The sequence below is a fragment of the Globicephala melas genome, chromosome 15 (assembly GCF_963455315.2).
Source record: "Globicephala melas chromosome 15, mGloMel1.2, whole genome shotgun sequence".
Taxonomy (NCBI): Eukaryota; Metazoa; Chordata; class Mammalia; order Artiodactyla; family Delphinidae; genus Globicephala; species Globicephala melas.
In genome coordinates this window covers 64,595,755-64,666,549 of record NC_083328.1, presented here as the reverse complement: position 1 = coordinate 64,666,549, position 70,795 = coordinate 64,595,755, and the positions used below count along the sequence as shown (strand labels likewise).

Sequence of the window (70,795 nt, the reverse complement as noted above, 5' to 3'; positions counted from 1 at the left end):
CTCAGGAGAGAGCTCCAGGCAGAGGGGACTGCACGTGCAAAGGCCCTGGGGTGGGAGCAGCACCTCTCATTCAAGGAGAGGCAAGGGCGGGGTGGCTGGAGCAGAAGGGGTGGCAGGTGGGGGCTGGTGGTGAGGAGGGAGCAGCAGAGCCCTGCCTGGAGCCAAGGGCCTTCCGTGTGGGTGATGGTGAGTGCCTGGGTTCTGCAGGGGGCGCCCCTCAGGGAGATGGACCCTAATAAGGACAGTGGGACTAACAGAAGGACAAGGAGGACCTGTCAGGCCCAAGCGCTGCCCGCTCTGCCCCCCGCAGGGTTGGTTGATGGAGATTTGATTAAACCCTGAAAGTTTCCCCAACAAACTCACTCAGCAACCGAAAAGCAACAGGAGGGGCAAAAGAGTGAGGAGCTTTGGACAGACTTACACAGAGGCAGGCCTGACCCCTGAAGAAAGGAGAAGAAAGCTTGAGAGAGCCTCCAAGGGAGAGCGGGAGCGGCGAGGCGAGGCCCCCATGCTGCCAGGCGCCAGGGATGACGCACACACCCGACCCACGCAGGGCTCGCGGGGTGTAACACACCGCCGGCTCTCAGGCTGGCGAGGCTGCCAGGGGCAGATGGTGACGTGCAACCCCGACAAAGCCCCCAGGAGGGGGATGCAGAGAAGGAAGAGGATGGGGAGGGAGACACGTGAGCCAGATGGGCGGGCGGTGGGGGAATCTGTGGCCAGACAGACAGACAACGAGCCCCCAGAGAGAGAGAGAAGGACACACAGACAAAATCACCCAGACAGATCCCTCCACTCAGAGAGACACAGCCAGAGACACAGTGACCCTCACAACATGTGGAGACACAGCCAGGAGGGCCCTTCCCTGAGATACACAGACAGACATCCCGCATACACTCAACACTGCACACAGACAGGAGACAGACACACGCACACACAGACACATAGACAGACAGCTGCCTCACAGCAGAACACACACAGAGACCAGCAGACACTCCCATTCACACAGGCAGAAACAATCAGAAACCCAGGTCAGGACACACAGACCGTCGGATAAACACACAAACATATCAACACAGAGAAACAGATACATACACACAAATACAGACAGTCAAACACACACACAAACGCATCCACGGACACACACAGACTAGGACCAGATACTCACATGCACTGGTGCACAGGGACAAACAGACAGACCTCACATGGACAGAGACACACAGCCCCTCACCCTGAGTAAGACAGAAACACACACACTGATGTTGGGGGAGAGACGGGCAGGACACCCACAAGGGCAAGACGGAAGGACAGGGAAGTTGATAGAAGTGAGTAGATGAAGGTGCCTGCCCCCCCACCCGCCGCCCACCAGGCTCGGGGTCTCCCCTCCACACCAGGGTGCCCAGTCACAGATATGCTTTTGACTCAGGCCTGCCGCACAGCAGGGGCTGTTTGTCCCCATCATGGCCTCCCACCCTGCTACGGGGCAGCAACTATGTTTGTTGACTGAAGGCACGACCAAATTTGCCTGATGTCATAGGGTCACTCTGGGGGGCCAAGTGCAGGCCGGAGCACCGCAACAGGTGACAGATGACAGGGAAGCTGGTGCGGGGCAAGACATGGAAAAGGAGCCGGCAGGGAAGTAGGGGGAGTGTCAAGGGGACCGTGTCCCCGAGGTGCAGCGTCAGACCCCGGTTTGCTGGAAGGTGGGAGAGGCCACGGTGAGAGCCATTTCAGGGAGTCAGGAACAAAACGCCACCAGACAGGTAGGGAGAGGGAGGGGCCGACATGAAGACAGCCCTAGGATGGGATGGGAAGACAGATGGGGAGACAGACTGCGGTGGGTGCACGGGTCTGGGGCTCAGCTTGGCTAGAGACCCCGATGGCAGCGGGGTGCCTGTGGACCACATAGAGTTTGCAAAGGGGGCTGGGGAGCTGCGAGGGACAAGAAGGGGAGGGCCAGGCCAGCACACACACACACACACACACACACACTGCCAGCCAGCACCCACCCACCCTCAGAGACAGCGAGGGAAGAAAGGAGGAGAGAGAGAGAGAGAGAGAGAGAGAAATAGAGCCAGGCTCACCTGGAAAATTCTAGATAGAGCCCCCAGGAGTGGGAGAAGAGGAGAGAGAGGCAGAGGTGGGGGAAGCAGGAGCGAGGGGGAGGTAGTGGGCGAGCAGGACACACACAAACACACTCTCACGCACACATACACCCCTGCAGTGACGCACAGAATGGAAGCAGAATTCAATAATGACCGGGAGACGGGGCGCAGAGCGGAGAGAGCAGAGTGGAGCAGCGGGGGGCAGGAGGGGGCGGAGGGAGCGAGCCAGACACACACAGCCCCGTCTCAGGAGGTATTCAGTAATTGTTGATCGAATGGAGGAACAAACACGAGGGACTCTCAGAAGGGAAGCCGCGCCTAAGAAAGTTCCAAGACGAATAGACAGAATGTCACGCATATATACAGTGAGAAAAAAAAAAAAATCCCCATCAACTTTTGGATTTAAAACAATGATAATAAACAGTACTAGAGTCAGAATAACTGTTCCCTTGAGGGGTGGGGGTGGTCCTGAGCGAGAAGGAGGCTGCTGAGGGGTCTGTTTCTTGCTCCCGGATGTGGTTCCACAGGTGTAGACACGGGTAAAATTCATCGAGGTTTTTCCCTGAAGATGTGTGCATGTTATGGTATGTAAGTTATACCTCAATTTTTTTTAATGAGAGAAAGAGGATAAGAAAGGGAAGGAAAGATGAATGTCAGGTGGCGAGAGAAGAACAGATGCACACACACACATACACATGCACACACACACACACAAATGATGTAACAGTGTCCAGGTCAGAACAAACCCCGAGAAAGTCTGACAAGAAAGGAAGTCAAAAGCTAATGCGACCAAGAGAGAAAGCCTGATGCCTAGACCCTCACATGGAAAGAGAGAGCGACCCCAGAGAGACCTGAATTGGAAGGGGTTCCACAGGGCAGGAAGGACGTCGCCAACGTTGGCCCCGTGAGCCGGAGGCACCGAGGATGGGGGCTCCTGGAGAAGACGTCCACCACCAGTCGTGGAACGGCCTGGCCAGGCTGACCCGTTGGAGATGGGCATGAAGCAGAAGGGGAGAAGGGAGCTGGGAAGGAGCTGAGGCTGGGGTGGACTTCAGAGGTGCAGGGGCCGGGCTTGGTGAGGGGCCCGGGAGCAGCCGCGTGCGCTGGTCAGGAGCTCATAACCCAGGGGCAGGGGGCGAGAGAGGCGGGCGTGGGCGCCGAGACGGCCCAGAGGGCAAGGATGACAGTGGACCCAGGAAAGGCGGTAGGAAAAGGGCCCAGAAACAACCCTCGGACAGACAAGCGGATGGCTAGATGGATGGAAGGATGCTCATCTGCAGAGCGAAAGCAAACGCTGGACAGAGCCTTGGAGATGGATGTGGAGGTAGAAAGAGAGCCTTAAGGGGAGGTGGGGAGAGAGACAGATTCCACTGTGTGTGGAAAAATCAAAATGGAGCCGGAGAAAAGGAGGGCGAGCAGAGAGCAAGGGGTGAGAGAAGATTTGTCACACACACACACTCACACACGGACACACTCACAGGGGGTGTTCAACGTGTGCTGACCGAAAGAAAATACAAAGGAACTGCCTGCCAGAGTTCGAGCAGAGGATTTAGGTAGAGTAGTCGAGTTGACACAGTGACAGACAGCTTGTCACACACAGATACACACACAACCTTTCTCTGTGAATCCAGGCGCACAGGGCCAAGGCAGCTTTCAGAACTGCCTTGGAGACAGGGTGGCCACACACAATCACCCCCAGCACAGGAGAGGCTCAGGGAGTTGACTGAACATAGGGACAAATGCAAACGACTCAGAGAATGAGCACAACAGCCGAGGACCCCAAAGAGAGGGGGTCCGGGCAGGGGGCAACTGTGTCCCTGTTAGTCACTCTGTGTCACACACACACACACACACACACACCAGCCGGGGAAGGAGCAGCTGCTTCATGATGAGTGATCTAGGAAGAGCCGGGGGCGTGAAAGGAAACAAAGCCCCCAGCCGATGGCAGGCACCCCCCAGACTGGAGCGAGGGTGGCGGTGGCTGCCCACACTGGGAATTCGACAAACCACAGCGACAGGAGAGCCGGAGCCTCAGGGGTCAGATGAGCCAGACCCCGGCTTGGCCACACGGACACACGCACAAGCCTGAGGACACTGCACAAGTGTTGGGGAGGTGGGTAAGCGAATGGGGGGACATGTTGTGGGACACAGACACACACGCATACAGACGACTGTGCAGTCACATCTTGGCAGAAAAAACGAATTAATGCAGGTAACACGTAGAGTCAAGCTAAAATTGAGAGGCAGAGACGGAAAGAGACAACAGAACAAAAAGAAAGCCAGAGACACAGACACAGAGACAAAGAAAGACAGGAAAACAAAGAGAGAGAAAAGGAGAAAGGCAGCGGGGATGGAGAGATGACCAACAGACACGAATGCAAGAAGGACACAGACGTCTACAACCAAAGGAGCGACCCTGAGAAGGGAGTTTGGAAGGAGAAAACAGAAATGGAGGCCAAATGACAGAGGGAGAGAAAGATCAGCAGAGGAAGAGAGAGAGGCACCCAGGCCACCCAGGGCTGCCTCTGAGGACCGGCTAGATTGGGGTTTTAAGACACAGCAAGCAAAGGAATGAATGAAAGAAAGAAAGATGCCTGAATGGATGGGAGGGACCCTCAGCACAGCCCGTGCTGGATTCAGGGAGCAGCCAGGGGGTCAGCAAGGGACCACATGCCATACACCCCACACCACATGCACCACACACACACCACACGCACACACCACACCACACACACAACACACACAACACACACACACCACGCACACCACACACACTATACACACTACACACGCACACCATGCACACCCACAACACACACACCATGTATGCACACACCAAACACACACCATGCACACCATGCACACCACACCACACCACACACCACACACACCACGCACACACACACACCACACACACCCCACCACACACCACACTACACACACACACCACACACACCACGCACACACCACACACACCACACGCACACCACACACACCACTCACACCACGCACACACACACACCCCACACAACCCACCACACACCACACTACACACACACACCACACACACCACGCACACACCACACACACACACCATGCACACCACACACACCATGCACACCACTCACACCACACACACCACACACACCACACCACACACCACACACACCGCACACATACATCACACGCACACCACACGCACACACCGCACACACCGCACACACCACACCACACACATTACACACACACTACACACATACACCACACCACACACACCACACACACACCACACGCACACACACCACACACACACCACACACACTACACACACACCATGCACACCACACATACCACACACACCACGCACACACCACACACACCACGCACACCACACACACTGCACACACACCACACACACGCCACGCATACCACACACAACACAACACACACACACCACGCACACCACACCACACAGCACACACTACACACACCACACACACACCATGCACACCACACACACCACACCACACACGCCACACACACCACGCACACACCACGCATACACACTACAGACACCACACACACATCACACCACACCCCACACTACACACACACCACACACACATACCACGCACACCGCACACCACACACACAACACACACAGCACGCACAACACACACACACCACGCACAAAACACGACACACACACACCACACACAACACGCACAACACACACACCACACACCACACATACACACACCACACACGCTATACTACATGAACAACATACACATGGACCATGGACGCCATGTATACACCACACAGGTGTGTGCATACATAAACAGTTGCAGGAAGCCCAGAGAAAAGACAAGGTTTCAGGAGCCCCCGAGAGAAGGGGGAAGGAAGAAACTGGAGAGCAGGGAGAGTGGAGTTACGCGCACCTCTCTCGCCCTCTCCCGGTGCTGGTCTGTAAGTCTGTCTGTCTCCCTCTCGCTCACTCCCCCGCACACAATCACACCCCCTAGAAAAGGGGAGAATGGGGGGTGGGCAGAGAAACGAGGGGATGTGATGACTCGGTGGCTGTCCCACCCCAGCCCGCTGGCTCCCACCTCCTGGCCTTCGCATGGCTGTCCTGCTGCCTGGAGTGCTTCCCGCCCGGCCACAACCCCCGCTCCCCGCCCCGCTTCTCCACCTGTTGCCCTCGGGCCTCACTCAGCCCACCCCTCAGGGGAGCCAGCCCGGACGCTCTGTTCAAGCTCAGGACCCCGTCTCTACTCTACTGGGACCGTGGGCCTTTCTGCATCTGTTCTGCTCATCTGTCCTTCTGGACACTAAGTGCCTTGTCCACGGCTGCTCCCCAGCAGATTTTTCTCCCCCCGACCCCCTAAACCCCAACCGGGGTCAGGCATACAGTAGGTGCCCACCGGAAACGTGTTCAATGAATGCTTACACACCTGAGTGAGAGCAAAGCTGGAAGGCATTTAGGATGAATGTGGAAGGAAAAGGTTGAGGAGGGCGGAGGGGGGGAGAGCCCTGGAGGGCAACGGCAAGATGGGGCAGGCACAGCTGGAATAATCTAGATGGAGGTATGGGGGTGGGGCAGATTCCTGGGAGCTGGTGGGTAGTCGGGGCGCAGGGGGGGCGGTGATGCACTTCACGGATACAGGCAAACACACACGTACACGCGCACATGGCCGGGCAGGGGCAGCTGCTCCATGATGAGTGCTTTATGAAGAGCCTAGGGAATGAAAAGAAACACCTGCCCCCAGCTCATGGCAAGGAGAGGGGGCTACAGGGAGAGAGCCCACATTGGAAATTCAACAAGCCCGAAGATCTGGGAGGGCAGAAGGCCTGAGAGAGACACAGGGAGCCAGACCCCTGCTCCCCGGCAGACATGTAGACACCAGGGCCACGCGTGTTTGTTGGGGGAATGAATGAATGAACAGGGGACCCCAGAGCAAGGGACAAACCTGCTGGGGTGAGAGAAATGGACAGAGAGGAGAGAGGCTCAGGAGGCCGGGTGATACACACATCAGGTGGCTTTGATGCACTCAAACGGAAGTCAAGGGCAGTCCGCAGGGGGCAGAGTCGAGATGAAGAGAGATTCAGAGAGGGTGGAATGTGCAAAGGACACACAGCCTGCCCCCAACAGCCATTGCCCATGGTCAGCACAGAGAAGGCACTCAGTAAACCTACAGCCCACCATACCTTTAGGTGCCCATGAAAAATGTTTTAATTTCTTTTAAAATCGGAAGAAAAATGAACTTTAACTCAAAGAAAATGTTTTCATATATAATGTTAATATATTCAACTTTATATCAATGTTATCATAAAATAGAATTTTTAAAAATATTTTTTATGGAGAAAGGGGTCCATGAAGGCAAAGCTGACTAGGGCCCATGAAAGTCATAACGGGGCCCTGGTTGGGTGCCCAGCCTGGGACTGCATAACACGAGGCCAAGGTTAGGAAGGACGCTACTGCAGGGAGTGCTGGAGCCAAGGGAAGCCAGGGAAGGGGCAATCAGGAGGCCTTCCCGGAGGAGGTGGATGTCCAGGCTGAAGGAAGGAAAGACGTGTCAGGCAGTCAGCGTGCCACTGGCAACTGGAGCCAGCCTGGCAAGGCCTGGAATGGCAGGTGAGGGAGATGGGGCTTCCTCCACCGGAGACAAAGGATTCTGAGCAGGGCCAGAGGTGGGAAGAAAAAAAGGAAGGCCACGGCAGAGTGAGGGTGAGTGATGGTGAGTGCGGCCCAGGGCTGGAGGCTGAATGGTGGAGCCCTCCCCAGAGTGGGCAGGAGCGGACAGGAGTTGAGTTGAGGGTCAAAGGGGAGGTGTCCAGGGGATAGTCGCCAGGGAGACTGTCCAGGAGGGAGGCCTTGAGGCAGAGGCTGGAGGGAGCATGGGGCTGAGTCTGGGGCCAGGATGGGGGTGAGTAGAAAGTGACCCCAGAAGCCAAGTCCCAGGAATCCCGGGGAAGGGGAAAGGGGTGGCCGAGAGGTTCATTCGCAGACATGCATGTACACAGATGCACACACACCGAGAGGGCGGCAAGAAACGGAAGAAGAGAAGGATATTTAATAAAATTGCAGGAAGTTGGAGGTGGGAGGTAGAGACAGACCCACTGGCACAGAGATCCAGCCGCAGACACACACGCACACACACACACACACACACACACACACACACGCAGGACAATCAGAGAAAGAGAAGGGCATTTAATGAGACCACAGCAAGGGGGAGGCGTGGTGGCAGAGGCAGACACACAGATATTTGGACAGATGGACAGAAGGCAGAGCCCTGGATCCCACGGGACATACTCTGAGGGAAGCACAGCCCAGCACTGGGTGGGAAAAGCCCCAGGGAGGGAGGGCTGGGGAGACTGGGATGGACAGACAGACGGACAGAGCTCCATCTCCCAGCCTGATTCCCCCACCCCCATGCCACCCCCCCCCATCTCCATCTCCGTGTTTCTGTCTCTGTCAGTCTCTCTTTTTCTCTCTGCAAACCACAGCTTTTTGGAGCCCCCAAGAGAAAAATGGGAAAAGAAGACAGAGATGAGAGAAAAAGACGAGGGACCATGTGTGTGCGTGTGTGTGTGTGTCCAGCACAAGGTCTAGTTGGAATTTTAGGAGGGAGGGAGGAGATGAAAGGAGCAGAGGATGAGCAAAGAGACCAAGAGCAGCACGGAGCCGCAGCCTGGAAGGACCAGTAACACGCACGTGCCCCGAACACTGCACACATCACACACCCATTGCACACACTAGAAGTGCAACTGGTGGAAGGGAGGTCAATGAAAGTATGGAGAAAGGAAGACGGGGGGGGGCTGAGAAAGAGCTGGCACAGGGGGCCTGACACAGATCCACAGGCGAGCACGTGCACCCACACGGGCGAGCAGGGCTGCAGCAGGATGGGGCCCAAGGTTCACCTTTAATAGAAGTTTTACACATGAATATCTGAAAGAATCGATAGGCCAGCAGCCCAGAGTGGCAGCCAGTAACTATGGGCCAGAGGATGGAGAGACAGAGAGAGAGACAAGGAGACACCGAAGCCACTGTGCAGAGCACGGGCGACAGGCCCAGATGGACACACACCCAGAAACATGCCCCATCCTTTCTAGGTGGGAGGGAGGGGGTAGAGAGCACAAATTACCGTGTTCTTGTATGTGCTTTTCTGTATCTTTCCTACCCTACTGTAAGGAATTTTTTTTCCCATGGGGGCAAACATCATCTTACTTTTCTCAAAAAGAAAAAAAAAATGCATGTAGAATGAGAAAAACCACTGAAACCAGGAAGGGAAGGCGGAGGGGACGAGGGGGTCCCAGGGTCTCCAATCGCCTGAAGTGGGCTGGAAACTGAACAGGGCAGCAGAAGCAGGAGCAGGCAGAGGGGGCAGTGAGATGATGGTCCCAGCAGAGTAGACGTCACTCGCCTTTTCGCTCTTTCTCTTGAAGAGTCGAGCAAAAGCACACTGAACAGGGCTTCCCTGGTGGCGCAGTGGTTGAGACTCTGCCTGCCAATGCAGGGCACACGGGTTCAAGCCCCGGTCTGGGAGGATCCCACATGCCGCAGAGCAACTAAGCCCGTGAGCCACAATCCTGAGCCTGCGCGTCTGGAGCCTGGGCTCTGCAATAAGAGAGGCCGCGATAGTGAGAGGCCCACGCACTACGATGAAGAGTGGTCCCCCGCTCGCCGCAACTAGAGAAAGTCCTCGCACAGAAACGAAGACCCAACACAGTCAAGAATAAATAAATTAATAAACTCCTACCCCCAACATCTAAATTAAAAAAAAAAAAAAGCAGAGGCCCAGAGTGGGGAAGTCAAAACCAGTGGAGCCAGAGACAATAGGTGGGAGAGACAGAGCAAACTCCTGCCTCCCTTCTCTGATCAGACAGCACCCCGGTGCGCTAGATCTGGGTGCTTCAGCCAGAATTTCCCCAGCCCCTCAAGCTCTCATCCTAGGGGGGGAGCTGTGTGAATGGCCGTGACCACCCTTGCAAGTTCCAGGGGGTCAGGGAAAGCGCCCAGAGGTGGTCTGTGGCCTTTGAGATGTTTTGAAGGATGAAGAGGAGTTTGCCAGGTTGCAGAGAGGAAAGAAAGGGCACTCTAAGTCGTGGAAACAGCCTGGGCAAAGGCACAGAGGTGTGAGAGGGTCTGGAGGAGAACCAGAGCCGTACAGAGATTGTTAAGGAAATAAAATCTGAGACGGAGACACAGAGAGAGAGAGACTAGAGAAATAGAGACGGCCACGAGGCACAGAGAAAAAGAGAAACTAGCAACAGTGAGAAACAGACACATACAGAAACGGAGACAGAAAATCAGAAGCACACAGAGAAAGACCAATTAGTGCGGGGGGAGGGGGTTTAGGGAAGAGGAAAGAAACACAAAAAATTGTGAAGACAAGAGAGCCAGGGCCAGAGAGCCTGAGAGAGAGCTGAAGAGGCACAGACAGACAAAGAGAGACAAAGACGGAGGAGGCAGAGAGAGAGACACACGCATTCAATCACTTGGTGAGCCCGGCGAGAGACGGAGATAAAGGGGTCTCGGGGCTTCTTCCCCGGCTCGACCCGCGGCTCACCACCGCGCAGGCGCACTCCCGACCCGCCGCGTAGCGCGGACGAGCGCTTTGTCCCCGCCGGGGCTGGGGCGCGTCGCCGGGCTGGGCTGCTCGCAGGTGTCCTTGCGCCCCCCGGTGCATGGGGGCCCTGGCGGAGCGGCCGGCGCCCCGTGCACGCCCTGAGCCCACAAACATCCACGCGGACACACACACTGCCCCGCGCAGACAAGCAGAGCCCAGCCACACACATCGGGGCCCGCGCCCCCGGGGGAGCCAACAGATTCAGGCAGAACCACCTAGAGTGGTGTCCCCGCAGTACACACAAATCTCTGCACACAGGGCCAGGAAAAACAGGTTCACACATCTGAACATCCAGACTCCCAGGCCACCTGGACACGTGTCCACACACCAACACAGACACCCATGAGCAAACAGGGCCACACGCGTACCCCAGTGAACACAAAGGCACACACCCACAAGCGCACACTCACACTCATGCTCCTACCTCTGCTCCCAAGACACATGTACACCCATGGGGTCTCCAGGTGTCCATTCTGACCGGACATTGTGGTATTTGGCTTGTGAAAATGACAGTGAACAGAGAAACATCCTGATTTTGAAATCTGTTTTTAATTATACAGATTAAACAGTGTTACTACGACCAGAGGTAACTTACATGGATCGGTGTGTGATCTGATACAAAAGACATTTCTTCCTATAGACTGTTGCAAATGAACTTCCCAGATTGTGTGCCTTGGTGGAGGGGAGAAGGGAGGAGAGGAAGGGTCTTTGGATTTTTCTCCAGGGTGCCCAGGGCTTTTGCTAACCCAGTCTCACCAACCCCACCCCCACCCCCACCCAGCCCAGCACTCCTGGGAAACACACAGCACGCACACAGCCACATCTCCCTGTGAGGACATCCACAACTCCACAAGGGCCTGACAGCCCTGCGGGGCCCCCAGAGTGTCAACTGCCACCACCCACCCAGGGCAAAGAGTCTTCAACTGCTCACACTTCCTGCTCACGAGCCCTGGGCTTCGCCTGGTGCACCTCAGACATAAGCAAGGTTTCTGCCCGGCACAGTCACTCCCCAAACTCAGGGATGGATGTGCACACAGCCACATTCCAGAGATCTCCAATCTGATCATGTCCCGCTCTGGCCTCAAGCCCTCCAGCCACCAATGCTGCCTGCACAAAGGCCCCTCTGACACAGTCTGTCCTCACATCCCACCCCCTCTCACTCTCCAGCACACAATAGATACTCAAGAAACCGCTGACCAAACTCTGAGGTCTGTTTGTGTTTAATCAGACAATATGCAAAGTATTTACAACCAATTCCAAATCCCCCCTCCCCCCACAGGCCTCGGCCGTGGAACGCAGGAACCCCAGGCCCTGCCCAGAGCCGGGGGTCCCCTAGGCCTCTGCATAGTCATCTGAAATCTACAAAACACTGTTTGTTTAAAAAAAAAAAAAAAAAAGACAGTATTAGGACACCTTATACAAAGGACACTGGGCAGTCAGAAGGGGATTTGGGAGCGCGCTGGGGTAAGTGAGTCCAGATTCGACTGGGACGGAGACGGGACAGGAGAAGACTTGGGTAATAAACATGTATGAAAGGAAGAGTTGAAATTTCACAGGCAGGTACCACTTGGCCTCCCTCCCCACTGGCAGGGCCTGGCTGGCTCGAGAACCCCTGGCAGCAGGAACGTTATTGCTGTGATGGGGGGCTGTGGGTGAAATGTACAACAGGTCTGGGGGACAGAGCAGAGGGCGTTTTTACATGTTAAATATGAACACACATGGAGGAACATACACGTGCACACACACACACACACACGCACACAGGGGCCCTTGGCAAGATGCCTACAAACTGTTGGCTGCCCCATTTAAGAAGGACACACTGAGGTCCAGGGAGAAGCCACCACATAGCCCAAGGGCCAAAACACGGTCTCCTGATGCCATGGGCTGAGCTCACCACGTGATGCCAGGCCACAGGGTCTGGACAGGAGTGGAGCAGTTGCAGAGGCCATGGCCACAAATGGAGGCAGACACTGCAGCCCAGAGAAGGAAGCAGGGGCTGCCCGAGAGCACACAGCCAGTCCTGGTGTGTGGCAATAGACACCCCAGTCCTCCCTCCTCACCCCAGTCTAGGCACTCCTTTCCGTACTCGTGAGTTAAAGGTGCCAACTTGGGGAGAAGAGCAGGGGCCAGGCGTTGAAATGACACAGGACAAACTGGGTGAAGGAGGACCTGGGGTTCCTTCCTGAGGCCAGGGCCTCCCAATCATTTGGATCTTCTATTTCTGCTTGATTGCCTCCAGAGCCGGTGAGCTCACTCCCTTTCATGATTGGCTAGCTCCAAAGGTCAAATACCTCCCACCTTCTGATTGAAACCTGCCTCCCTACCCTTGTACCTTTCATTTCTAGCTCAACCCCACATCTACCTCCACTCTCTCCCCCCACAATAGCCCACTGAGCAAACAGAGGCAGCAGGACTCTCTCTGCTATCTCTAACCCGTCCTCAGGCCCCTTGTCCCCTGGGCTGCCCCAGTCTGTCCACAGTGCCTCCAAGGACAATCCTGTTGGTTCCTGAGGAAGACAGAGGGAGCACCAGGTTCCAATCCCACCTCAACCCTGAACTGCTCTGTGGCCTTGGGCAAGTCACATCCCCTCTCTGGACTCAGTTTCCCCATGGGTAGTATGGGGACAAGGAATTGAAGATCTCTAAGGATCCCTCAGGTCTAAGAAGGGCAGGGTTTGAGGGAGGTGTCCACCCTACCCACCAGCAACAAGTCAAGCTAGGCCTCACCAGCCTGGGAGCCACAGCAGAGGGGGCTGGACCGAGCAGCCTCCACCAACAGGCGTTTCAGAAATGGGTGGCAAGGAGCAGGGTGGCAGGCAGGCCGAGGGCCAGTGGCCCATCACTCCTCTTTGGAAAGGCTCTTTGGCTATCTCTGCAGACAGACCTGGGGTGGCGTGGAAGTGGGAAAGGGCCAGTGCGTGCAGTAGGTTGAGGCTAAGAAAAGGGTGCCCTCAGCCCGGCCCTTCTTCCCAGTTCCTCCTGCTGAGACGCACAGAGCTCCAGGAGGGAACGCAGGGAGGAGGTGTGCGGCTGGCCAGGGGCCGGGGCACAGTCACTGCGCCAGCCTTGGACCCCGCCCCCAGGGCGGCCCCAGGCCCCAAGCCCTTCCATGCCACAAAAGAGGGAGGGGCCTCGTCACTGGCAATTCAGCCCCACAGAGAGGATCAACGGGGGGCGGACAGGCAGAGGCAGGCAAGACCCCACGTCAGGGGCCACCCAGCTCAGGATCAAGCCAAGAAGGCAGTCTGGCCCTGCAGCCCACGCCCTATAGGTTCTCTCCGGGCTGGTACTGGGGCTCGGTGGACGTGAAGTAGTCCTCCAGGAAGGCCTGCAGGTACTCGAAGGTGGGCCGCTCCTCTGGGTCCTTCCGCCAGCACTGGCACATGAGGTCATGCAGAGACTCGGGACACTCGGGCGGGCAGGGCATCCGGTAGCCCCTCTCCACCTGGTCCAGCACCTCGCGGTTCACCATCCCTGTGGGCAGAGGGAAGCATGAGTAGGCTGGCCCCACTGAGGAAACTGGGGCAGAGGGAAGTTGATGGGAACAACAGAGAGGGCTTCCTGCCTAGGAGAGGGTGGCTGTGACCGTGGGTAAGGCCCCCCCCAAGGCTGGGAGCCCTCACCAAAGACAGAGCCTAAGATCAGATGGTCAACCTCTTTGTTATACAGATGGGGAAACGGAGGCCCTGGACGGGGTTTGACTTGCCCAAGGTCACCTGAGCAGAGGGGTCACCAGGGCAGGGGCAGAAGGACCAGAGATGGGCTGTGGGGAGCCCTCTTACCGGGGTAGGGCACCCGTCCCTTTGTCGTGAGCTCTGTCAGCAGGATCCCGAAGGACCACACGTCTGACTTGATGGTGAACCGGCCATAGAGGGCAGCTTCTGGAGCCGTCCACTTGATGGGGAACTTGGCACCTGCAGGACCAAGAAGGGTCGGGGGAGCTCAGGAGAACATCATGACCGCTCTGCCAGATAGGCCCCATTCTTATCCCCACTTGACAGAGGAGGAAACTGAGGCTCAGAGAAGGGGTGTGACTGCCCACGGCCACACGGCATCTGCCGGGAGCCTCTGCCCACCTTGCCGGGCTGTGTACTCATTGTCTTCGATGAGCCGAGCCAGCCCAAAGTCAGCCACTTTGCACACGAGGCTTTCTCCAACCAGGATGTTGGCAGCACGGAGGTCTCGGTGGACATAGTTCATCCGCTCCACGTACGCCATGCCTGAAGCGATCTGTAGGCAGAACCCAGGAGCCTGGATCAGGGGCCACCCCTTGCCCTTCCCAGATCACATGGCACATGCCCAGGGGTGGTGTTATTCCCAGGAGTGGATAGCCAACCAAATGCCCCACCCTTCCCAGTTCTTCAGGCAATGACGTCAATTTACAATAAATACTGTTGGCACAAAAAGCAGGACCAGTGCCCAGCAGGAGGAGGTTGCATAGGGCAAAGGACAAAGGGGAGGCACAAGACAAGATGCAGCCAGGGAAGTGGGGCGACCGTGCAAAAGAGGCCCAGATGCTCCCAGAGACACAGAGGAGCGTCAGGTCCTGCCTGTTGTCCCAAGTCCCCTCACTGAACCTCAGTTTTCTCACCTGTCAAATGGAATAATAGCCATCTCTACCACCTGATTGTATTAAGGATTAAATTAAAAAGTAGTTGTTGGGGCTTCCCTGGTGGCGCAGTGGTTGAGAGTCTGCCTGCCGATGCAGAGGACACGGGTTCATGCCCCGGTCCGGGAAGATCCCACATGCCGCAGAGCGGCTGGGCCCGTGCCATGGCCGCTGAGCCTGCGCGTCTGGAGTCTGTGCTCCGCAACGGGAGAGGCCACAACAGTGAGAGGCCCACGTACCCCCCACCAAAAAAAAAAAAAAAAGTAGTTGTTGAGCACTGCCTACAGCAAGCAAGTACTAATACATGTTTGATGAGTGACTGACATTGACAGAGAAGAAAACTGAGGTCTGAGGTCCCATAGCAAGTCAGTGACTCCTGATGCCCAGGTAAGGGCTCTTTCTTCTGCCCGAACCACCACTCACAGCACCTGTAAGTGGTCCCAGTAATACATGGGATGAGATCAGTGAGTGTGGGGCAACCAAGACAAGGTCCTTGGAGGGGGCGCTCAAGAGGCCAGACATGGCTGAACCAGGGGGGTCAGAGAGCTCAAGGCCAGGCGTGGGAGCGGGGAGGGGCTGGCTCACCTGAGCAGCCATGTCCACCAGCTGAGGCAGCCGCAGGTACTTGCCCGTCTCCCCCTTGAGAAAGTCCAGCAAACTCCCTGGGGAGAGAGAAAGCAGCTCTAGCCCCCGCCCTGTCCTCCCTGAGCCAGGAAGCAGTGACTCCCAGATCTCGTCCACCGGGGCAGGCCGGCCTCACTTTAAGCACACAGCAGATTTTGTGCAAACCCATCTCTGAATGAAGTCTGTGTTTGTCACTTAAAAGGCAAGCAGGATGGGAAACAACCAAATGTCCGCCTCTAGGCAAACAGAACTGTGGTACAGCTATACTACGGAATACTACTCAGCAACAAAAAGGAACAAACTACTGATACACACGACAAGGAGGAAAACCCTCGGATGTAAAAGATTTAGCTATACGAAATTCTAGAAGAAACAACTCTGCGAAGACATTAAGCCCATCAGCGGCTCTGTGGGTTTGGGGCTGGAGAGCACTATCTGCAAAGGGGTACAAGGGTGCTTCCTGGGGTGACGGCCATCTATATCTCGGTTGTGGTAGGAGATACACAGCATAGCCATTTGTTAAACCTCACCGAACTGGACGCTTAAAATGGGTGTATTTTATCCCATGTAAATTATACCTCCAAAAAGTGGAATTTTGAAAAATAATTAATTTCAAAACCAAGTAAAAGTCAAGCCAGGAACTTGACCCAGATGTGCTGTGGCTCAGCTTGGAGGATTCAGGGAGCTCTCCTTCCAGCCCCAGAATGGCAAATGGCTTTCCAAAACCAGCAAATGGGGGGACATAGATGCATCGTGGGAAATCATTAAAAACGAAATGAACGGAGAAAGGCAACCTTTGGTTTAACTTTCCATTGACCTGGGAAGTTGGTTCTTTCCATTCATTCCGCCTTTAAAGGCGTATGCTCTAGATGTGGTGGGAGGTGAAGCACGTCCCACCTGCCCTTTTGTGAGGACCCCAGCCAGGGCTCACCCACGTGTCCGCGCCATCACGCAGGCCTCACCCTTGCTCATGTACTCCGTGACGATGTAGATGGGCTCCTCAGACACCACCGCGTACAGCTGCACCAGCTTCTCATGCCTCAGTTTCTTCATGACCTGGGCCTCCTGAAGGAAGGCCTCCGGAGACATCGTGCCGGGCTTCAGAGTTTTGATGGCCACCCTGGTGGCGCCATTCCAGGTCCCTGCATGGAAAGGGGTGCAGCAGCCTCAGGGGAGGACCCCCATTCCCACCCCACAGGGACCAGGATCCGCCGGCCTGGGTACCAACTTCAGCTCTGGCCTCCCAGGCCACGTGACAAGCCCGGCCAAGGCCCAGCCCCTTTCTGGACCTCAGTGTCCCATCTGCACACAGGGCACGCTCAAGAAACAGGAGCTGTTGTTCGGATGCTGATTATCAGAGACGTCCCCCAAAGCAGCACACTCATCTGAGAGTTGGGGGACCGTGGTTCCAACTCAACCGCCCTCTCCTGGGAAGGCGTGTTCCTTCGGGTGGCCCAGGTGTTAGCAGATGGAGCATGTACTCGTGGGGGCGGGGGGTGAGGCAGAGCCGGCCTCAGAACAAGGCCACCAGAACAAGAGCTCGTCTCAAGCCACACTCCCCGAACAGTAAGGCAGCACACTAAGTAGAAGGGCTCGGACGTCAGTCTGGCAGGAGTTTGGCTCCCACCTCTGCCTCCTCCCAGCAGTGAGACCATAGGTGAGCCAGTTCCCCTCTCTGAGCCTCGATTTTCTCATCCGGAAAATGGGGATGCTATAGTATCCACCTGTGGGCTGTTTGAGGATTAAATGAGATTTTAGCCACTGGGCCAAGCCCACTGTAAGGACACAGTTAATAATAGCTGCAGCTGTCATTTTATTATTATCTGGTTTTTACATTGTGAGGCCTTAGGGGAAGCTGTGCTCTAAACCAGTGTGTTTAATCTGAGTTTTGTCCCAGCTGGGCCTGAGGCGCCTTGGGCCCATTCCTGCCCGTCTCTGGGCCTCCAGGTGCGAGCTGGGGCTCGGGCCCCTGTCTGTGGCCTTCCCGGCACAGGCCCTCTGGGCACGCGTACCAGGCGCTTCGCGAGTCTACCTGGATTATCCAGGGAGGAACGGGAGCCTCCCCCACTGACTGTTCACCGCACGCCCAAGCCAGGAATGAGTTTTGCAGCCACAGGAATGGCTGACGCCATGGATTTTTCAGGTTTTGCTCACGTCCTCTTTTTGTGCCTGTGCCTGGGAGCTGGCTTCTCATCCCCCTCCCCTCTCCCCAGCTCAAAGCCTCCCCTTCCCTGACTTGGCCTGACCTCCAGCCTGCAGGCCTCTGTCCCTGCAGTGCTGCCACCCAGGAACCCCCTCTGCTCTCCTCCATCATCTCTTCCTCTGAAGGGAGGGAAGTGGTGGTGGTGACGCCGAGTGAATACTGCGGCTCAGATGAAACAACCTTGAAAACAGCACACGGCCATCCACCCCCCCCCCAACAACATACACACCCCCTCGCTGGACGCGCAGGCTCACAACAGCCAGGCCTGCCTCACCGCTGCCTCTGCAACTCCTGTGTCAGCAGAAACCAAAGCAGAAGGGGGCCTGGGTTTTGTCAGGGCTGCGTGGCATTTGTTTTCAAGGACGGTTTGGCCATCTCTCCAGAGTTAGACAGGAGATCATTAACAGGCCTGGAACACGCCAGACCCTGTACTCCTTCTGTGAGCGGGGGCTTCTCTTCCCACAGCTGAAGCTAACGTGTGGACCCACACGGGGCCAGCGTTCTCTCAACCCCACCAGGGTGTCCTATTATCACCAGTCCCATTTTACAGTTGGGAAGATCGAGGCTCTGTCCATGAGTGTGACAAAGGAGAGCTGTGCATGCAATAGCAGGTGGGCTGGGTGGCATCCTGGAAGGCTTCCCAGAGGAAGTGGCACCTGAGCTTGGATCCGCAGGAGGGTGAGTGGTTGACTCGGAAAAATAGCCCTCCAGAGTGAAGCCACCCAGCCCAGGCCACACGGCACGTCACTGGGGCGTCATGATGCCCAGCCCTGAGCAGTTCTGGGTAAACAGGTACCACGGTGTGCGGAGGTGTGGCGGTCTACACCTCAACTTGCTGTCAGCCACCACTGGGGGAGCTCCATGTTGAAAGTAGGGCCCACTGTTCAGCAGAGGTGATGGGGCTCGTGGAGGCGAAGGCTGGGGGACCCATGGGGCCTTGAGCTGCCACTTTGGACAGACATCTGCCTGGTTCGCAGGTGGGCACATGGCGGGGTGTGTGGGGCCGGGGCAAGGCCTTACCCATCCACACCTCTCCGAAGCAGCCCTGGCCCAGCTTGACCTCCAGCCGCAGCGACTCCCGGGGGATCTCCCAGGCGTCCTTGGCCAGGCCCTGAGTCTGTGGCTTGGACATGGGGCACACAGTGGTGAGGCGGTGGCACAGGCCGTCAGCGTGTTCTGAAGACAGAGGCAGGGAGGTGGAGTTCAGGCCCGGCGTCCGTGCTGGGGTCTCCGTGTCCCGCAGACTTACACACTGTATACACACAGGCTTCGGGGAGGCACAGGACACCCCCAAGGCCAGGCATCCATACCCTATGTGTACACAACCGTCCCCAACACAGGCCCACACCACCTCGTGCATCTGCTCCCTGAGTCATTCATTCATTCATTCATCAGACTTTAAGCGGGGGCTACCTAGGCAGGTGCCAGGGACCCAGTGGAAACCTGCCCTCAGGAAGTGCATAGTCCAGGACGACACCCAACTTCCCTTAATCACCTCCGAGGACCACGAGTGTGACAGAGGAGAGCTGTGCATGCAATAGCAGGTGGGCTGGGTGGCATCCTGGAAGGCTTCCCAGAGGAAGCGGCACCTGAGCTTGGATCCACAGGAGAGTGAGTGGTTGACTCAGAAAAATAGCCCTCCAGGCAGAGGGCACGCTGCCTCATGCATGTGCAAAGGCCCTGAGGGAGAAGTAAGCCCCTGGGTTGGAGGAACTGAAAGGAGGCCAGGGGGCTGCTGGAGAGTGACTGGGGGAAGGAGAGCACCAGGTAAGGCAGGGAGGCCAGCCAGGTTTAGACTACCCAAGGCCTCAGAGGCCACATGGGCGTCTTTATCCTAAAATTCCAAGGTAATCCCTGGAGGGTTTTGATCTGGGGGAACGGGGTTCAGAATGAAACCTACAGTGGTGGCCAAGGGGACAGAGCGGGATGGCAGATCCTAGAGGGATTCGGGAGGCCTAGCCAACAGAGGAGGAGTAGCGTGCGCTCTCAGGAAAGGCCACGCCTGCACGCGCAGGCCACGGCCACGTGCCACAGGCCCACAGACACCCACAGAGAGCTGTCCACGTGGGAGCACCCAGGCCATGACGCCTCAGTCCAGCCAGGCAGCCCTGAACATCCAGACGGATCGGCCACACTCCCGCACACTCGGCCTGGCCCGCGTATCACGCTCACGACCTGCGCACGTGAGCTCCCCGCCTGCGCGCTCTCTCTCCCGCTCTCTGCTACAATCCAATCAATAGAGCCGCCCCCTCCTTGTCTCCCGGTAACCAGTTCTAACTGGTCCTAAGGCTGCAGGGGCAAATGACACCGGCCTATGCCCCCTCCTTCCCAGCTCACTCCTCCAGGCAGCCCCCTCCTCACCAGGCAGCTGCGGAGGAGGAGAGAGGATAGAGGGGCAGGTTGGGGTGGGGGGAGGGAAGAGGGGAAACAGGGAAGAGAGGGCACAGGGAGGAGAGAAGGAAAAAAGAGGGGGTGGGAGGAGGGAGAAAGGGGAGAGGAAGATGGGGGGAGGGGAACGGGAGCGCACACCCCCAGGGTGACAGAAGTCCTGGCCCTTCTTGGCCCCAAAGCCCCCCTCCTCAGGGTCTGCAGCTCATAGGATAGGCGGAGACCCCCGCATGCTCTCCGAGGGCCTACACTCCCCTGCGCCCAGCTGGCCGCCCGGGAGGCCTGGCCGGCACTCACTGGAGTAGTAGGCGACCAGCTGCTGCAGGCTGTTGAACTGGGTGCGGGAGGTGATGTAGAAGCCGCCGCTGTCCAGCTTGCGGATCTTGTAGTGCTTCACGTTGAGGCCCTTGGCGTTGTCGAAGTCAGACACTGAGAGGCAGTAGGCGCCTGCAGGGCAGGCCAAAGAGGAGCCGTGACCACCATGCCAGCCCACCGATGGGCCACGGCACCGAGCACACCGACCCAGCACGGGACGGAAGGGAGGCACAGGCAGAGGCAGGTCTGGTCCAGCCTGTCTCTGAGCGCCCAGTTCTGGGGCGGCCACTGGGGCAGAGCTAAAGGACAAAGGGGCACCTGACCGGAGAGCCTTTCCATGAACGCTTGGCCCTAGCAAGACCTCTGAAGCCCAGGTGTGCATCCCAACTGTGTGACCTGAGCGAGTGGCTAGCCCTCTCTGGGCCTCGGTTTCCTCCGCTGCACAATGGGGCTACTTCCCGGGCTGCTGGGGAGACTCAATGAGCCTACATATAAGAAGGCCTGACACACAGTAGGTGCTCGATAAATGCTGGCAGGGAGCCTAACAGGAATGGTCCCGAGTGGCTGTGTGTCCCTGGCCTAACTGCCTTCCCTCTGTGGGTCTGCCCACGGGCACACTGTCCAGCCGGGCCCTGCCCCTCCCTGAAGACTCCAGGCTCAGGCAGGAGCGATCCTGGGCAGAAGACCACGTACTGGGTGTGGCCTGAAGGCTGCCAGAGCTAAGCTGGGCCAATCCCGATGGCCCCTCCCTGTTTCCCTTGAGCCTGGAAGAGCTCTGGGCTGGAAAAGTTTCCTTCTGCCCAACAGGCCTGGCTAAGCCTGAGCCTAAGAGATGCCTGGGGTGGCATCAGGGAACAAGGCTGAGCCCCAGGGGTAGGGGAGGAGGCTCCAGGGGCCAGAGAAAGCCTTTCTCGGGAAGCAGCACACAGGCCTCATGCTAGAAGCCCAGTCCGCACAGCCCACAAAACCTCTGGACAATCCTCAGGTGGGGGTTACAATCTCCAGTGTAAAGAAGGGAAAATGAGGCCCAGAGAGGGAAAGCAGCGAGCCTCAGGTCACCCAGCAAGTCAGGCACAGAGCTGGGACTTGAACCCATACCTGGGTCTCTAAAGCCTGCATTGGACAGCCATGACTTTCCACAGATGGCCAGGCCGTGTGCGTAGAGAAGCCACAGGCCTGAGTCTAAGGCCAAGCCCTGACCACATGTGCACACACACAGGCATGCCTGTGTCCAGTGGCTGTATGATCACACAGGTCCACACTCCCTAGGCCCTTGGGCACAAGGACAAACCCGTAACAATTCACTCCCACACAGCAACCCACAGACAACTCCACCCCCACGTGTGCACACACATGCCTGGACCCACACACGGCATGCACAGCCACATGACCTCTCAGAAATGCACACACATGACACAGATGCTCTGCCTTCCCATCTCCCACCGAGCCCCAGGCCCACAGGAAGCGGGAGCTCCGTAGCTATGGTGATGGAGTCTGCAACCCACGTGCGGAGGGGCTGGAGAGAAAGGGGTGATCATTCTCTGGTGGGGAGGAAGAACAGGAGAGGAAAAGAGGCCAGGACTGTTGGGGGAAGGGCAAAGCCAGGTCCCAGCACCCAGTCCAGCCCCTGAGGCCCCTAGAGAAGGGGAAGGAGAGGGGCCCATTGCATCAACACCCTCCCTGGGAATAGCCTTTTGCTCTGTGACCCTCAGACTCCCTGACAACCTGTGCCCATTCCTCACCTGAGGAACCTGAGGCCAGAGAGGCTGGCCTCTTTTGCTGCACCTGTTGCATCATCTTTTGCTGCATCTCTGGTCAACCCAGAGTGACTCAGTGTTCCTCAAATGGACCTCCCTGCCTTTGATCCTGTCTTTTTCTCTAGCTAGAGGGCTCTTCCCACCCCACTCCATATACCAAACTCCTATTCATTCCACAATACCCGGCTCAAATAACCCACAAAAGGCTCAGTTCCCACTGGTCAGCAGAAGCACTCATACCTTTCGTGGTCTCACTTTCTCGCACTAGGAAGGTCCCTCTTGGGTTCTCCGCATTGAGCAGTAACCGCTCTGACTCCCGTCTGGTGATCTTGCCAAAGTACCACCTGGGGAGGGAGGTGGAAGGATGGTGCTGGTGGTACAGGCTTCCGCCCACCCACAGTGCCTCTTCCTGGGATGTGGCTGGGGCCCTGGGCAGCCAGACCTCCCACTCTAGCCCAGGAGAGAAGCTCTGAACTGGCAGCGATGGTAAGCAAGCAGGAGGCCAGAGTCGATACTCACTCCTCGGCCTGGATGGAGTCGGAGGGCGCGACGTAGTTGCTGGGGATATAGCCCGTCTGTCCTGTGCTGAGTGAGTGGGCCAGCCACCAGTCTCCCTCTCTGAGCAGGGGGAGAGGGAGGGAGCAAAGGAGAAGGGAACCATCAGCAATGGAGCCCGATGCCTGCAGTCTTTATAGGTGCTGTGCTGGGGGCTCTTGAGGCTGAGTGAGGTGCAGGGAACAGTGAGATCAGGCCTCTCACAGCTGCCAGGCCGAGGCGGCCTGGGACTCTTCCCCTCCCTACCCCAGATGCCTCTTGGCCAAAGCTGACTCAGATGACAAGGCCCGAATTCACGGGGCAGAGTCCTGAGACAGGAAGTGATCTGCTTTCCTTCAGATAGAACAAGCAGTCTCAAGATGCCAAGAGCCGCCTTGGGATTGAGGGAGGGAGTTCCCTGTCTTCAGGGAGCAAGCAAGTTGTAACAGGAGAAGATTCCTCCTGAGATGGATGTCAAATCAGACCTTCAAAGCCTCCCCAAGTCCTGAGATTTGGAAGCCCAAGCCTGGGAGCTGGTAAGACCTGAGTGGAGGCGAGGGGTGGCTCTTTGGGGGCTTGGTGACAATCCAGGCGCCAACCCTGCAAACTGGAGCAATGCTTGCCTTTGTCACAGATCATGGGTCACACCCACAGGGCTCCTTGACTGAAAACTACAGGCCTCCTCCTGCAGCCTACCCATCTATGGGGGAAACTGAGGCCAGAGGGGGCTGGGACTTGCCCAAAGTCACACAGCGAGTCGTGTCAGAGGGAGCTGAGGTGGCAGAGCCCCAGTACCCAGGGCCCTCTACACTAATTGCCCCATGAGGAGGAGGTGATGGGGACAGGGTGATGGGCGGGAAGAGCCCCCGGCAGGGCGGGTCCCCTGGGTCTGGGTGGGAGTGGGGAGGGGGCAGAAGTACCTTTGCAGCCATCTGAATGTGAACCAGGTCTGGCTGGAGCGGGGGTCCAGAGACACAGAGGAGGGAGGAGAAAGCGAGAGCCCAACAGGAAAGAAGAGGCAGAAATGGGGGTGGTGAGAGAGAGAGAGGCAGAAAGAGCGAGGGAGAGAGCTGAGCGCCAGGCGGTGCTGGGGACGGGGGAGGGGGGACAAGGCGGGGCAGCCACTAGGGCCTCGCATCCAAAGCAATCCAAGGGGACAGGGAGAGGGTCTATGGGGAGGGAGGAGAGGCCAATGGGAAGGGCTGCCTGGGAAATAGGGTCCAGCCCCCTCCCATTCCCACTGTGCAGATGGGAAGACTGAGGCTAGAGAAGCAAAGGCCTCTGCTCAAGGTCACGTCACGCAGCCAGGTCCAGGTTCCTAACTCCCAGATGAGAAGGAAGCCTTCCCTACAGGGTGCAGCAGGGCTTGATACCTTGCTGAGCTTCTCAATCCAAGGCTGCCTTTGACCTCATCACAACCCTGAGAAGACACACAGCAAGCAGGATGTGCTCCCCCACTCCCTATCACCGGGACACAAAGAGAGAAAGGCCCTTGCCCACAGCCACAGTCTGGACTTGAACCTGGATCCCTGGCTCCTGGTTTTTCTGAGCTGCCTCTGACCCATATTCTTCAGCCCATTTTGAAGATGGAGAAGTTGAGGCCGGGAGAGAGTGGGGCTGGGGGAGCTCTCTGAGAACAGGTGAGTACAGGTGAGCATCCCAGAGCCAGGGGCCCAGCCAGGTGGGCCGAGGCTCAACCAGAGAGTGTGGGTCCCTTCTGGATGGAGTGAGGTGAAGAGAGAGAGATTGGGGCTGTGCGGTCTGACTTGGCTGGGAGATCACCGCACGCATGCTCAGGCGGGGGCACAAGCTCCCATGGGGGTCTCTGCGGGAGAGGGAGGGCCCTGGAGTAAGAGGGCGAGGCCCGCCTCAAGGAAAGAGCCTACAGATGCCCAGGCCCTCCATCTACCTCTCTGTGTGCCCCCACATAGGGTGGGGGATCCACACTTGTCTGTCCCATTTGACCCTCAAGGCCAACCTGCTAAGAAGGAAGGCAGGCCTCAGCCCCCCAGATGCTGAACCTATGGCTCAGAGATGTCTAGGGACCAGCCCAAGGACACACAGCACCCAGGTTGGAGTAACCCAGCACTTTCTTTGTAGAGTTGGGGAAACTGAGGCACAGAGTGGGGCAGAGACTTCCCAAGGCTACACAGCAAGGACTCAAATCACAGGGAAGAGCTGAGATCTTCCAGTCCCAAGTCTTCATCTCACCAAGGGGGAAAATAAGGCATAGAGAAGGGCGATTTGCCCAAAGCGACACAGCGAATCAACAGCAGAGCAAGGGTGAGAACCAGGGCCCCTGTGTGCCCACAGCCAGACACAGCAGGCCTCCTGGACCCCTGCACCCTCCCCAGGCCTCTCAGAGGCTCAGAGACCCTCAGAGAAACCAGGGGAAGATGGAGGAGGAGGCAGCAGGACTGGGCCGAGGTCTAGGTCAGAGACTACAAAATGAGGCAGATTGACAAAGCCAGAGTGTGCAAGCTGGCTGGCCTCTGGGAAGCCCCCAGCCACCCACTCACAGGGGAAGGCCGGCAGGAGCTTGTGCCCAGGGGCCAACCAAGCAGGGCCCCAGAAGCAAGGGTGAGGGTTCAGCTCTGCTGACACTACCCAGCCTTCTGCCAGCAGAGCCTCCACCGCCTAACATCAGCCCATGTGTGAGTTTGGGCTCACAGTCCAGGTTGGGGGTTTTATTTCACAAGGGCAGGGATGGAGGTGCGCTGCAATCTCACAGGATCCAAGGTCCACCTTCAGCCTGGCCCCAGCTTGAGAGGTACCTCAGAGCCTGAGCGCCAGAATCAGGGCGTCCTGGCGCCAGCCCAGCTCACCACTTGCAGGCTGCGTTACCTTGGCCCTGCAGGACCTTGGTCCTCATCTGCAGGAAGGGGATACTCATGCCTCCCTCTGAGGATGTAAAATGCTGGCACAGGGCCTGGCACGTAGTAGGTGCTCAGCATGCATGAGCTGTTAGTATCTTGATTTGGCTAAAAAAAGAAAAGCAATTAAATCTGCAACTCTGTGGTACTCCTCCCCACTCTCCAAAATGTTTTTAAAAACCAAAGCAGCTCAGTTCCAGTCTCCGATAAGGATTTGCTGTGTGACCTTGGGCAAGTACCCTATCCTCTCTGGGTCTTAGTTTCCTCATCTGTAAAAAGGAGATAATATTCACAAAATCTCCCGTGCAGGCAAAGTGTGTAAATCAGTCAGCTTCAAGCCAGGCTTTGGGTAAGCTGATTACTGTGATTATCATCTGAGCCTCAGTTTGCCCACCTGTGAAATGGAGATATCAAGCCCCATCTTCCCATGCCAACAGTCTGGGAGGCTCAAACCTGCCTCAGGTGGCTGTGAGCTGTCTCAGCCAAGGACCAGGGACTGCCCTCACGATGAGGGGCCCCATAGCTTCCCAGATCAGTCCAGTCTGGTGGGGATACCGATCTGCGCCCGGCTCAGAAGTAACAGCGGTGTAAACCTAACAGGTTGAGCAGATGTACTGCATCTGGCGCCTTCCCTAGGGCCTGGTTCCTATCAGATAGGCAGGAAGAGGGAAGGAAGGGAATCACACATTCCCTGCCTGACTCCTCACCCTCCCACATATGGCAAGAGGAGAAAGCACTGGACCAGGAGTCCCCAAGCAACAATTTTACATCCCAACTGCTGTCACTAGCTGTGTGACTTCACGCTACTGACCTCACCTCTCTGAGCCTCAGGATCTTCTTTTTGGAGCCTAAACCTTGTGGGTAACTCAGGCTGGCGTGTGCATTGGGAGTGTGGCAGCTTTGGAACCTGGGACGTTATGCCAGGTGGGTCCTTCTGTTTAACTCATTTGGGCTGCTGGGACTGGCCAGAGGAGCCGTTTGGGGATTACAGGCAAGCCAGGGCAGCTGGGTACGGCCCAGGCAGTCAAGTTTCCGAGCCCTGAGGCCTGGACCCATGGTTGTGGGGAGAGAGCAGGGTGAGGCCAAGGCAAGTCGTGTGAGGAGGGCCAGAAGGGGTCCCTCACCCCATGGTGGGAAGTAGAACTGGAGTGCCCAGGGCAAGGGGACAGAAGCCAGTGCCTGCTGGAGCACTGCCCCAGAGAAGCTGCTGGAATCATCTGGGTGGGAGGAAAGGGCAATTTAGGAAGCATCCCAGAGTCAGACCCAGAGGGGCTCTGACTCCTGAAGACTTAGACACCGGGGCAGGGGCTCAGGCCAGTCACACCTCAGACCCCAGTGGCTTCCTCGGACCCAAGACCACACAGTACCCAGGATTCTAGGAGCAGAACCGTTTGGCATGGAGATCCAGGGCGTGCGGGCTCCAGGCTGCTACTGTGAGGACCCCAACCCAGCCAGCCCTGGCCAAACCCCAACAGAGAGGCTCAGCCTTAAGCTCTCCCTCCCCGACTCCCAGCCCAGTCACAGGTTAGACTCAGAAAGTCCCTCATTCCTGCAGGGAGAGGGGTTGGAGCAGGGGGTTCACAATAATAGACCTTAAGCAACAACAGTGGAAGGACATGCAGGGTGGTCCCTGGGTGAGGTATGAGACATGAGCACCTCAAATGTGGGTGGCCCGTCTTCCACTAAGCCTCTCCCCACCATCCCATCATCCCTCTTCTTCCTCTAATGCCAGCCCCCCAACTCTCTCAGAGGAGCAGCTGAGCTTTGTGATGTGAGGAAGGGCTCCCCATCCACTCCCACCCTCCCTCACCCTCCAATCGGGGTGCCTCACTGCCACCCAAGGGCTTCCCACGGATGGGACTCCATCACTTCCTGGCAGCCCCCAGCCCATCATGGAAGGCAGGAAGAAGGAAGGCAAGGGGCTGGACAAAGCAAGACGTGAGGGCTGCCCTCTGACTCTGAGTGAAAGAGGCAGAATCAAAGTTTTGAGAGCTTTGCTCAAGCTGTGACCCCCTGAGACACTCTTCCCATTGTTGCTAGTTGAGATCCTCCAGTACTTCAAAGCCTCTAACCCGAGGCATCCTCCCCAGCTCGGGCCCTTCCCTCCTCCCAGCTCCTCGGCACCTCCACAGAGCTCCTCTTCCAAGGGCTCGGGGTCATGCCTACCCCTCCCAGCTCTGCCACTACTAGCTGTGTGACCTTGAGCAAGTCACTTCACCTCTCTGGGCCTCAGTTTCCTCATCTGTAAAATGGAGCAAGTAAGCATTTCCACTTTCCAGGGCTGTGGCGCTGTATAAATAAAACAACGCAACTGCTCCGCACGAGAACAGGCCCACGCTCGAGGCACGAGAGACGGTGGCTATTTTATGACTGTTCACTCATCTCGTGCAAAATCACCACCCGGGCACCCACAGTGTGCTGAGCAACAGGTGATGGGGGACCCAGCAATGTGGCAGGCCCAAGAGCAGCCCTCAAGGAGTTCCCAGTTTAAGGAGAGGGAGATACAAACAGCCGGAACCATAAGAGAACTAGAGCGGCATTGGAACTCAGACAGAAGCGGGTGGGGGGAGCTGGGAAAGCCCCCTCCCTCCGGGACAGCAGCTTAAGGAAGGGAGAGAGCTGCTGCCCAAGTTCCAATCCTGGCTTTGCTACTTGGTAGCTGTGTGACCTTGGACAAAGGCCTTCACATCTCTGAGCCTCAGTTTCCTCATTTGCAAAATGGAGATGGCCCCTCCCCCATCACTACAGCCCTGGTGGGAGGGCAGCAGAGCAAATACAAGGACATGGGTAAAAATGCCTGCTACCTCTTTTCCCCTTTGCCTCACAAAGGGGGCAGTTCTGAACTGGATCTTGAGGGATGAATAGGAGTTTGCCAGACAGAGATGGGAGAAAGGGTGCTTTAGGCAGCGAGAACGACATGCACAAAGGGCAGGGAGGCATGAAGAAGCAAGAAATGCTTGGAGACGGTGGAGACGTCCAACCCCCTTAGCCAGGCCTTCGAGGATGCTCATGGATCGATTCTACTCTACCCTCTAGAACCTTCTCGCCCTTCTGCAGCCCTGAAGGCCACCAGCCCCCTCCAGCGCTGCACCCTCCCACAAGCTGCCTTTCTGCGAGGGGAACCGCCTTCTTCCGCTCCCTCCATCCCCTCGACTTCACTGTGCTTCCTGCAGGGTCCTGCTTGAAACTCCCAGGCCCTGTGGTCGCCATCAGAGGGGGGGCACACAGCAGGGGCCCTAAGGCCTGAGCTGACCCCGGCCCCGCCCTCTGCCTGCCACTTGGCCTGGACTGGGGCTGCATCCCGGCCACACTCTGGCTCCAGGAGGGCATGGCCTTCTCCACCCAGACCTCACTGGGCCCAGCACTGGACCCTGCATGCAGCTGGCACTCAGTGTGGGCTGAACAGGGAGGGGATGGGTTAGCATGAGGTGGATGGGGAGTGACAGGGGTGATGGGAGGACCCTCCCCATTCGCAGCCTGGGATTAAGGTAGGGATCTGGTCAAACTATTGGGGGTGAGGACAGAAGCTGGGGAAGCGCAACCAAGGGAGCCAGAGACCATGTGAAGCACATGCCGGCGGCAGCCCACCCCCACCAGTGAAGCGCCCCTACCCAGCCCGCCGCCCACGGAGTGTGTACACACCTGACATCCACCTTCCTCCTAGGGCCAGCGAGAGAGAAGCAGAGAGGGAGAAGCTGAGAGAGAGCTGGAGGGAGGAAGCACGGGCCAGGAATGGGGAGGGGGTTCCCCGAGGCTGTTGGGGGGATGGGAGGTGGCGGAGAGGGGATGCAGGCCCTCCGAAGGCAGGAATGCAGCAGGCGTGGAGCTGTAGCCCACCCTCTGTCGGCAGCTCCGCCCTCTGTCGGCAGCTCCGCCCCCAGTGTGATCACCCCAGCTGTGACCACCCCAGGGCACATGACCCAAAGCCTGCACCCCCCCACCCGCCATGACAGGCGTTGCACCCCACCTCACTGCACTCTAGGCAAGGAAAGGAGGGGAGTGGGGAGGAGGGGAAGGACGCCACCCCATGGCCAGAGCCTCACCCACCCCTCGCCAGTTCACTATCCCTGCTCACAGGGGCCCCCAAGCCTGGCAGGGGCCCCCATCCCCCCCATACGCCAACTTGGCCCTAGGATGCCCCATCCCAAGGCTGGAGTCCCTGGAGGTGAAGCAGAGATGCCCACCAGGGTGCCCCGCCCTCCACACCCTATCGCACCATCTCACCCCCTTGCCCTATCCTGACTCCTCTCACACTGGGTCCCCAGGATGGGTCCCCCAACCCTCCCAATGAGGGCCCTCCCTCTACAGCTGCAGACTCTGGCTTTACTGGTTGCCCAGGCTCTCCAGCCTCTCTGTGGGCACAGCCTCCAGCTCCACAGGCCCTGCTTTTTGTAGTCATGGGTCCCCGGCCCAGTCCTGCGCTGATCACATGCCCCTGTGCGGGTTCTGGGATCTGGAGTGCTGTCCAGTTACGGACCCAGATCGCTGTCCCTGGAGCCGTCCCAGACCCCCGACCACCGGCGCCTGCCTCATCACCCCCAGAGGCCCCAGGACAGTTCCCTGCACCTCAGCTGCCTGGACACCCAGCTCTGCCTGCTGCCCATGAAGCTGGCCCTGGACGCTCAGAAGTGGCTCTATCCCAAGACCAGGCCCAGGGTTGGGGTCCTGAGGGGCAGTGGGGTAGGGAGGCACTCACGTGTTGTTGACAATTTGGAGCCGCTCCCCTTTCTTGAAAGACAGGTCAGTCTCTGTCCGCGACTCATAGTCATAGAGGGCCACAAAGGTGGTCACTCCGCCTGCACAGAAGGTGGGGCATGTCAGAACGGCCAGAGCCATGGCTGGGGGGAGAGGTGGACAAGAGAGCCCTGCACCCTGGGCGGGGATGGGGTTGGTCTCCCACCGCCAGCCCAGAGGCCTGGTCCCATTCACTGGGGGTGGGCCTCTACGCATGTCCCCCTGTGCCTGTGTGTCCCGCACGCTTGTGAGGGCGTGTAGGAAGCACGTGCGTCTCTCCACCTCTGAGTGCGCCCACTGGGCTTGAGGGGATGCTGGGTGTTGGCTTCTCTGTTTGCTATCTGTCTTCCCCACAGCCCCAGAAGTCCCCAATAACAGACATCTTTGTTTTGTTCCTCGAGCCTGGTGTATAGTACGTGCTCAAGAAACAACCATTAGATGAATGAAGCAGTGAATGAAGGAAACTGCGCCTGGGGACGTGGCTCTGTTCTGGGGAGGTATGACTCTGGATGCTTCTGCGTGTCAGGGAAGATCTTGGCTGCAGGTAACTGTCCCCTCCGAAGCCTTCTCTGTCCCCCCGTGTGAAGTTACAACCTCCAGCCATACATCCACCAACACTACTCCCTGCCCGATTTGCTCTTTCACAGCAGTTACCATCCACTAACACCCTGCATGGTTTACACACCTTGCCCTTTGCTTCTCTCCCCCACAGGGGTTTTGTCTGTTTTACACGTTGCTGTGACCCCAGCACCAGAAGAGACCTGGCGCACAGAAGGGGCGCCACAACTGTCTCTTGAACAAACGAATGGGTATGTTTGTGGGTCTGTCTCACTTGGGTGTGTGTCTGTGCCTGTGTGTTCTCACTGCACATACGTGCATCTGTGCATGTGTGAGTCTGTGGGTCTCTGGGATGGCATTTCTAGCTGGGCACGTGTGTGCTTTTGAAGGGCTTCTGACCACATGTGTCTGTCTCCATCTGGGAGTATGAGGTTTTTTGCATATGTGTGTTTGTATCTGTGTACATTTGCCTTGGGTGTGTGTCTGTGCCTGGAGGGTGCACATCCATGTGTCCCTGAGTGTGTCTCTATGTACATGGTGTGTCTGTTTACGAAAGCGTCTCTAGCTCAGCACGTGTAAATGTCCTGTATGGGTGTCCTGAATGAGTTGCTGACTGTGTGTGAGTGTGTGTATGTGTGGGGGGGGGGGCTCTGTGTGAGGGTGTCCGGGTAAGAATGCACATGTTTGTGTGAGGGTCTTATGTCTGTGTGTCTCCAGGACCACATCTGCATCTGTAAGCATCCTTTGCCTGGCGCTGCTATACCCACAAAGCGCCAGCAGAGGGTGCAGGGGCGCATCTCGGCATTGGGCCTGGCCTCTGAAGACCCCAGTTCTCTTTCTCCGTTCTAACCCGCCCCGCCCCCTTGGCCACTCACCGCCTCCTGTCCTGATCCATCTCTGGGCTGACCAGAGCAAAAAGCAATGCCTCAGACCCGTCCCCGTGCTTCCGAGAAACTCCCCGGCTCTCTGGCCTGTTTCCGCCTATAGTCCTATATCTCTAGGGCCCTTTATACGCCACATCGGATTCACCCCTAAAGGCAATGGAGTGTGCACCACACTTTCCAGTTTATAAAGCCTCCAGGAAACTCCCAATGGTCCCTAAAGCCAAGTAACCCCCAGACTCCTCCCCGTCACTGAGCGAAAGAAACAGCAGCCCAGAGAGGGGGCGTTGCTCCCCCAGGGCACACAGCCCTCCTGGGGGAGGCGCCAGGGCCACCCGGCTCCCACACTCCCAGGCGCACTGACCAGCCAGGGGCCCCGCCCTCTGCGGGGAGGTGACTGTGTCGGAGGAATTGAAACCTCCGAACAGCTTGGGCTCGGCGGCTGCAGGGGCGAAGGCCGTGCTGGGGCCCCGGTGGCCATCAGCGGAGGCCGGCTTGCTGGGGGTCTGTGAGGTGGGGAAGGCACCCCCGCCGCCGCCGCCGCCGCCGCCGCCGCCACCGCCGCCGCCGCCGCCACAGCCGCCATGGGTGTTATCAGCAGGTTCCAGGCTGCGGCGCCGCTGGCTGGCATCCTTGGGCTTGCTCTTGTTGCTGCCCATGGTCCTGCTGGAGACGAGAGAGGACCCTGGGTGAAGGGCTCTGGGAGCCGGCAGGGTTGCCTAGGCCCCTTAGCCTGCACTCCCATCCATTCTACAGATGGGGAAACTGAGGCCCAAAGAGGCCTCTTTGGGTAAGCTACCTTTCAGAACCTCAGTTTCTCCATCTGTAAAATGGGAATAGTGATGGCAACCATAAAGGGTTTCCTGGGTACAGGGCCAAGCACAGAAGAAACACATCATAATCAGAAGCCCTAACCTTCCCCACCTTCCTCTGAGTCACTGTTTCTGTCTCTCATGGGTAGGGATAGTATCTTGAGTCATGTTTATGTCCCAGGCATATAGGAGAAGGCTGAGGGTTTGTTGAGTGAATACATGACTGACTGAAATTGTCTAACACCAGGGGGAAAGGTGCTAAAAGTTGCAACTAGGGCAACTAAGGAGAGATGGCTGGGAGCTCACTCCAGGCCCAGGGCCTTTGCACATGCTGTTCCCTCTGCCTGAATGCTTTTCCCTGACCACTTGAGCAGAGTAACTCACGCCTCCTTCAGTTCTCAGCCCAAACGTTGCCTCCTTGGAGGCAGCATGTGGCAGGTGGGAGGGAGATGTTTAGGGGTGATGGATTATCTTGACTGTGCTGATGGTTTCATGAGTGCATCCACGTGTCAAAACTTATCAAACTGCACACCTTAAACATGTGCAGTTTATGGTATGTCAATTATACCTCAATAAAGCTCTTAAGGAAGAAAAAGTCACTTCCCTGCAAAGTGTTTCCCAACTTCTTTCATTGGTTTAAGTCCCCTTGCCTTTTGTGCCTCTCCTTGATAATATGTGGCCCAGTTTTGTGTGTGTGTGTGTGTGTGTGTGTGTGTGTGTGTGTGTGTGTGTGATTACATGATTATCGTCATGGGCTTTTGTCTGTCTAGTTCACTGCTGTGCTCCCAGTACCCAGCACAGGGTATGGCACACAGTAGGTGCTCAATAAACAGCTGAATGAATGAGTGTGAATGTGTGACTATTCAATAGTTAAGAGAGTTCTGAGCCAGAAACCTGGGAGGGCTAGAGATCGGGAAACACAGAGAAACCCAAGTTGCAAACTCCCCAGTGACGCCCATAGCCCTGCCACCCCCCCTTTGCTCCCCATGTTGCCATCTGCAGGTCCTCATGGAGCCTAGCCAGCGTCTCCCCACACACCATGGCCGCCCCTCCCAGCTCCCTCATCTTGGCAGCCCTGATGGGTCATCACCTCACCTGGTGCAAGGCAGGGGCTATCCCAGAGGACCTGGGAAGCAGCCTGAGGTCTCAGCACGAACACCAGGTGTAGAGTCGGCGGTCTCGGACTAGAGGCCCTGCTCTACCTCTCCCCGCTGTGTGACCCTAGGCAAGTCACTTCCCCTCTCTGGGCCTCAGCGTCCTCATCTGCAAAGTAGGGATAAAACAGATTTCTCAGAACTGTTGGAAGGATATGACTAGAAAGAGAAATCATCAAGGTTCTGTCTCTTGGGTCATGATTTATCAGGCTCTGACTCTGGCAGGCCCGATACTAAGAGCTTCCCAGCCCTGAAATATCCTTCACTCCCCCAAAAGCAAGAGTGAGAGTGAGGCCGTGTATGGCATGGCATAGTCTGAAGCCAGACTCCCCAGACTCAGATCTTGGCTTTGCTCCTAATCGGCTGTGTGACCTCAGGCAAGTGACTTAACTTCCCTCTGCCCCACTTCTTCAGCTGGAAATGCCTGTGACAACTGAAGGAGGCAAGGCAGAGTGCTGGGAACACAGTAGGTCACCCGGCCACATCAGCTAGTACCGATACTGTGATTCTGGACACACTGGCGATATGAGCTCCGATTACTCTCCAGGGGATGCTGCAGGCCCTGAAATCAGTCCAGAACTTCCTCTGGGAACCCGTGAATGGGCAAAAGTCCCCTTGACTGGCTGGGGCCTCAGGCAAGACTGTTTGCCCTGAGCGCCAAGCCCAGCTCTGTGACACCCCTCCCTATGTGAACATTAGCCAGTCCCTGTAACCCTCTGGGCCTCAGGCTGCCCGCCTGCACAATGGGGGCGTGGCCTGCATGCTCCCTGGGGGCCATCCAGCTCAGAGAATGTGGGGCTGGGGAGGCCCTGGGGAGACCTGCTCAAGGGATATGCCAACAAGCCTAGGAAGGCCAATTTCTACAGCAACCCAATCCGTTGAGGTCACGATGCCCATCAGCGCTCATACAGTTGGTGTCCTGTGGGATCTACTAACCCGGTTACCCACAGCCCCAGGCTCGATGGAGGCTGAGCCCCAACCACCACATCCCCACCCACCTGCTCCCTGGTATAGTATTCACAGCACCAGCTGTACAGCAAGCCCTCTGCCAGTCACCACAGGGAGACACAGAGATGAACTGGCCAGGTCCTGCCTCAGACGGTGCATGCTCTAACAGGGGACTTGTTTGTGGGACTTTGAGAGGAAATAATAGTTATAAAAACACATTAAAAATATTTTTTAAATTTTAATGAAGAACTTTCTAAGAGCCCAAACTTTCTTTAGAATGAACTAAATGATGAAGAGTGAGCCCCCTGTCACTGGAGGTGATCAAGGACAGGAGAAAGTATACTTGGCTAATGTGCCGTGGAGGGGGAAGGAAAGCCAGGGCTGGAAATTGAAGGCCCTTCCAGCACAAAGAGGATGCATTTGCCCACTTGGGAGGGGGCAAAGAAAAAAGCTCTTGACCCCTAAGCTCTTACACTAACCCAGAAGACCACTCCCCACTGAGACACTCAGAAAAACATAAGAGGTCCTTCAAGACCAGACTAAGGTGGCCCAGGGCCTCTGCTTGCAATGTTTGTTGGTTTGTGGGGTTTGGGTTTTTGTTTTGGGTTTTTGGGGTGGTTTTTGTCCTTGTGGTTGATCCTGATTATATAAGTACCACCTGTTTGTGGAGAGGTGGGCAGGTCGAGGTTAAGGGCCAGAGTACTGGAGCAGACTACCTGTGTGTGAATCCCAGCCCTACAAGCCCAGTGTGGGACCCTGTGCCTCAGTTTCCTTCTCTGTCAACTGAGGATAACAACAGTACCCATGTCATAGGGCTGCTGGGAGAATCCATGAGGAAGTACACGGAACATGCTTGAGATGCTGTGGCACGCTGGCAACCTGCCTCCAGTGGACAAGCCCCTGGGCATGGCGGTGCATTTCCTTCCGGCATCATATGAACATAGGACTGTATATTGGGATCCATCTAGTGCCCTTGACTCTAAGCTCCCTGCGGGAAGGACCGGGTCGGACCCATCTCCATATCCCTACTAGGTGCTCTGAAATATTTGCAGAATAGACAAAAGACTAAATGAGCACAGACATGATTTGCATCCTGCTTTGTTCCTGCAATGCCATGTTGTAGAGACCAAGTATCATTCTGCAATATTCAAACACTCCCAGAGCCTGGACCTTGTACTGGGCCCTGCTCTGAGCACTTTGCAAATATTGACTCATCAAATCCCCATGATAATCTAGGAAGTAGATACTAATAGTGTCCCTATTTTACTGATGAGGAAGCAGAAGCACAGAAAGGTTGAGGCACCTGCCTGAGATAACACAGTGAGGGTGAGAATGAAAAAAAGTGGGGACATGAAACCACACTGGGCGGCAGGAATCAGGAGCTGCTCACAGGGCCCACCTCCTGCCCTCCGGACCTCTCTTTCACATGAACAGTAAGATGGGGTGTGAGTGGATAAGGCAGCCTAGCCCCATTCCTATAGAAAGCCCAAGACTTCAAGCTTTGACATAGCAGAGTGTGCTAGAGGAGGGACAGCACATTTAGGGTGGGATCTAGTCCCTGCAGGGCTGCCGCTGTGCTGTGTGACCTTGAGAGAGACCGCCCTTCCAGACCGTGGTCTCCTTTCTTGAGGCAGGACCCTGTCTCAGAGCCCAAACGCTAAGTCACCATGAGCTGCCCATTTGAGAAGGGACAACTCCCCACATCTTTTCCGCCACTTGCTCACTCCAAGGCAGAGATATATCCTTGGGGTCCAAGAGGAAGTGGGGGGGCTCCATACTCGGGGTGTCTGAGGCTCCCAGAGGAAGGTAGCCCCTTTCCTCTGGGGAGCTGCTGCTGACCACAGGCTCCGGACAGAAGGCCTGAGCTATCGCTACCGTGAGAGGTACTGGGATGCTCTATAGCACCTCCCCATCAGTGTCCCCAGCGCTTCGTGCTCAGCGGGTCCCAAACTAACTTGGCATCTCCCTCTATGACTTCCCCTCACCCCATGTCTCCATCTCAGGGCTGGTTCGCCCGTCCTCCCCGCCAATCTTCCTCAAATGCATCCCTCCCCACACCCCATCTCCACTCCCTCAGGCCAGGCCCCTGTCGTCCTGACCTGGGACAGCAGTGGGGGCCCCTCCAGGGCGCCCTCGTCCAGCAACCAGAGGCATCTCTGTAACGCGCACAAACAAATAGGGCCCCTGCTCAACACTGTTCACGGAAAACTGGAAAAGACCTAAGTGTTTAGCAGAGGGGGACTGGACAAATAAATGCTGGTCTGTTCATCAAGTGGACAGCTGTGCAGATAAACAAACAGAATGAGAGCTCGGTGTGGCCTGGGAAGAGGAAGATGGCAGTGTAGAACGTCCTCTGGGCCACTCGGGGCCACAGTTTCCTCATCTAGAAAATGGGGGCAATAGTGCTACCTATGTCAAAGGGTTGGTGAGAGGATTAAAGAGAATGCAGACAAGGCCTGAGTGGGGTGCCTGGAACGTAGTACACATGAACTACAATTATTTCTGTAAAGAAAATTAGCATGTGAATGTGTATGTGTGTGTATGTGCAGACGTGCACACACATGTGCCGTAAGGTTTAGAGAACGTTCTGGAAGGAGTCCAAATTCTTCACAATATTTAATCCAAAAACTCCCCATCATTCCCCTCTGGATGAGACCTAAACCCTTCAGCTGGGTCCACGCGGCCCTGTGGAGCTGGGGCTGTGGCCTCCTCCCGTGGGCCCCCTACCCTCTCACCTCCTGGCCTTTGCCTAGGCTATGCCCCTAGGCACAGCTACTTACAACATCCAGAAGAGTCCAGAAAAAACTGTAGTTCAGTCAGGTCATACCCGCTCCTTCCTTCCTGACTCTGAAGAAGGTCACCTCCACCTCTTCTAAGAGTGGAGGGGAGGCCAGGAGCTTAGGAGTTGAGAGTGAGGACTCCAGTCAGACCTGGGTTCAAATCCTGGCTCCACTACTTACTAGCTAAATCTTCTTGGGCAAGTCACTTCACCTCTCAGTTTCCTTATCTTTAAAATGGGCGTAATAAAAAGGAATGAAATTGAGTTATTTGTAGTGAGGTGGATGGACCTAGAGTCTGTCATACAGAGTGAAGTAAGTCACTAAGAGAAAAACAAATACCATATGCTAACGCATATATATGGAATCTAAAAAAAAAAAAAAAAGGTTCTGAAGAACCTAGGGGCAGGACAGGAATAAAGATGCAGACATAGAGAATGGACTTGAGGACACAGGGTGGGGGAAGGGGAGGCTGGGACGTAGTGAGAGAGAAGCATTGACATATATACACTACCGAGTGTGAAATAGATAGCTAGTGGGAAGCTGCTGCATAGCACAGGGAGATCAGCTCGGTGCTTTGTGACCACCTAGAGGGGTGGGATAGGGTGGGTGGGAGGGAGGCTCAAGAGGGAGGGGATATGGGGATATATGTATATGTATAGCTGATTCACTTTGTTATACAGCAGAAACTAACACAACATTCTAAAGCAATTATACTCCAATAAAGATGTATAAAAAATGACAGATAATAAACAGATAAAAAAATAAAATGGGGGTAATAATAAACTTAACATCTGAGAATTAAGTGAGAGTCCATGTGCCAGGCAGAGAATAAGTGCTTGATAAACAGCGCTCACTGTTGTTTGCTGTTATTACCGTTACAGGTGACAAGAGGAGCAACGCAAGAGGAAGCAAGAGTTAGTGGCAGGGCCTTGAATGCCAAGCACAGAACTGAGCACGTTGCATGCAGTTGATACTCAATTGTCCCCACAGCACAGTGAAGAAGGGACTATAACTACATCCACTTTACAGATGGGACCAAAGTTCATGGAAGCCAAAGCCTTGCCTAAGGCCATACAGCAAGCAAGTGCAGCAGAGTTGGGATGCTCGAGGGTCAGGAGAGTACAGTCAGAAGGCACCTCTGGTGCCCCACCCACTGTGCTGATACCCTCCCTGCCCTAGGTACCCCCACCATTCCACCATCTCCACCTCCCTAACACAGAGGCAACACGGGTCAGAGGTCAACCTCCGACATCACCATCCATATCTCTGGACCCTCCAAGGAAGAAGAAGCATCATGGAAAGCCTGGAGCCAGAATGCCAGGTTCAGATGCCAACTTGCCATTTCCTGGTCATGCAGCCTCCAAGGGGCCTCAGTTTACCCCTTATCAAAAATGGGAATCTGTGTAATTGCTCCTATATGATTGGGCTTGAGGGGAAAACATGAGGTAATACTGATAAAGTGCCTGGAACATAGGAAGTGCTCAATAAATACTAGCTATTATTATCACCACTGTGGAAGACCTCTCTTCAGATCCTTGCTCTCTTTTCTAACCACTCTTACAATTAGGCAAAGGCTTCCAAAATTCCAACTGTGTGTAAAGCCCTGTGCATGGCCCTGGAGAGATTGTCTGGTAGAGTTGATTGGAACCAAGGCCTACAAAAGCCACTTCACAGGGAAAGAGTCCAGAAAAGACAAGCATGTCCACTAGTTAACCTTGCTCTAAGATGCTTGCCAGTGCAATGAGCTAAGAAAAAGAAATGGATGGAATTGGAAAACAGAAGATGAGTATCATCAGTTGCAGCTGTTATCAATATAGATCTGAGAAATCCAAAAGAATCTTCTATAAAACTATTGAACAAAAAGTGAATTAAGTAAAGCAGAAGGAAATTAAATGTAATATCCAAAAATCAATAATGTAGCTATGTACCAACAGCAATCAGGAAATAAAATGAAAGAAAGCTTAGCATGGGAATTCCCTGGCATTCTAGTGGTTGAGACTCTGAGCTCTCACTGCCAAGGGCCCGGGTTTGATCGCTGGTCGGGGAACTGGGGTCCTGCAAGCTGTGCGGCGTGGGCAGAAAAAAAAAAAAAAAAAAAGAAAGCTAAGCATTGCAAAAATATCGATTCTTCCTAAGTAAATCTACAAATTGAATGTGATCCCAATAAAACCCCAACAGGATTTTTTTCTAACTAAGCAGGTCAATTTTAAAGTTTATGAGTAAATGTATAAGAATAGCCAGGAATGGGACTTCCCTGGTGGCACAGTGGTTGAATCCGCCTGCCAATGCAGGGGACACGGGTTCAAGCCCTGGCCCGGGAAGATCCCACATGCCGCAGAGCAACTAAGCCCACGCGTCACAACTGCTGAGCCTGTGCTCTAGATAGAGCCCGCAAGCCACAACTACTGAGTCCGTGTGCCACAACTACTGAAGCCCACATGCCTAGAGCCTGTGCTCCGCAACAAGAGAAGCCACCGCAATGAGAAGCTGGTGCACTGCAACAAAGAGTAGCCCCCACTCACCGCAACTAGAAAAAGCCCGTGCACAGCAATGAAGACCCAACGCAGCAAAAAAAATAATTATTTTTTTTTAAAAAAAGAAAGAATAGCCAGAAAAACCTTAAAAAGAAGAGTAACAAAGAGAAAATAGTCCAATCAGGTAGTAAAACTTACTGTAAAGTCACAATAATTAAAACTGTGTGATATCACTACAAAAATATATAAATTAATGGAGCAGAAAAGAGGGTCCAAAAATTGTCCCCAAACATATGGAAATTTAATATATTATGAAAGTAGCATTTCATAACAGTGAGAAAAAGGTAGACTATTTTTAAGACAGAGTTGGGACCAATGATCTGCCACCAGGAAACAAAGCTGTATCTCAATCTCACTCCACATGCCTATAAATTCCAGATCAACCATATTTAAACCACACAAAAATAAAACCATAAAGCTCTAAAATAAGGTGGGAGAATAAGTTTTCTAATCCCAGAATGGGAAAAGCATTTCTAAACATGACCAAAAAACCTAAAAATCATTTTTGAAATAATACATCAATCTACATAAAAATCTAAAACGTCTGCATGGCTTGATAAACATCATAAGTTCACAAGACAAACCAAAAACTAGGAAAACATTTGTAACTCATAGATAGGCAAAGTTTTTTTTCCCTTAATATATAATGAGCCCCCATAAAATAAGAAATATAACCACAGATAGTTTACAGCAAATGAAATGGTACTTAAACATATGAGAAGATGCTCAATCTCACTTAGAAAATAAATCACATTAAAACTACACAAGCCACCCAGCAACAGCAGAATACACATTCTTCTCAAGTGCACATGGAATATTCTCCAGGATAGACCATATGCTAAGCCATAAAACAAGCCTCAATAAATTTAAAAGGAGTGAAATCATACAAAGTATGTTTCTGATCACAATGAAATGAATTAAGAAATCAGTAACAGGGCTTCCCTGGTGGCGCAATGGTTGAGAGTCTGCCTGCCGATGCAGGGGACATGGGTTCGTGCCCCAGTCCGGGAAGATCCCACATGCCGTGGAGCGGCTGGGCCCGTGAGCCATGGCCGCTGAGCCTGCGCGTCCGGAGCCTGTGCTCCACAATGGGAGAGGCCACAACAGTGAGAGGCCCGCATACCGCAAAAAAAAAAAAGAAAGAAATCAGTAACAGAAATAAATTTGGGAAATTACAAATATGTGAAAATTAATACACCTAATAACCAATGAGTCAAAGAAGAAACCACCCAAAAAAGTAGAAAATACTTTGAGATTAATGAAAATGAAGACACAACTTATCAAAATGTATGGGATGCAGTAAAGTAGAACTTAAAGGGAAATGTACAGCTGTAAATGCCTATATTAAAAAAGAAGAAAGATCTTGAATCAGTAACCTAAACTTCCACCTTAAGACACTAGCAAAAAAACAAAAAAAAAAAAAGAAGAGCAAACTAATCCTAAGGCAAGTGAAAGGAAGGAAATAAAGATTATAGCAGAAATTAGTGAAATAGAAAATAAAAAACTATAGAGAAAAATCAACAAAACCAAAAGTTTGTTCTTTGAAAAGCTTAACAAAATTGACAAACAAGAAAATTGTTCTGAGCAAGAAAAAAAGGGAGAAGACTCAAATTACTAAGCCCAGGAATGAAAGAGAGGACAACTACAAATCTTACAGAAATAAAGAAGATTTTAAGGAAATGCTATGAACAATGCCATGCCATGCCAACAAATTAGATATCTTGGATAAAATGGACAAATACCTAAGAAAACACAAACTACTGAAACTAAGAAGAAATAGAAATTTTAAATAAAGCTAAAACAAGTAAAGAGATTGAATTAGTAATTTTAAAACATGTCACAAAGAAAAACTCAAGCCCAGGTGGCTTCACTGGTGAATTCTACCAAACAGGTAAATAAGAATTAATACCAATTCTTCTCTTGGGAACACTTCTCAACTCATTCTATGAAGCCAGTATTACCCTAACACCAAAGCCAAACAAAGACATCATAAGAAAAGAAAACTACAGACCATTATCTCTTATGACTATAAGATGTAAAAATCTTCAACAAAATACTAGCAAACTGGATCCAGCAACATATAAAAAGAATTATACATCATGACCAAGTGAGATTTTCCCCAAGCATACAAGGTTGGTTTAACTTCTGAAAATCAATCAATGTAATATACCATACCAATAAAATAAAGGACAAAAACTATACAATAATCACAGTAGATAAAGAAAAAGTGTTTGGCAAAATCCAACACCCTTTCATGATAAAAACACCCACCAAACTAGGAATAGAAGGGAATTTCTTCAACCTGACAAAGGGCATCTATGAAAAAGCCATATCTAACAACATACTTAATGGGAAAAGACTGAATGCTTTCCCCCTCAGAAACAAGACAAGGATGTCTGCTCTCACCAGTTCTATTCAACATTGTACCGGAGGTTCCAACCAGGGCAATAAAGGAAGAAGATGAAATAAAAGACATCCAGATTGGAAAGGAAGAAGTAAAATTTTCTTTATTTGTAGATGACATAACCTTGTATATAAAAATTCCTAAGGATTCCACTAAAAAAATTATGAGAATAAACAAGTTCAGCAACTTGCAAGGTACAAGATTAGTATATAAAAATAAATTGTATTTCTATACACTAGCAATAAACAATCCAAAAATAAAATTAAGAAAATAAATTACAATATCAAAAGAAGACTTAGGAATAAGATTAACAAAAGAAGTGCAAAACATATACTCTGAAAACAACAAAAATTGTTGAAAGAAATTAAAGAACTAAATAAATGGAAAGACATCCCATGTTCATGGATTGGAAGACTATGCATTATTAAGATGGCAATAGTCCCCAAACTAATCTAGAGTCAACACAATCTCAAACAAAATCCCAGCTAGCTTCTTTGCAAAAATTGACAAACTGACCCTAAAATTCATATGGACAGTCAAGGGACCCAGAATAGAAAAAACAATCTTGAAAAACAGAAACAAAGCCTGAGGGCTCACACTTCTCAATTTCAAAACTTGCTGCAAAGCTCTGGAAATCAAGACAGTGTGGTACTGGTATGAGGATAGACTTATAAATCAATCCAGCAATAAACACTCACATTTATGGTCAATTGACTTTTGACAAGGGTGCCAATATAATTAAATGGAGAAAGAAGAATCTTTTCAATGAATGCTGCAGGAACAACTGGATACACTCAGGCAGAAGAAGGAAGTTGGGCACCTTCCTCAAACCCTACACAAAAATTAACTCACAGTGGATCACAAATCTAAATGTACAAGATAAAACTTTAAAAATCTTATAAGAAAATACAGGCATAAATTTCCCCACTTTGGATCAAAATAGTTTCTTAGTCATGACACAAGCAGCAAAAGAAAAAATAGATAAACTGAACTTCATGAAAATTAAAAACGTTTGGACTTGCCTGGTGGCACAGTGGTTAAGAATCCACCTGCCAATGCAGAGGGCACGAGTTTGAGCCCTGGTCCGGGAAGATCCCACATGGCACGGAGCAACTAAGCCCGTACACCACAACTACTGAGCCCGTGTGCCACAACTACTGAATCCCACACACCTAGAGCCCGTGCTCTGCAACAAGAGAAGCCACCGCAATGAGAAGCCCGCACACTGCAACAAAGAGTAGCCCCCGCTTGCCACAACTAGAAAAAGCCCATGCACAACAACGAAGACTCAATGCAGCCAAAAATAAATCAATAAAATAAATAAATTTACAAAAAAAAATTAAAAACGTTTGTGTGTCAAAGGACACCATCAAGAAGGTAAAAAGAATCCACCAAATGGGAGAAAATATTTGCAAACCATATATCTGATAAGGGACTTGTATCTAGAATATATAAAGATCTTTTACAAATCAACAAACAAAAAGAGAAATGACCCAACTTAAAAATGGACAGAAGATCTGAATAGACATTTCTCCAAAGAAAATATATGGCTAGTAACTGCATGAAAAGATGCTCAACATTATTAGTCATCAGGAAAATGCAAATCAAAACCGCAATGTGATACCACTTCACACCCACTAGGATGGCTGTAATTAAAAAGATAGAAAACAACAAGTTGTTGGCAAGGATGTAGAGAAATTGGAAACTTCATACATTACTGGTGGGAATGTGAAATGGTATAGCTGTTTTGAAAAAACAGTCTGGCAGTCCCTCAAAAGGTTAAATATAGAGTTACCATATGACCCAGAAGTCCCACTCCTAGTTATAGACCCAAGAGAAAAGCAAACATATCCACATAAAAACTTGAACATGAGTGTCCATAGAAGCATTATTCATAATAGCCAAAAAGTGGAAACAACCATATGTCCATCAATGGATGAATGGGTAAATAAATGTGGTATATCCATATAACAGAATATTATTTGGCAAGAAAAAGGAATGGAGTACTGATACATGCTACAACATGGGTGAACCTCGAAAACATGCTAAGTGAAAGAAGCCAGACACAAAAGACTAGGTATTGTATGATTCCATTTACATGAAAGTTCCAGAATAAGCAAATCTATAGAAACATAAAGTAAACTAGTTGTCACCTGGGGCTGGGGGGAGGAAGGTTTGAGGGGCAGTGGAGACTGACTAAATGGGTTACGCAATTTCTTTTGGGGAGTGATGAAATTGTTCTAAAATTGTGGTGATGATTGTACAACTCTGTGACTACACTAAAAACCATTAAATTGTACCCTTTGGGGGAGGGATAAATTGGGAGGTTGGGATTGACATATACACACTACTATATATAAAAGAGATAACTAATAAGGACCTACTGTATAGCACAGGGAACTCTATTCAATACTCTGTAATGAGCTATATGGGAAGCGAAGCTAAAAAAAAAATTTACATACGTATAACTGATTCATTTTGCTGTACAGCAGAAACTAACACAACATTGTTAATCAACTGTACTCCAACAAAAATTCAAATAAATAAATACATACATACATAGATACATACAAAATAAATAAACTGTACACTTTAAATGGGTGAATTGTCTGGTATGTGAATTCTATCTCAATAAAGCCATGTTTAAAAAAAAACAAAACAACACTACACCAGAGGCCACTGTTCATCTATTAGATTGGCAGATCCCCAAATTCTAGATCAATCTGTGTTGGTGAGAGCGAGGGGAAGAAGAGGATGTGGTGTGAAGGTACATCAGTGCCACCTCCGTGAAGGACCCTCTGGACATATCTAACAAAATTACAACTGCACACATTCTCGGACACTGCAATTTGGGATTAATCCTAGAGGTATCTTCACACGTGAACACTAAGCACACGATGGAAGATATGCATTGCAGAACGGTCTGCAATAAGCAAAAGGCTGGAAACAACCAAAAGTAGTCTTCTCTAATTAAATAAAGCATGGTCTCCATCCACACAATGAATACTATGCAATCAGGAAACAGAAAGAAGCGGCACTAAATGACCTCCAAGGCACACTGTCAAGAGCAAACAGTCACATGTAGAGCTGAGGATACCATGCACGATCACTTGAGGTTTTTAAACTATTTTTTCTAATATCCACGCTTACATATGCCTGGACTCCCTGCAAGAACACACCAGAAACTCCTCCCATGGCTGCCTCCAGCAAGGAGACCTGGGTGCCAGAGAGGTTTACTTTTCCCTGCCTTCTTCTGTACTGTTTGAGTTATTGTTTACTGTGTGTGTTAATGCTTTTTCTTTCCTTTTTAAGACAAAAGCTGACATATACACACTACTATATATAAAATAGATAACTAATAAGAATCTACTGTATAGCACAGGGAACTCTACTCAATACTCCGTAATGACCTGTATGGGAAAAGAATCTAAAAAAGAGTGCATATATATATATATATATATATATATATATATATATATGTATGTATAACTGATTCACTTTGCTGTACAGCAGAAACTAAAACAACATTGTAAATCAACTATACTCCAATAAAAACTAATTTAAAAAGAAAGAAAGAAAGAAAAAAGACAGGTTTACCTGGTATCAGATCCTGGTGCTCTCTCTCATAGCTGGGAAGTCACTTCACTTCTCTGAGCCTCTGTGCTCTGCAAAGAGAGGGATAATAATAGTATCTGCCTTGCAAAGTTGTTGTGAAGGATTAAATAAGACAAGGCCCGGCACGCACACACGCACAGGGCTCCCCACCGTGTCTGTGTCTGGCTCCTAGCAGTAGGTGCATGGTTCCTGCTGGTCATTAATACGTTACTACGTACACCAGGGTGGATTGTTAACAAGTGCCACCAGGGAGACTTGGGACCAAGTGTTCAGAGCATCAGCAATCCCCTCCAACTGGGAGGAACTGGGAAAGGATTCCTGGGGGAGGCAGCATTTGAGAAGGGCTTCAAGGTCGAGAAGGAGGTCCACAAATAGAGATAACTGGGGGCTGTGCCTCTGGCAGAGGGAGCTGTGCAGGCAAAGGCCTGGAGGTAGGAAAGCCCTGGGTATTCGCTCAGTCGTTCATTCACTGGCTCCTTCAACAGAGCTCAACTGAGCACCGACTATGTGCCAGACACTCTCATAGGAAAGACAGACAAAGCCAAGTAGCTGGACCATCGAAGGGAGGAATTACAGAGAGTGTGAAGACAACAAGGGGCTGGGGCAGAGCCTCACCCAGGTCCAAGTGTTCATAGAGCAGACCAGGAAAAGGAGGCTCAGAGAGGGAGAGAGGCTACCTAAGGTCACACAGCACCTTCTCAACTTCTGGAAAGGTCCTCTCCCAGCTCCACCCTTCCCATGTCCCACGAGCCTGGAGAAGAGAAAGCCCACAAGGGCCATCCCAATGTGCACTCATCAGAAGGTGCATAAAGATGCCATCTAAACTGGGGTCCCCAACAAAGAGGAGGGACAACTGGTTCTCAGATGATAACAGCACCTGGCTGATGGGTAGAGAGACTCCTGTGTGCCAGGCACCATGCTGAGAAGTGCACTACATCTACGAGCCCAGGTGAACCCTCTGCAGTCCTATGTGGTCAGCCCCATTTTGCAGATGAGGGAACTGAGGTCCAGAGAGGTCAAGTTACTTGCCTAAGGTCACACGGCTCATAAGAGACAGCATCGGCAGGCAGACTCGGATTGTCTGGGCTCCGTAGCCTCAGGTCCCAGGGCCCATCGCCCAAGGGAGCCACTGCCAGGGCCTGTATCAGCAGTCACATCCCTTCTCAAAAGCACCCAAGGTGGAAGCTGTTCTCAGCCAGTCCAGGAATGTCTCCTGATAACAGTGGCCCAACCGGGGGTGGGAGGAGTGGGTGGTGGTGGTTGTGTGGGGAATGGGGGGGAGGGGCGGCAGGAGGGACACAGCCCATTTGAGTCCATCTGTCCTGCCTCTGGAGAGGAGGAAGCAAAAAGGTCCCATCAGGCACCCATCAGAGTCAGGCGGGTTGCAGCATCCTGGTTAAGGGGGCTCCTGCTGTGGCCCTGGGAGAACTCTGGGCAAGTCAACCAAAGCCTCCTTCAGTACCATGGAGACATCCATAATCACCCCAGACAGTTGCAAGAGCAAATGAGCTAACCACGTGTGCCCTGGGCACGCAGGCCATGCTGGATAAAGGTGGGGGGGGGGGGCGACCACCACTGCTACCTTATTATTTCCATTGTTATTGTTTAGCTCTCCAGTTCCCACCAGGACCCTGCTTCATAGGGACGATCAGCCCCCATCTCCCAGAGAAGGCAACAGAGAGAGGCTCAGAAAAGCCAAGTCAGCTGCCCAGGCCACCATCCAAGACAGCAGAGGACCAGCTGGGGATCCTGGCTCTCCTGGCCCCAGGCCACTTTGGCCCCTCTCCCCAAGGGCACCAGTCCCAGCTGGGCTCTCGAAGGGAGTTATTACACCAGGGACTAAGCAGGGCCCTCAGTCAGTCCTTTTTCTACTAGGGTAATGGAGGCCAAGATAGGGGGAGTGGCTGGCCCAAGGCCACACAGCCCAAGAAGGACCACTTACGGAATGAACCTGTCACCCTTCTGAACCTCCAAAGCTAGGTCCCCAGCTGATGCCCCACCCTCCTCACAACAGCCCTAGGGGGCAGGTACCACCAGCACTGGCCTGTGTCCACAGGGGAGGAAGTTGAGGCTGGAGGAGCGTGGGAGAGGGTGCCGGCCCATCATGCCCATCCCAAAAGTGGGGGCTGTGACCCTTTCCTGCCTCCCCTGGAGCCTCCCACACGTAGGCAGGAATCTTCTAATTCCCTTTCTTCCTTCAGACTCTCAAAAGAATGACGTGCTCAACTGACGTGTTTTTCTACAAGTGGTTTCGGAATATAGAAGGGAGTCCTGCTTCAGAGCAGGGGAACATCAATAATGACAGTAATAAGAATAAGGGCAGTAGCAACAGCTAATATTCGTTTAGCGCTTTTTTTTTTTTTTTGGCCGCACCGTGTGGCATGCAGGATCTTAGTTCCCCGACCAAGGATCAAACCCGCACCCCCTGCAAGGGAAGCGCAGAGTCTTAACCACTGGACCACCAGGGAAGTCCCTATGTGCCATTCTTTTTTTTTTTCCTATGTGCCATTCTTATCACCCCATTTTACAGAAGAGGAAACAGAAACACAGACAGGTTAAATGATGTGATTAAAATCCCGCCTCTTAGCAGCTAAGTGACAAGTTCCTCCCTCTCTGAGCTTCTCCCTGAAGGGGGGCTGCCACCCCTTGGGTCACTTGGGAAGGACCCAAGGAAGAAGCCAGGGCCACGGCCAGCTCAGCCCCCTCCCCAGAACTCAACACCATTGGCTGCTCCAGTGCAGGCTGGTGGGGTGGAATGGGGCATGCTGATGGCGGTGTGGAGACCACACCTTTCCCCCTCATGCCCTCCCACCTGGGGTTCACACTACCCGTTCCATGCTCCCAACAGCCTTGGAACAAGCTATGGCCACAGTCATTTTACACATGAGCACACAGGGCTCCAGGAAACTGCCCCAGCCAGGAAGTGGAGTGCAAAGGCCCTGAGGCAGGAAGGTCAGATGTGCAGGTCTGGACTGAGTGGGTTCCAGCTTAACTGGGTCGCTGCAGGCTTTTGGTCCAGGCACGAGGAGGTCGGAGGGAGGCCCCGAGAGGGACCCGTCCAGCAATTTAGGTCAGAAAGACCTGAAAATTTGAGAGAGAAGCCCATGAAGATTTTCTCAGGCCCCTGAGTGTGCTGGGAGGGATGGGGGCGGGGGGGGGAGGTTACTGAGGCTTCATCCCACAGTGATCCTATCAGAGCGCAGTGATCAGCTTCAGAGGAGACACCTAAACCATGGTGGACTTCCCAGAGGAGGGGACATCTCAGCTAAGGTCCAAAGGCTGAGCAGTTTGTGAAAAGAGGAAGGGGAAGCATGATCCAGGCAGAAGGGATTACTTGGCCAAAGGCCCAGAGGTGGGACCATTTAAAGAAAGGCAAAGAGCCATGTCAGTTTAAGTCATGTAGTCTCAGTTTCTCCAGCAGGGAAATGGGGGGAAAGACAGGCACACAGTGGGTACCTCCATCTCCCCCACACCCACTGTCTTCCTTCTCCAAGGCCCCCACCCAAGAGGAAGGGCACTTCCTCCTGCCATGGAGCATCTTTGGGGCTGGTGAGGTTGGCAGGGTTGGGAGGTTCCACTGACACCCCACCCCCCTGACACCCTCTACCCCAGAATCCAGGCCAGGCAGCCTGGCAGGTGGATGGGGAGGGCAGCTCACAGGCCAGGAGGCCACAGCCCTGATCTCAGAGAGCTTTGGGAGATCTCCCCCTTCACAGATGTGGAAGTGGAGGCTCAGAGAGGAGAGCAGTCAGCCTCAGGTCACACAGCAAGGCGGAGGCCAGCTCTTGAATGAGGGTGTGGGACTGGGACCCGGACTGAAGATAAGATTCTTGGGGCACCAGGCCCAGGAGCGCTGGGCTGAGGAGGAGCTAGAAGAGGAGATGCTAGCCCCAAAGGACCACAGGCTAGGCAAGTCCCAGGGACCCAACCAGACACCACCTGGCCCGGCCAGATGAGGGCTGGCCACCATGTGGCTAAGTGGAAGGCCTCCATCAGAATCTCCATGTGACCTCGGCAAGTCACACCCCCTCTTGGGCCTCAGCATCTGCACCTGGACAAAGGCCCTGGCATGCCAAGGATTCCTTAACAGACCCCCAGCATCAGTGGTGACCACAGGGAACACTGAGGTGACACGTCTTGCTCTCTCCCAGACTCTCCAAGGTCATGTCTCCCAGGCCTCGCCCCCGTGGTTCCACCCCCGCTGGCTGATGGCCGACAGGCCTTGGGGGGACAGATGCCAGCCGGCCCCTGCCCACGGTGCCCGCTATTCCTGCCAGCAGCTCTGGCTGCTTTCCTGCTCTGGGAACACATAGTGCCCCCTCGTCCCCGCCCCCGCCCACACCCACGCAGGAGCTCCGTCCAGGGACACAGGTGGGCAGAAGCACCTGGCGGCCAGGCCCCTCGACACTGTCGGCCCTGTGCTCAACCCCACACACTCAAAGCTCACAGGTGCCACCCTGGACATGTGACCTCAGGAAGGTCCAGGCCTTCCTTTATTCATCCATGAAATGGGGGCTCTGGCAGGTCTCTGGGGGAGAAGGCATCCAAGCCTGAGTTGAGCACAGTGGTCAGCAAGAGAGCCAAAACCCTTAATGCTCCTACGGGCTGTTCACGGGATCAAGGCCAAGGGTGGAGGGGCGTCTGCTGTACGCTCCCTCCTCCCCACCACTTAACCCTCCCTGGACTCGTAATTACCCTCCAGCCTCCAGCCCTTTGCACGCGCTGTTTCCTCTCCTGAGGCTTCACCACCCACCTCCCCCTGCCCCCCATGAAATCCAGGGCACCCTACGGGCCTGACCACAGGTCATACTTGACCTTGCCTACCCTCCAACTGAGAGAGGTACTTCTCTTTTTCTGGGCTCACATAGCCTCCATCACATGGGGACTAAGAGTTGTACTGCTTGGGGACTTCCCTGGCGGTCCAGTGGTTAGGACTCAGCGCTTTCACTGTGATAGCCTAGGTTCAATCCCTGGTCGGGGAACTGTGACCCGAAAGCTGTGCGGTGCAGCCAAAAAAAAAAAAAAGTTGTACTGTCTGGGTTCAAAACCTAGCTCTGACCCTTCCTAGCTGTGTGACCTTGGAAAAGTTATTCTACCTCTCTGTGCCTACATTTCCTCACTTATAAAATAGGGACAAAAATAATAATTACCTCCAAGGATTGTTGTGAGGATTAAATGAAGTCATATTTGTAAAGGGCTTAGAACAGAGCCCAGACCTTAGCAAATGTGCCGTAAGTATTTGCCATTAACCAATAAGAGTAGCAGCTGGCACCTGTTGAGCACCTACTGTATGCCAGGCCCGGTGCTCAGTATTTTACCTGGATTATCTCACAACAGCCTGGGAGGAGGGGCCGTTATGAATCTCGCTTTAAAACGGCAAAGACAGGGAGGCCCGGAGGCATCAGCTTCACCTCAAAATATATCTGGGGACGAAGGGGATTTTGCTGATATTAAGGAACTACTGTGTATTTCTTTCAGGTAGATTATGGTTTTTGTGGCTACTTTCTCAACATGAGTCTTATCTTTTAGAGATACATACTGAAAGATTTGCACGTGAAGGAAGACATGCGTGCGGGATTTGCTTTAAAATGACACAGGAAGGGGGCTTCCCTGGTGGCGCAGCGGGTGAGAGTCCACCTGCCGATGCAGGGCACACGGGTTCGTGCCCCAGTCCGGGAAGATCCCACATGCCGCGGAGCGGCTGGGCCCATGAGCCATGGCCGCTGAGCCTGCGCGTCCGGAGCCTGTGCTCCGCAACGGGAGAGGCCACAACAGTGAGAGGCCCGCGTACTGCAAAAAATAAATAAATAAAATGACACAGGAAGGGAGTGGCACAGAACAGGTTTGGAGGGGCCAGGCCTGGCCATGGGCGGTACTTGGGGCTCAGTGACAGGTTCATGGGGTTTGTTATACTAATATGCTTCCATAATAAAGAGTTTAAAAAGGAAGATGAAATAAAATAATGCAAAACAATGTTGGACCCCCCACAGCCCCATCAACTGCCTTAGCCTGGGCCAACCATTGTCACCCCTTCCCCTCGCTGGACCAATGCAGTCGTCCCTCTGGTCCGCCTGTCTCCACCCTCAGCCCCTAGTCTGCTCGCCACACAGCAGCCAGGTGCTCTCAGAAGGCCTCCTGCGGCCCCCGCCTCACTGGGAGGAAAGAGCCAACATCAGAAGGGTCCAGAGGCCCTCCCTGGACACCCCCGCATCTTACGGCCCTTCCTCCTGTCATCCTCCCTGAGCTGGACACCCCCGCATCTTATGGCCCCTTCCTCCTGTCATCCTCCCTGAGCTGGACACCCCCGCATCTTACGGCCCTTCCTCCTGTCCTCCTCCCTGCACTGGACACCCCCACATCTTACGGCCCTTCCTCCTGTCATCCTCCCTGCGCTGGACACCCCCGCATCTTACGGCCCTTCCTCCTGTCCTCCTCCCTGCACTGGACACCCCCACATCTTACGGCCCTTCCTCCTGTCATCCTCCCTGCGCTGGACACCCCCGCATCTTACGGCCCTTCCTCCTGTCATCCTCCCTGCGCTGGACACCCCCGCATCTTATGGCCCTTCCTCCTGTCATCCTCCCTGCTCTTGCTCTGTTCCCCTAGCCTCCTCGCTGTTCCTCCAACACTCCAGCCTACCACTAGCTTCCGATCTTTGCACTGGCTGTTCCCTCTACCTGGGTTCTCTTGCCCCAGGGAGCTACATGGCTCCTCCCTCCCCTCCTGGGAGGTGAGCTTCTGGGAGAGGTCTCCCCTCCCGCCCCCCACCCCCAGGCCCGCCATCCTATCTAATTACAACCCATTCCGTACAACCCAGCCAGTCTTCCCAGCTTTACGTTTGACCCGTGACACCTATCACGTTGTAACAGACCACGTGCAGATCTTCCTTATTTGCTGTGTTTTCGTCTCCCCCACCAGGATGTCAGCTCTGTGAGAGCACAGATTTTTGTCTGGTTGGTTCTTTGCTCTATCTCCAGCCTCTAGAACATTGTCTGCCACATAGTGGCGCTCAGTAAATATTTGTGGGAGGGAGGGGTAGGTGGAGGGAGGGATGGAAGGAGGGATAGAGGGATGGAAGGAGAGAGGGAGGGAGAAAAGGATGGTGGGATGGATAGAGGGAGGGAGGGAGGAGTAGAGGGAGGGGGGAAAGGAGGGAGGGAGGGATGAATGGGTCCTACCCAGGGCCCCAGGAGATAAAGAGATACAGGCCTCAGCCCCAGGTCTGCCCAGCCCCACAGCCTATGCTCCGACCACTGCACTCTCCTGCCACTGCCTGGCATGTCCCCGTGGCAGAGCCTCTGACCACCCTGGTTACATGGGACAGTGTGCAAGTCTGAGACAGCTGTAGACCCCGAGCCTCACCCGGCACGGCCGCAGGCATGGCACGGGCACCGGGGTTGCCTGCTGCATGAGCCAGGAGTGAGTGAAGCATGAGCCAGGGGCTGTCCGTGTTCCAGGGCAACCAGAACGTGTCTGGTCCCGTGTTCCCGGTGCGAACACACTCAGGGCTGGCAGGCCTCAAACCGGCTCTGCCAGTGCGGCCAGGGCGGGGCGGGCGCTGCAGGCTCAGGCTGGCATGGCGGGCAGATGAAGGGGTGCTGCCCGAGCCGGGACCCGCCGCTCGGGGAGGGAGAAGCTAAGCGAGCGGACGGCGCCACTCCCACTAATCCCGACCCCGTGCAGACAGAACTGTTCTGGCCCGAGCGGCTCTTGGGTTTCTTCCTGGGCAGTAAGGGGATCCCTTTCCAGACCCCAGGCCCTGCCCTGCTCTGTAAAGGGCAGGATCCCTTCCCGCTAGGATCCGTCCACAGCCTAGAAGCCCGAGACAGGAGGGCAAGGCCGGGAAGTGGCCGGCGCCGGAGCAGGACAAGGCAGCAGGGAACCTGGTGTAAAGCCTGGCTCTGCCCCACGGTGCTGCACGGCCCTGAGCCAATCGTGGCCCTTTCAGGACCGTTTCCCCAGGTGGAAAGCAGTGCTGGGCATGGATTCCAGGGACCCTACATCCCACGGTGCCGATTTATCTAGAAGAGGCCACCTCGGTGACTCCAGCCCTGCCCCCAAAGCCCACCTCTGAGGATAGACATGGGCAGAGCCCGGACTCACACACGTCCTTACTCCCCACAGAAACAACAATGATAAAAATACCTGCTGAGGGCTTCCCTGGTGGTGCAGTGGTTGAGAATCCGCCTGCCAGTGCAGGGGACACGGGTTCAAGCCCTGGTCCGGGAAGATCCCACATGCCGCGGAGCAACTAAGCCCGTGCACCACAACTTCTGAGCCTGTGCTCTAGAGCCCGCGAGCCACAACTACTGAGCCTGCGTGCTGCAACTACTGAAGCCCAAGCACCTAGAGCCCATGCTCCGCAGCAAGAGAAGCCACCGCAATGAGAAGCCCACACACTGCAACGAAGAGTAGCCCCCACTCTCCACAACTAGAGAAAGCCCACGCGCAGCAATGAAGACCCAACACAGCCAAAAATAAAATAAATTTTAAAAATAAATTTAAAAAAATACGTGCTGATCACTGAACACTTAACTCTATGCCTGGCATCCAGCTTTACATGCACTGTTTCACCTGGTCCTCCCAACAACACTGTGAGGTAGGGACTGTTACTGTGCCCATTTCCCAGCAGAGGAAACTGAGGCCTAGTTGAGGCAAGTTGTAGTTCAGGCCCCCCACCCCACCCCTGGGCAGCCTCTATCTCCCCAAGACAGTTCAGGGTAGGAAAGAAATCTCAGGCACCCCCTGAAATGGCAGGGCCCATATTCCCCAAATCCATTGATCCTCCTGAGCCCTTAGAGGCCAAGCCCCAACCCTGCCCCCACTGTGTAACCCAGGCCATGGGTGTACCACTCAGAGCCTCAGTTCTCTCATCTGTAAAATGGGTAGGATCCTGCCAGCTTTGCCTAAGGGATACCGCTGTTTAAAGCCACGGGAACTGGAAGACTCAGTCCAACCCTCAGGACAAGGTGGAGAAGCTGCTGGGCCTACGTGCCTCGAGATGGATTAGGGGGAGGGAGAGTGAACATGAACCAGAAGCCCAGTGGTCTGTGGCGGAGACTCAGCCCCTCATTACCAGCAGCCCAAGAGAGGAAGGATGATTCTTCCTGTGCCCCATGTAATCCAGTTCCAAGCCCTGTCAGTCTCACCTCCAAACACATCCTGAATCCACCTCCTTCCCTCCCACCACGGTCACCCCCTCGTCCAGCCCTCCAGGCTGGCCAATTGTAGGCAGAGAGCCTTTCTGAAATGTCCATCTGAACCCATCACTCCTGCTTACACCCCTCACAGCCCACACTCCAAGACAAAAGACAAAGTCCTCGCGGGGGGCCTCCGAGGTCCTGCAGTGGACACTCCCAGCCCCACCCCCTTCACTCCTGCTCCACCCACACTGGCCACTTCCCCTTTCCCTAAGAACCCAATACACTTCTGCCTCGGAGCCTTTGCACTTGCTGTTCCCTCCACCCAGAGCATACTTCCTCCAGACAAATGCCTGACTCCCTCACTTCCTTCAGGTGCTTTACTCAAACGTCTCCTGCTCAGAGAGGGCTTTCCTGACCACCGTTTTAAATAGCAACACGCCCAGCCAATTCCACTCTCTCTTTGAGCCTCATTTCAAAAGCTACTTCCTCACGGGAGGCTTCTCTGACCTCCCCCAGCCCAAGTGAGAACCTTCAACTTCTCCTTCCAGGCATGGACCATGGGTCTGATGACATAACATACCATATGACTACATGTCTGATGAGGACAGGGGCCACTTCTGTCTCACTCACAGCTGAATACTCTGCAGTGGGCGTAATATTCAAAATAGTTAACAGCTGGGATGCTGCGGCGCCATCTGGTCAGAACAGACACTGGCCCAAAGTACAGGGCCTATAGCATGGAGTGGGTACTTGGTAATTACTGAATGAATGAACAAAAGGATGAATGGAGGGACGGATGGATGGATGATAGATGGATAAGATGGATGGATAGATGGATGGATGGATAAGTGAACAGGGCACACACAGTGGGCCTGGGACTTACCAGGGATGCCCGGGGCTCTGAAAAGGTGGCCCGGAGAAGGGAAGCGTGCATGCAAGCTCACCAGCCAGGCTCTGCAACTGCAGCCTCTCCTCCCGCACAGCCCGACTTTCATTTCCCATCCTTTCGGTCTGAGGAAGCTCCTTCCCCCAGGGGAACTGGGTGAGAAGGCGGGGCAGATGGCCCCCTGGTCCCAAAGAGGGGGGGCTCCCAGACTCCATCTGTCCCACCACAAAGGAGCTTTGTCCTCGGTGCTGAGAGCCCGGGGCAGACCGGAAGCTGCCCCTCAGCCTCCCAACAGGTCCCGGCACCCCCGGTCAGCTGGGCCAACAGCTCCAAAGCCAGATCCCAGGGACTGACACAGTATTGGGCACAGCCTTCTAAAATCTCATTAATCCTCCCTGGGAGCCCTAGGAGGGAGGTTCTAGGACGACCCGAATTCTTACAGATATAGAAACTGAGGCAAAGTTATCTGGCCAAGGTCTCCCAGCCAGTAAAGAGCAAAGCTGGGATTCAAACCCAGGCCCACCTGGCACCAGAGTCTTCAGCCACAGCTCTCAACTCACCATGTCTGGAGTATAGACCCTCTGGGTTCAGCAGGGTGGAGGGGCCTTTTGGAGGTACAAGTGGGCAACCATGCCTGACCCTTCACGCTACCAGGAGACTACCACCCTGGCGAGGTTTACCCCACAAGGGAGGGAGGTCGGGCCCTGAACCCCGGAGCCCTCGCCCCACGCCCAGCCCGTGCCCCAGGTGCCTCTGGAGTCTGCCGGCCCCAACACGTCTCCATCGCTTCCTGCCAGGCAGGCGTGCACAGGGAACGGCTGTGCGGGCAGGCAAACCAGGGGGCAGACACCCCCCACCCCTCACCCGCCGCTCCCCTGTCGCTCCCAGACCTGCCACCTACCTGGCTGCCACCCACCTTCTCTCCAGGCCCATCTGCTCTCAGGGCAGTCACCAGAGCCACTTCACCAAAGCCACACTGCTGACGGGACACCTACCCTCAGCTGGGCACTACCCACAGCACCAGACAAATCAGTTCTGTCCCGCCTCCTCCGCGCCTCTCCTCGCTGCCCAAGGGCAGTGTGTAGTCTCTCCAGGCAGGTACTCCCAGCCCTCCATGGACTGGCATCAGCCACCTCTCAGGGCCAAACTCTACCACTCCTCTGAGCTCCAACAAGAGCAACTATTCACACTGCATCTTCAGGCCTTTCTCAAGCTCCACCTGCTCCCAGAGAACCATTCCATTCTTCCAGGTATGTCATATGTACCGCTTCCTCCAGAAGTCTTCCCTGACCCACTCCCTCCAAGACCCCAGACCAGCCCCTACCTTCTGTCCCAGGCAGGGGTTCTTGACCCTTATCTTAAACCCCAGCCTCTGTGGGCTACCTTCACTTGGCAACAGTAACTGAGCACTTGAGCCCGGCCTGATCCTTCTCTCTGTCCTCCCTTTACACCTTCAGCAGGAGGCCTGCCCTGCTCCCAGTAGCCCCAGGCCAAAGCCTTGCCTGATCAACTGAAACATCGTCTAAATACCTTGTACTTGACCTACCACTCCCCACCTCCCCAGGCTACGTGGACACACATCAGGCTCTTTCCCACCTCCAGATCTTCGCTCATGATTTCTCTTCTTCCTGGTAGGCCCTCACCCTTCTTTTCCCCTCATGAGCTCCTGCTCACCCTTTAAGCTTCAGGCCAGGTTATCACCTCCTCTGCAAAGCCCTTCTGTTATCATAATAGCTGCCCCAGTTCATATGGTTCCTACCTCATGGTAGGGCAATGATCAGGGTCTGTGTCTGGCTCCCCCAGGTTGTAGGCTGCTCCCAGAGTGAATCTTTGGGGTCCCCAGCACCCAGCACAAGGCCCAGACCTCACCAGCAGGTAATCAGAAGTCCAGCTGCCGACTCCCTGCCTGGAGACCCCAGGGGCAGAAGCCAGGAGCAGCTCCCAGAGGCAGTACTGAGTCCGATCTTGCCCACACTGACCACAGATCTAAGGTAGGGGCGGAGTGGGGGAGAGGGCTTTCCACCAACGGCCAACTGGTAACCAAACCCACGTCGTTTCTGAAACTAGGGCACAGGAGAGAAACGGGAACAGCAGAATTGTCCCCAAATAGAACTGTGGCTCATCTGGTTCCAGGGCCTCCGGGAACACCTGGCAGGGGTGGGGGTGGGGAGGGCAGGTGGCTGCTCCCGAAGCTGTGAAAGGAGATCTGAAGCTTGGAGGGTGGGGAGGTCGACACCACCGCAGTCGGCACTGACACCCTGCCCACCTCCCTCAGGGCTGGTCCCAATCCTGGAAGGTGGCGGGTCCTCTCCCACTTTCCCCCACCCACCCATGGGGTGCTCCCTAAACCATCCCACCTCCCAGCCTTTGCTCAGCCGGGTCCTCTGCCTGGAATGCTGCTCCCCTTGCTGCTAGTCAGAATCCTGCCAATCCTTGTAACCGTAGCCACGGACTGGGCACTTTCTATAAGCCCGCCATGGGCAGGCATCTGGGGAGAATGAGCTTATCACATCTTCCCAACAGTCCTGTGAGGAAAAGACTCCTGACCCCATCTCACAGATAAGGAAACTGAGGCTCAAAAAGAGAAGCCATTTGCCCAGGACACAGAGCAGAGGAGGCAGGTGGACCAGGTGATGTGGTGGGACCTGGGTGGCGGCAGCCAGAGGGCACCCAGAAGGCCTGGCAGGGCCTGGTTCAGCTTCCTAGGCAGGCCCAGCCTTGGGGACTTGGCATAACTCAGGGCCAGAGAACACAGGGCACAGCCCCACAGGGCACAGGGGACAGAACAAGAGCCCCTACATCCCTCTGACCCCCCACCCTAGGGTGGCTGAGGACTGAGGAGCCACATTGGTACAAAGTGATGGAACTATCTCCCCTCAGATATGCACAGACCCACTGCACAGATGAGAAAACTGAGTCCTGGAAGGGGACAGTTTCCCCATCTGGAAAGTGAGATGTGCCACAGGAACCTTCTGGCTGTGACATCCCCCTGTGGTCTGGTGGATGCTATTTCCTTTCTCTGGGTCTCAGTTTTCCTATCTGGAGAATGGGGCTGTGATTCCCTTCCTCCCCAGGTTGAAACAAATTATAAAACAGCTAACATTTATTGAGCGTTTACTACGTGCTGGCATTGCTCAGAGCATCACGCATAGTGCCACACTCGATCCTTAGAACAAGTCTGTGATGTGGATACTGCCATCGGGCCTGTTTTTCAAATGGGGAAACTGAGGCAGAGAGAGGTGAGCTGACTCACCAAAGTCACACAGCTAATATGGAGGTAGAGGAGAAACCCGTGGGGCTAGGGGTGGGGTGGCTTCCCAGAGGAGGCTCCTGGCCTTCACACTGCCCAGAGAGGAGCGGCAGGGAGGGGCTGGAGGAGGGGTCAGGGGTCAGGCAGGAGGTAGAGTGGGGCTCAGCCCAGAGGAGGCAGGGCAGGCCTGCGGTGCTGAGGAGGCCCTGGGTCCAAATCCATGCACCGGGTGGCTTCGGCAAGCCTTTTTGCTCCTCTGAGCCTCAGTTTCCTCTTTGGTAAAATGGGGCCAGAACTGCTGCCTCGCAGGGATGCTGTGGGGACCAGACACAGCCATTCGCCTGGCACTGGGCAAGGGCTCGACTATGTGCTCAAGGAACAGATGACAATGGAAGGAATCCTCAGGGCTGGGCCACTGGGCTCACTGTTCCTTTAGGATCCGGGTGGTATCTGACTCTCCACTCCGAAGGGGTGGGAAGGGGGGCCCAACCTGCCTCTTCTCTAATTCCTAGACAGAACCCTCCCAGCTCCGCCAGCTTTCCACGCTGTGTGACCTCAGACAAATCACTTCACCTCTCTGAACTTCCGGATCTTCCTTTTGATAATAAGTTGAGGCTTCCACAGGGCTCTGAAAGAGGAGTTCCTCACTGGAAGGACTAAGGGCTTATGCGGGGAGGGTGGTTCAGTTCCACCTGCCCAAGCAGAGAGAGTAGTGTCTGGCATGACCCTGCCTTGAGGCCTCAGTTTCTTCATCTGCCAAATGAAGTGGGTTTTTTTGCCATGCTGCGTGGCTTACGGGATCTTAGTTCCCCGACCAGGGATCGAACCCGCACCCCCTGCAATGGAGGCACAGAGTCCTAACCACTGGACCGCCAGGGAATTCCCCAAATGAAGATTTTTATGATGGTCTGTCTCCCTCCCAGCCCTGCTGGGGATGGCCCGAGGTGATTGAGGAAAGTGCTTTGTAAACTGTAAAGTGTGGCACCCTTGGGATTGATCACTATCACCGTACTCCCTTAGAGGCAAAAAGAATCCTATGACTTGCCATCTAAGGCAGAATGTGCTAGAGCCATGAGGGAGGGCAGAGAATGGGCAAGGCAGGTGCAGAAGAGGGGAGCGTGGAAAGTATGGACTGGGTTGGGGCAGAGAGGATGGTCAACAAAAGCTTTCCGGAGGCAGACGCATCTTAGCCATGATGGGTGTGGAGAGGGAGGGCACACCAGGCAGCAGGACCCACAGGGTAAAGCATGGATGCTGGAAAACCCGGGGCCAGCAGAAAGGCAGCTGATGGTTCAGAAAGGCTAAAGGGTCACCTGAGTGAAAGGGAAGTGTGGGAGGTGACAGGGTGAAGCAGAGGAAAGAGCTCAGCCCAGACCACCAGCACCCCCAGGGGCCCTTGCTGGGGACCTTCCCCAAACCACAAGAGCAGTAACAGCCCCTGCCTCCAGGCCACGTGGGCAAAGGCGCAAAGCACCCAGTGCTCAAACGGCAGCCACCTTCAGAGAGATGGACCCATTCAGTGAGGGGGCCTTGATGCCAGGGCTCAGGGCACTGGGAGGCCTTGACTAGCCACAGGAGGGCAAGGGCTGAGGCGGGAGGTGGGCTCAGGGAGGCTGGCTGGAGATGGGGGCTTCCAGTAGGTCCAGCCACCAAACTTGTCTGTCTCTAGTTAACCTCCCCACCAGCCCCACCCCATAGGACTAGCCTGAACACAGGCGTCCAGTCTCAGCCCTAGCGTTCCTGGATCAATTGACCTGCAGAGACCCAGAATTCCCGCCTCGTCAGGGAACTACCTTCATAATCACAGACACTCAGAAATCGTAAACACTTACTGTGCGGGGGCCCTGCGTCGGAGCAGACACAAATTCGCTCACCTGACCCTCACGCCACCTTGTTGTCCCCACATCAGAGATGGGGAGACTCAGGCTCAGAGCAACCATTTTCCCACAATCACACATAGCAAACAAGTGGCAGAGCCAGGACTCGAACCAGAACCAATTCGCTCCAAAGGTCTGGCTACTTCCACTCCCTTTAGTCCATGAGCAACCATGGAGCGCCCATTATGTGCCAATCCTGGAAGCTGGGGGTCCCAGCAAGATCCCAGTCCTCCAGATTGTAGGTCCACCAGCCAGAGCTGGAAGCCCAGAAAGGCAGGATCACCTGCCCGCCCAGCAGCACATCCACCCTCCACCCAGGGAAAGAGCCCAGCCAAGCTGAGCGCACACCCAGGGGGACTCGGATGCCTCACATCAACCAGAAGCCAGAAGTCTGGGCTCACATCTCACTCCGCTGGGTGATTGTGGCCCCAGCCCTTGGCCTCTCTGAGCCTCATTTCCCTCTTCTATGTAATAGAAACAAACATTTCATCCACCCCAGGGATGGGACAAAGAATGGAATAAGTCACCTTGCTATGACCTGGCCGGAGAGGGCACAAGTGAGGACATCGACATCAGACAGAGTAAAAGTCAAGGCCACAAAGTTGCATAAAGCAGCGGGAGAAAAGATAATCAGACCTTGACAGGGAGGCTGAGCTTCCCGACGCCACACTAACCCCAACTTCCATCCCCCCGCCAGGAGACCACCTGTGCCGGCCTCACAGCCCAGCAGGTCTGAGGACTCCAAGGACCCATCCCCACAGTCTCTCAACAGCCCCCCACAGCCCCGCTGACATCGCCAGGCTCACACGGCATCAAAGAGGACTCAGCCAGGCCAGCCCCTGGAGAACCCCAGCTAAGATCCCTGTCGCAGAGCCTCAGGAGGGAAGATCCCATGCCGGACAGATGAAGAAACTGAGGATCAGAGGAGAAAAGGACCCGGGCAAGATCACCTAGCTTCTTCTCCTCTCTTGCTTCTCATTTTATACTGGAACTTCTCTGGGTAGTTTCAAGAGGAAGGGAGGTACTGGGGTTCAGGTTGGAGCGCAAGTCACTTGCTCAAGGTCCCACAGAAAGGGGTGGGGAAATCAGGATTCTGGCTTCCACCTCTGGGATCTTCCCCAATCATCTACTCCTTGACTCAGCCCCCCATCCCCTGCATTGTATTGTGGGAAGGAACAGGCTGGCTGGGTGGGGCGAGCCCTGGATGAAAAGATAGGAGATGGGGCTTCCCTGGTGGCGCAGTGGTTGAGAGTCCGCCTGCCGATGCAGGGGACACGGGTTCGTGCCCCGGTCCGGGAAGATCCCACATGCCGCGGAGTGACTAGGCCCGTGAGCCATGGCCGCTGAGCCTGCGCGTCCGGAGCCTGTGCTCCGCAACGGGAGAGGCCACAACAGTGAGAGGTCCGCATAACACACACACACAAAAAAAAGATAGGAGATCTGCATTTTTCTCCCTGCTTGGACAATATGTCCTGGGTCTTTCTGGCCTCAGTTCCCCCATCTGTGAAAAGAGAAGGTCAGAATAGATCAAGAATGACAAACTCATGGCACACATACAGTGATGTCTAATCCTCTGTCTGGGGCAGACATTACTAATCTATCACAGCACTCTTTCCCATGAAGCCAAGAATGGACCTCAGAAGGTTTTTCAACACAGCAATCTTGGTCTGGGTTAGGCTTAACCCTAACCCGAGCCCTAACCTTAACCCTAACCCTAACCCTAACCCTGGGTCATCCCTAGACTGGGTAATGTCTGAGTCCCCGCAAGGAACGCGAAGGGGGAAAGAAAGACGCAACATTTACTGGGCATCCAATAGTTTCAAGCTGCTGGGAGACATTCTCTGATTTAATCCTCACAAGGGAGGTGTGCAGAAGCTGAGGTTCAGGGAGGCTGAGTGATTTGCCTTTGGACAGACAGCTGGGAACAGGGCCTTGAACACAGCGGAGGTACCTACTGGGTCATCCACCCCAGGAACAGTGATGCAGAGCCAGCTACCAGGTGAGAGCCTAAGGTACAGCTTCACGCCATCCTCCTTTTGGCCGTACTAAGTGCAACCTCCATGCCCATTTTACAGCTTCACAAACTGAGTCACAGGAAGGGGGTGTCAGCTGCCAGAAAACAATGGCCTCGAGCAGGTGTCTGGCTGTTCCCCACCCCTATCTATCGAGCTAATGTGTGCTAAACGCTTTACTTCAGTCCCCTTGGGACATCCTGGGAGCCATGACTCATACTACCCCACTTCATAGATGAGGAAACTGAGATGCCCCCAAAGGAAGGGGCCCCCACCCCTCTAGGGGCTCGAGTGGAAACCAGAGTGGTTTACCATGGAGATAAGGTGGTAGGAGCAATGGAGGGAAAGTAAAGGGCTGGGGGAACCCAAAGGGAGATAGAGGCTCGGGGGCCACACAGCTCAGGCAGGAAATGAGGCTCCGGTCAAAAAGCCCAGGGCAGTGGGGTGGAGGCCTTTGAAGGGGCTGTAAGCCCTGCAGAGACACGGGAGGCCCAGCCCTGGAATAGGAGCCCAGAGCCCCACAGCCTAGGTGCGGCCCTGTCACTTGGCAACTGGGAGACCCTAACAAGTGTCTTCCCCTCTGGGTCTTAGAATTTACATGTGGAAAATGGGGCTAATCTCACCAAAGGCAAGCTTTCAAGAAGTTGGGATGGGCTACACCAGCAGACCTCTCCCAGCTCAGCCTCCTCACACACAGAGGGCAAAGCAGGACTCAAGTCACCCAGTATACGGGTGGCCTTGGCCGCCCGCATCCTTTCCTAGACCAGCACCTTCAGAATCAGTGGGAATCATCCACTCAAAGCCTTCACCGGACAGCTGGGGAGGCCAGACCTATTGGATGAACTGACCCGCCCAGTGTCACACCATACAAGGCAGGTCCCATTTCCTGAGCACCTGCTGGCTCCAGGCACTGGGCATACGGCCCTCCTTTAACCCTCACCTGATAGGAAGATATTTACTGTTCCCATTTTCAATACAAAGAAGCTAAGTCTCAGAAAGATAGAATGAATGACCCAAAGACACACAGCGGGCGGGCACGGTCAGAACTTGAACGCAAGCCTGTCTGAGTCCTGAGCCCTTACCCTACCTTTGTCTCCATCTCCCCAGCCGACCCCTCCCTGCTCCCCACCTCACTCCCAGCCTCCAGCCACCCTGCATGGCACTGCCCCAACCCCTGGCTCTCACCCTCTCCTGCCTTCCTGCTACCGAACTCCTACGCTACTTTCAAAGCCCAGCCTCAAATGCCTCCTCCTCTTGATATCTGATCTAGGCCCTCACAGAATACCTGGAGTCCAGCCCACAGATCATTTTCCACCAGGTGCCTTGGTCACCTCTGCACCCCTGGTCTCCAACATGGGGCTGTTAACCCCGGGGACACCAATCAGCCCCCTGTGGGAAGATGAAGGCCAAGCTCCTCCTCAAGGCCTACATGGCCCCACATGGCCCAGTCCTGCTGACAACACCCCCTCACTCACCTCTCACCCACTCCCCTTAATTTTCTATGCTCCAGACTCACAGGCTTTCTCATTGTTTCTCCATAACAGCACACGCTTCCCCACCTCAGGACATTTGGAGTTCCCTCTGCCTGGTAAGCCCTACCCCTAGCTCCACGCCTGGCCAACTCCTCCACGCTTCCTTCGAGATTCCTCTGCACCCCACGCCTCTCCCTCTGAGCCCTTATCACATCTGTGATTATATATTAATTTATTTGGCAATCTGTTTGCTACTTGGCTCACCCTCTAGACTTAAATTTCTGGGCAGCCAGGGACCTGTTCACAATTCCCCAGCAAGGACCCACCCAGGCTGACCACTCCTCACAACTCCAGGGGCCCTGGGGCGCGTCTGAGCTGAAGGGAAGAAATAGCGCTCTGCCCCTTCTTTGTTGAGGGAACTGCTGCCCCCTCCTGTCACCACCTCCTGGAAGCCTCCTGAGGCCTCCTACAGCTCCCACTGCTAACCCATCGCCACACTGCTCAGCCCAAGTTCAAAGCTCCTAGAACATTGTAGGCGCTCAATACAGGGCCATGGATGCTTGTATCTCGGCAGGTTTGGGGAAACGGGGTCAGTTGAGGACCAGGGATGGGCGGTCTGTCAACAGGCCACTGAGCCATCTCCTCCCTGGCTCCTGGGGCTTTGGGGGAGCTAGACAAGCCCCCCTCCCCACCCCGCCAACCCCAGGTCACAATCAGGGAAGAAGCCAAAGCAGGAACTAGCTATGAGCTGGGGATACTCCATGCTCTGGGAAGAAGCGAGGGGAGGAGAGGAGAGAGCTGGGGGGCCTTCCTGGGAGAGGTGAGCCTTAAGCTAAGCCTTAAAGAGCAAGAGTAGACAAGCAGCTCTTAGAGGAAAGGGCACTCCCAGCAGGGACACCAGCAAAGGCCCAGGAGCCGCACAGGAGGGCCTAGGCAGGCAGTCAGCTGAAAGAGGTGACACACTGTAAATCATTCCCCTGGGTGGAAAGACCACATCACCACACCACCAAAAGGGCCTCGTGGCTTCCACCCAATCACTCACTCATCAGTAGAGTCTTTTCCAACACTGTCTCGTGCCTGGTCCCATAACGGGAAACCCCAGTTCCCCCACCACTGGAAGGGTGCAAGGGCAGCCAGACCAGGGACTCTGAGGTCTAGGCTCTCATTGCAGCTTCAAACTGTGTGGCTTGGTCAAGTCACTTCCCCTCTCTGAGCCTCAGTTTCTTCACCAGCAAAATGGAGATACACAAGAGTCCCTACCTCATAGGAGGTGCTCAGTAGATGTTAGCAGCTATCATTATCATGGGCCCATTTTATACTTAACAAAACTGAGGCCAGAGGGAGTAGTGAGTTGTCTCAGGTCACACAGCTGCTGGGTAGCAAGACTGTGCCGGGGCTGTTTCTTTCTCAAGGGTTAGGAGGTGGCTTTGGGGGCACCAATCCACCCCCCTAGGACCAGCCATCTCACCTCCCACCCATCTTTTTTAGGCAATTCATCCAGTGAAGTGCTCATTTATTGAACACCTACCACATGCTAAGCCCCTCCCCGCAGAAGTGCCTACAGTCTTCCCCTGAGGATCCCCACTGCACACATGTGGACTCAGAGGGGTAGTCCCTTGGCCCAGGTCACCCAGTGAGACGAGAAGCCTAGGTCTTGTCTCCCCAGCCAGGAGGCCAAGATGAGGGTCAGCAACAGAACCAGCCTGGTCCATTCTTGAAATCGTCTGGTCTCAGCTGCACTATGGCTGGGCCTGGACTCACCCCAGGTGATCCAGAGAGCACTGTCCCAATTGGACAGAGTCCCTGAAGCCCGGGAATCTTTACCCAGGGCCACGCACGAGCTCCGTCCACTCTCAAGTCTGCCTGAAGGCCCCAGAGGCCGAACTGCTACCCCACAGGTGACCCCCTTCTGTTCACCCCAAGCTTCCACCAGCCCAGTAAGCCCAGCCAGGCCCGCAGCGGGGCCTGATGAGGACCCCTAGCTCAGAGAGGGCAGGCAGCTGTTTGAGGACACACAGGAGGGCCAGTAGTGGTGGTCCCTGTCGGGACTCAAACCCACCACCAAGCCCAGCCCAGGCGGACAAATGGACCCAGCCTGGTGGCGAAATCCCCAAACTTTTGCCAACTTCTGAGCAGACAGGCGGCTGGGCCTGTCGAGAGGCGAGGCTGGGGGCTGTGGGCAGCAGGGACCAAGCAGTTTAGCCAGTCCCTTCCGGGCCGGCAGCACCAGGCCCTACCCGAGGCCCCACGAGGACAGGGAGATCCTGGTGCCCCGGCCCGGCACCCCCAACCCGGCGCCCCCAGGCCCACCCTGTCCGCCCCCTCTCCACCCCCCCATCCAGGGCTGGGGGCGCCAGGCCGGGCAGCCGCGGCCAGAGGCGGCGCCGACTGGCTCAGATTTCAGATTTGGCCTAGACCTGGCCCGGGGGCTCAGGCCCGTCTCGCTGCTTGCTCTCAGGGGGCCCGTAGAGGGACGGTGAGCCGGACGGGGTCCCCGCGCGGACCGGACCTCTACGCCCCCACCACCCAGCCCCCTCCCCCGGCGGCATCACAACAAAAGGCCGCGCCAGACAAGTCCCGGTGCGCCCGCCCTGCGCTCCCGGATCGCTGCTCAGCCCGGGGGGGTGGGGGTTGGAGGGGGGGCCAGGAGCCCCCGCGGCCCGGCGATCCGACGCCAGGGTGGTCCCCGGGCGGGGGCTCCCTCACGCGGGCCGGGACTGGGGGCCGGCGGAGGGCCGGGGGGCGCTCACCTGGGCCGGCGGGCAGGCGCACGCACCGTCAGACAGACGCACCGGAGGACCGACCGCCGGACGGCCAGGGGTTCGGGCACACGGCGGCCTGGCCGCTCCGGCTCCCAGGCCGGAATGGATTCCGGGCCGGGAGAGACAGATCGAGAGAGAAAGGGAGGAGGAGGAGGAGGCGGCGGCGGCCTGGGGAGGGGAAGAGGAGGGAGGGAGCGCGCGAGCAGGGAGGAGGGGCCCGGCAAGCCGCCGGGAGGAGGAGGAAGGAGGAAGCGCGCCGGGACAGTTCCCCGCCAGTGACCTGGGAGAGACTCGTGCGCGACCTCCCCACGCCAAGGGTCCCGGCGGGCCGGGGAATGGGGGGCGGAGGCACCGGGCACAGAAGCCCCGCCCCCACCCCGCCCTGAGAGCGCTCCCTACCCTTGGGGGCACCCATCAGCCCTCAAGCCAAAATGCCCTCCCTAACTCCCCCCCAGCCCACCCACCCCATTTACCCCAAATCTACCTCTCCCGAAATTATTAGTAATAATCAACAGCAGCACTGACGGAGCGCTCACTTCTTGCCAGGTGCCAGGCTAAGCGGTTCAGGTCAATTTTAGGATCTATTCCTACCAACCAACTGGGCTGGGTGGGCCAACGATTATCCCCATTTTACAGACGAAGAAACTGAGGCACAGAGAAGGGAGTCACCTGACAAGAACCGGACCTTAGACCCTGACCTTGACCTGAGTTTCCCAAAGTGGGGACTGAAGCAGGAAGGACGGTGTGGAAAAGAGCAACATTTGTCTAAATAGATATACATTCATTTTAATGTGCATCAGAAAGAAGAAAAGTAACTAAGGCAGCCCATCCGAAGTCAGCAAGTTCCAGATACTCCTGCTTAGGAGGGGGCTGAAGCAGGTATTTAGTGGCAATCACACTTCCAAGTAGATAAAGAGACTGAGTACATCTGGACACAGGGGGCAGGGAGTGCAGCAGAGAAAGGAGGGGACATTGAGGAAATGCTGGTTTAGCCACAAAACCTCCCAGCACCGCTCTCTGACCCCTCCCCCCACTCCCACCATCTCCCGACCCAGGCTTCAGGGCTGCCCTTTTGGGGCTGGGTGCCCCACCCTTGGCTCTTCACATGTCTTCCTGGAATGATGAGCCTGAATCCAGCGTTAAATGCCACCATCTGCCTCTACTTGCCTTCTCTGAAAGTTCTCTCATATCACAGGTGGGAAAGTAAGGCCCAGCCGGGCCAAATGGTACCAGCCTGGGCTTCTCCTGAAAGGAGCTGGAAGGGGAACCCTAGAATATGGGAGGCAAAGACCTCAGGGTACAATATAGTATCCAGGAGACCAGGAATGAGCAAGGCCTTAAGCCAGACTGATCTGAGTTCAAATCTAGACTAGTTGCCCACCCACCGTACCTTGTACAAGTCCATCAACTTCCCCAGCCCAGGTCCCCTCAACTATGATACAGGAGTGAACATGGCCACAGAGGACTCCTGGGAAAGTTAAAACTGACAAAGGTGAGGGTGACTGAGGTTGTGCTCAATGAAGCGTAGCTCTTATGGTTGGTAAACTGAGGCCAGAGGGGGAGAGGGCTGCTTGAAGCCCCACAGCAGGTCAGCAGCAGAGCCAGCACCAGTAAGCCAGCCTGGGCCGGTGAAATGGCTACACATATTTGCAGGGCTGGCTTAAAGATTAACCGCAGCTTCCCAGGATACTGGGCGGGCCCCTAGCTGGAGGAGCAGGTTTCTCAGCCTTCATTCACTCCTCAGACAGGCCTGGAGGCCTTTACTGGAGGCCTGGGCTAGGGGTGGGCTGTTCACCCAGTGGTGTGCTGGAGCTGGCTCTTCCGACAGACTGTGTTCGTCTCTTCCCAACACCACGTTCAACGATGTCATGTTGGTACCTTGACATAGCCATGGTGGAAGTACTAACACCTAGGAAATCAGCAAACACTACAAATCAAGGCTTTTTCCCTTCCAGAAAGCTAGTTGTTAAATATTTCCTGGCATATCACTAGATTCATCCCCAGGAGTTCAACTGAAAGTTCTGAGCTTCTTCTAGAGCTGGGATGACAGAGGGCTTAGAAGCACAGACTTGGGACCCATAGACCTGGGTTCAAGTCCCATCTCTGCCCCTTTGTGGATATGTGACCTTGAGCAGGCCATTTCTCTGAGCCTCACTGTGCCAACCTGCAAAATGGGCTAAAGACAGTGATCCTCTCAGAAGGCTCACGTGAGGATGGAATGAAGTAATGTACACCCAGTATGTCTGAGCCTTTTTCATACCCTGCCCTCTCTCTTCGAGGAGTGGGGGCAGCTGGGACACATCTCGGCTCTATGAGCACAGATGCAGCCTTCCACCTGGAGCCACCACTGGCTCGGCTCAGCGGCTGAGGTTCTCAGGAGGTCGTTCAGGAGGATGTGACCGGCACAGTGGTTTCATGATTGAGTGTTGGAAGAGTTCGTTACTTTCAACCACCCCTCTGGGCCTTCACTCAGGCTGTAAACCCCTACCAGGAATGCTTACCCCACATCTCTAGCTGCCCAGCCCTCCCTGTCCATCAGGGTCCTAAGTAAGTGCCACTTCCTCCAGGACATGCTTCCTGACAAACCTCTGATGGAGACACACCCCAAGCCATTCAGGGTGCATCTGTCCCCACCCAGAGGGCAGGGACTATGGCCTGGCCCATGCCTGGCACAGGGTGGGCACTGCCCGGTTGGCCAGAGAGAGTACTCGGCCTAGGGATCCACATACAAGAGTTCCAACTCTTCCATTCATCGACTCTGTGACCCCACCCTCTCTGAGCCTCAATTTACTCATCAGTAAAGTGGGAGCAACGATCCTACCACCTTCCAGGATTATGTAGATGCAAGAGCTGACAGTCTGGCCTGGTGGATCAGTGAGTGACTCGGTGCATTATTTTGCTTAAAAGATAGTTAGTAAAACAGAAACTCATT

General features: G+C 54.7%; 1 protein-coding gene across 7 annotated transcripts; it reads right to left on the bottom strand.

The window, feature by feature from the left end:
• Nucleotides 1-11,268: 11,268 nt before the first annotated feature.
• Nucleotides 11,269-68,146, bottom strand: SRC (SRC proto-oncogene, non-receptor tyrosine kinase). Of its 7 annotated transcripts, none has more exons than XM_060284245.1 (16): nucleotides 67,852-68,146; nucleotides 46,444-46,511; nucleotides 34,122-34,289; nucleotides 32,579-32,880; nucleotides 30,738-30,837; nucleotides 29,684-29,701; nucleotides 24,089-24,121; nucleotides 23,154-23,252; nucleotides 22,875-22,978; nucleotides 20,860-21,009; nucleotides 19,195-19,350; nucleotides 16,934-17,113; nucleotides 15,933-16,009; nucleotides 14,815-14,968; nucleotides 14,521-14,652; nucleotides 11,269-14,212 (listed from the first exon to the last, which is right to left on the bottom strand). In XM_060284245.1, the coding sequence occupies exons 4-16, from the start codon at nucleotides 32,871-32,873 to the stop codon at nucleotides 14,004-14,006; spliced, it is 1,707 nt and encodes a 568-aa protein (XP_060140228.1). In that variant the 5' UTR covers nucleotides 32,874-32,880; nucleotides 34,122-34,289; nucleotides 46,444-46,511; nucleotides 67,852-68,146; the 3' UTR covers nucleotides 11,269-14,003. The 7 variants fall into 7 exon arrangements, with proteins under 7 accessions (XP_060140228.1, XP_060140232.1, XP_060140230.1 ...); XM_060284249.1 differs by having other exon boundaries at nucleotides 32,579-32,877; XM_060284247.2 differs by lacking the exon at nucleotides 67,852-68,146 and adding an exon at nucleotides 58,250-58,410.
• Nucleotides 68,147-70,795: the final 2,649 nt, after the last annotated feature.

What these genes read in the sequence shown, in the direction of transcription:
- SRC (XM_060284245.1), bottom strand. Translation starts at nt 32,873, where the DNA reads ATGGGCAGCAACAAGAGCAAGCCCAAGGATGCCAGCCAGCGGCGCCGC. An exon ending in CACGGAGTACATGAGCAAGG is followed by an intron (nt 16,010 to 16,933) that starts GTGAGGCCTGCG and finishes CTCTCTCCCCAG; the next exon opens with GGAGTTTGCTGGACTTTCTC. An exon ending in TGGTGGACATGGCTGCTCAG is followed by an intron (nt 14,969 to 15,932) that starts GTGAGCCAGCCC and finishes TTCTGCCTACAG; the next exon opens with ATCGCTTCAGGCATGGCGTA.